General features: G+C 46.2%; 1 protein-coding gene across 1 annotated transcript; it reads left to right on the top strand.

Annotated features, from left to right (window-relative positions):
- Nucleotides 1–11,492: 11,492 nt before the first annotated feature.
- Nucleotides 11,493–49,425, top strand: klhl36 (kelch-like family member 36). Its single transcript, XM_078210598.1, has 5 exons — nt 11,493–11,614; nt 20,273–20,352; nt 37,204–38,277; nt 41,489–41,646; nt 43,498–49,425. The coding sequence occupies exons 2-5, from the start codon at nt 20,293–20,295 to the stop codon at nt 44,045–44,047; spliced, it is 1,842 nt and encodes a 613-aa protein (XP_078066724.1). The 5' UTR covers nt 11,493–11,614; nt 20,273–20,292; the 3' UTR covers nt 44,048–49,425.
- Nucleotides 49,426–66,081: the final 16,656 nt, after the last annotated feature.

Here is a 66,081-nt window from a genome sequence, read left to right as displayed (position 1 = left end):
CTCTGTCCACCGTGTCCCGTGTTTGTCTTCTGAGGAGGTCGGTGCGGTTTTTCGCTGTGGCGCGTTGGAACTGTTGATCAATGAGTCGAGCGCCATATCCTGTTCTTATGAGGGCATCTTTCAGCGTCTGGAGGTGTCTGTTGCGATCCTCCTCATCCGAGCAGATCCTGTGTATACGGAGGGCTTGCCCGTAGGGGATGGCTTCTTTAACGTGTTTTGGGTGGAAGCTGGAGAAGTGGAGCATCGTGAGGTTATCCGTGGGCTTGCGGTACAGTGAGGTGCTGAGGTGACCGTCCTTAATGGAGATGCGTGTGTCCAAGAATGCAACCGATTCCGGAGAGTAGTCTATGGTGAGTCTGATGGTGGGATGGAACTTGTTGATGTCATCATAGAGTTGTTTCAGTGATTGTTCACCATGAGTCCAAAGGAAGAAAATGTCATCGATGTATCTAGTGTATAGCATCGGTTGAAGGTCCCGTGCGGTGAAGAAGTCTTGTTCGAACCTGTGCATGAAGATGTTGGCATATTGAGGTGCGAATTTGGTCCCCATGGCTGTTCCGTGTGTCTGGATGAAGAACTGGTTGTTGAAGGTGAAGATGTTGTGGTCCAGGATGAAGCGGATGAGATGTAAAATTGCATCTGGAAACTGGCAGTTGTTGGCGCTGAGCACTGAGGCCATTGCAGCAATGCCATCGTCATGGGGGATGCTGGTGTAGAGTGCCGAGACATCCATTGTGACGAGGAGCGCTCCTGGTTCAACTGCTCCATGTGTGCCGAGTTTCTGTAGGAAGTCCGTCGTGTCGCGACAAAAGCTGGGGGTTCTTTGTACAATGGGTTTCAGGATGCCCTCGACATAGCCGGAGAGGTTCTCGCACAGGGTCCCATTGCCCGATACGATGGGACGGCCGGGTGTGTTTGCCTTGTGTATCTTCGGGAGGCAGTAGAGATCTCCAACGCGGGGAGTACGTGGGATGAGAGCACGGAGGGTGTTCTGAAGGTCCGGATCAAAGGTCTTGATCAGAGTGTTGAGTTGACGGGTGTGTTCTTTGGTCGGATCTGCAGGTAACTGTCTGTAGTGTTCCTCGTTGTTTAGTTGTCGGTACACTTCTTTGCAGTAATCCGTTCTGTTCAGTATGACGATGGCCCCTCCTTTGTCTGCTGGTTTGATGACAATGTTGCGGTTGGTCTTGAGAGCGTGGATGGCATTACGTTGTGCTTGGGTGATGTTCGGGGCTGTCTTGTGAGTGCGGCTGATGAATTTGGTGTTGACGCACCTCCTGACGGCTTGGGCATACATGTCAAGTCGAGGGCAGCCCAACTAGGCACTGCCTAAGTGCAGCGGAGGTTCACTAGGCTGATACCAGGGTTGGTAGGACTGTCCAATGCGGAGAGATTGGTTTGACAGGGCCTGTATTCATTAGAGTTTAGAAGGATGTGAAGATTTGATTGAAACTTATAAAATTCTAACAGGGCTGGACAGACTAGATGCAGAAGGAATGTTTTTCCCTTGTTGGGGAATCTAGAACAAAGGAACATAGTCTCAGGATATGGATTAGACCATTTAGGACTAAGATGAAGGAAAAATTCTTAACTCAAAGGATAGTGAATGTGTGGAATGCTCTACCACGGAAGGCTGTGAAGATCAAGTCACTGAATGTATTCAAGGGGTACAGGGAGAAACGGGAATGTGACATTGAAATTGAGGATCAGCCATAACATATTGAATGGTGGAGTAGGCTCAAAGATCTAAATGGCCTACTCCTGCTCCTAGTTTCTATGTGTTTATGTAAACTCTTTCATCATCATAAAAGTGCATATTAGATCATCATTTAATCTTCAATAAGCCTAATCTATGCAACCTCATCTTATAATGCAACCATTTTAGCCCAGGTACAATTCTTATAACTCTGAACTGCACACTGCACTCTCAACACCTACCCCCACCACCACCCCACAACCAGTATATCCTTCTTGAGATAAACTGCCTATAACTGAATAACAGTACTCCAGGCATTGTCTAAACTGAGCATTATACAACTATATTATTTATTTTTCATGGAAGCTAAGAGATGCAAGCTATCTTACCATGGAAAAGCATTACAATCTAGCCCAAACATGGCATCACTGATTATCTGCAAATGCATATCTCCAGCAGGGGTCACTATATATCAATCAGCCTGGCATTCTGATGAAAGGTCATTACTCTGAAACGTTAACTGTTTCTCCCTCCACAGATACTGCTAGACCTGTTGATCAGTTGCAACATTTTCGCACATGGTCATTATGAAGGAGTCAGTGAAAATTGACTCCCAAATGATTGGGACCAAGTGCCTATTTCCAAGACACAGACAACCCTTTTAAAAATTCATTTACGGGATGCTGGCTGGCCAGCATTTATTGCCCATCCCTAATTGCCCTTGAGAAGGTGGTGGTGAGCCGCCTTCTTGAATCGCTGCAGTCCTGGAAGTGTAGCTACACCCATTGTGCTGTTAGAGAGGGAGTCCCAGGATTTTGACCCAGCAATAGTGAAGGAAATAGCGATATATTTCCAAGTCAGGATGGTGTGTGACCTGGAGGGGAATTTGCAGGTGGTAGTGTTCCCAGGCATCTGCTGCCCTTGTCCTTCTGGGCGGTAGTTGTCGTGGTTTTGGAGAGTGCTGCTGAAGGAATCAAGCCATAAGGGTTTCAAGGTGAGCGGGCGGGTAAGTGGAACTGAGTCCACAAAAAGATCAGCCATGATCTTATTGAATGGCAGAGTAGGCTCGAGGGGCCAGATGGCCTACTCCTGCTCCTAGTCCTTATGTTCTTATGAACCTTGGGTGAGTTCCTGCAGTGCATCTTGCACTACCAGCGTAGTGGGTCGGATCTCAAACAATGACGAGACAAAGTACAGGAATGAGATTGAGAATCTGCTGAACTGGTGCAACAATAATCTCTCCCTCAATGTCAACAAGACAAAGGAGATTGTCATTGAATTCAGGAAGCATAGTGGAAAACATGTCCCTGTCTACATCAACGGGAACAAAGTAGAGATAGTCGAAAGCTTCAAGTTTTTAGGTGTCCAGATCACCAACAACCTGTTCTGGTCCCCCCATGCTGACACTATAGTTAAGAAAGCCCACCAACGCCTCTACTTTCTCAGAAGACTAAGGAAATTTGGCATGTCAGCTACGACTCTCACCAACTTTTACAAATGCACCATAGAAAGCATTCTTCCTGGTTGTATCACAGCTTGGTATGGCTCCTGCTCTGCCCAAGACCGCAAGGACTACAAAAGCTCGTGAATGTAGCCCAATCCATCACGCAAACCAGCCTCCCATCCATTGACTCTGTCTACACTTCCCGCTGCCCCGGCAAAGCAGCCATCATAAATAAGGACCCCTCGCACCCTGGATATTCTCTCTTCCACCTTCTTCACTCGGGAAAAAGATACAAGTCTGAGGTCACGTACCAACCGACTCAAGAACAGCTTCTTCCCTGCTGCCATCAGACTTTTGAATGGACCTACCTCGCACTAAGTTGATCTTTCTCTACACCCTAGCTATGACTGTAACACTACATTCTGCACTCTCTCGTTTCCTTCTCTATGAATGGTATGCTTTGTTTGTATAGCGCGCAAGAAACAATACTTTTCACTGTATACCAATACATGTGACAATAATAAATCAAATCAAATCAAATCAAAATCAGATGGTAGTCGAGGGATTGAATGTTTGTGAAAGGGGTAGCAACCAAGTGGGCTGCTTTGTCCTGGAAGATGTTGAGCTTCTTGAGTGTTGTTGAAGCTGCACTCATCCAGGCAAATGGAGAGTATTCCATCGCGTTCTTGACTTGTGCCTTGTAGATGGTGACAGGCTTGGGGAGTCAGGTGGTGAGTTACTCGCTGCAGGATTCCTATCCTTTGACCTGCTCTGGTAGCCACAGTATTTATATGTCTGGTCCAGTTCAGTTTCTGGCCAGTGGTAACCCGCAGGATATTGATAACGCGGGATTCAGTGGTGGCAATGCCATTGAATGTCAATACAATGTGAAATAAGACATGGAATTATAGTATGAAAGTAGCCATTCAGCCTATTGCACCTATTCCAGCCCTTTGGTAGAGTTGTCAAATTAATCCTACAGCTTTGCTCTTTCCCCATAGCTATGTCATTTTTTTTCCTGTTCAAATATTTATCCAATGCCGTTTTGAATATTTTTATTGATTTGTTAATGGGATGGAGACATCACTGGCTAGACCAACACTTTTTGCTAATCCCTAATTGCCCCTGAGAAGATGGTGGTGAGCCACCTTCTTGAACCTCTACACTCCAAATGCACTCTGCACTCTTCTTATGGTACCCTGGTCTGTCTCAATCCTGTACGATCTTTCCCAACGCTTGTGCTTTTCTTCTGTTGGTCTCAGACCCATATTCTCTCAAGAAAGGCAAAATACTGTGGATGCTGGAATCTCAGCAGGTCTGAGAGCATCTGTGGAGAAAGAATAGAGCCAACATTTTGAGTTAGGAGAACTCTTCATCAGAGTCCCACACTCTCTCCCTGGGCTTCAGCACCGGTAATTCACATTCTTTATGCCTGTGATTAAGTCCAAGTCTGGTTGCTTCCTGTTCTTCCTCATGCTTTTTTACACTCCTTTGGTCATTCATGGTGATGTTAGGTTTGAGTTTTTGTTCTAGAGATGGACGGTGTGTTCTCAATCTCCTGCCTATTAGTAACTCTGATGGTGAGAAACCATTTTGTAGTTTGACGAACGATAACTTAGAAGAGCCAGATTAAGGTTATTGGTTTTTTTAAATAAATCCTTGATGATTTATACCCCTCTCTCAGCTTTTCTATTCACTTGAGAATTGCGAGGTGAGCTGGTTACATGGACAAAACCATATCTATTTGTGAAATTGTGGAATAACTCACCCATTTTCAGACATTATAAATTTCGGGATGCCATGTATTGCATAAATTCTCTCGAGGGATAGCACAACTACTTCTGCTGTGATACTTAGCAATCAGTTTACCTTTGACAGGTTGTCAATATTTTTGAGTGACAGTTTTGAAATGAACAATTGTGGCACTCTGTCCCTCAACTTGGATATTCTTCTTGCTTGTGCAGTTAGTTCCCACCACTGAAGGCACTTCACAATGGCAATGGGTGCCCTTTTCCCTATTTATAGAGACTCTAGCTTTGGCACGCTTATTCTTTTATGACCGACAAACAGAAGATTGTCACTCAATCTTTTCCATGGGACCTCTCCTTCCCATATTATGGTTCAGGTCAGAAACTCCAAAGTGTTTTATGAGGCCTGCCTGGATTATAAGTTTTGCACCTTGAATTTGGCTAGGATAAGCATGATCTGTTTCGCCTCAGGTCTGATTCAAATGACCCACGAGGGAGTGTTTATCAAACAAAGTTTATTTAAGAGTATAGTTAACATGTATAGTAAGAGAATTAGCAATAACTTTTATCAATTACAAACGAAAACAAAACAACCATGATAATGTATAACCCTTAACAAAGATGTCTAAGATGTTCCAATCAAATCAATCCCACAAACAAAAAAACCTTCCACAGGTTTAACACATCAAAGCCTAATGCTCACGTGGAACTGATCCTTTGGATGAATGCTGCAGTTCTCCTGACACACTCAAAACAGTCTGAAGTCAGAACAACTTCCCAAAACACCAGGGAGAGACTCTGGTCAAACCACAAACAATAGATTTTCTACTCCAGGAAGGCTTTTGGCGAACCAGCAGAATTTCCCAAAACCAGGGGGTGGGGAGAGAGAGAGAGACACTGATGTCCACTTTCTTCTAAAACTAAAACCTGCAGCTCAGAACTGAAAATGGAAGAGCTCCTGTCACCTGATTGCAAACGTTCTTCCTCTTGACAATACAGAGTCATAAAACTAATTCCTAAAATAAAAATAAACAACCCCCATTAAACTATTGAAGGAGCAATAAAAGGACTCCTTGTAGACAGCTCGGCAACAATGGCATCAGCCAGGGCTGTGAGCTACAGAGAACACGATTTTTAAAAAACTCTTACAGGTACACTGACATCACACTGCGAACAAACGTCCTAATCTGTTTCTTAAGTTGTCGTTGCCTCCCAATCTGCACCGCTTTTACTAGGGTTAAATAGAATCAGATTTATAGAATTCCTACAGTACTGAAGGAGGCCATTCGGCCCATCAAGTTTGCACAAACTCTCCAACAGAGCACTTCACTCAGGCCCTATCCCCGTAACCCATGTACTTACCTCGCTAATCTCCCTAACCTACATATCTTGGGATATTAATGGGTAATTCAGATGGCCAATTCACCTAACCTGCACATCTTTGGACTATAGATGGAAACCAGAGCACCCAGAGAAAACTCACGCAGTCACGGGGAGAACATGCAAATTCCACACAGGCAATCACCCAAGGCCATAATTGAAACCGAGTCCCTGGCACTGAGGCAGCAGTGCTAACCATTATGCCACTGTGCCACCCCAGCTGTAAGAGATCTCATAATGCTTTGTCTAGGACCCTGACTACAATCGTATCACGAATCCTTTAAGATCCCATAATCGTAGTTCCCTGCCAGCCTATAGAGACCATCGATGAACAAATTCATGCTTGCGCTTGGTCTTTCCTTCCTTTTATTAAATTTATCCCTCCGTTATTAAATTCTGACAGATGCTGCAGTAAGTCTCAAAAGCTTGCAGGATTTCGTCATCAGAAGTTGAAGTCTCATAAATCCCCTGCCTTGCTATCGCCTGGTCAGTGTTAGGTCCAGCTGCTTAACATAGTTTACTGACCTAGTCTATTTTTGATCTTTTTTGTGTAATCCTGAAGCAATTCTGTAACATGCGAACCTTCTTCTACAGTTGTCCCAGTTCTGGGCCTATTGTGAGACTTCTGCACTCTAAAATGGTTCTGGGAGTGGGTTCTATGTTTCCTTGATTGCCGGATTTGTTCTTGCCTCTGTGCTGCTGCTTTTTGGGTCTGTGGCCACTGCTGCCTGTCTGGGTCTCTGTCTCAGCCTATATCTATTGCTTCTGCGATGTCCTGACCGTCTTAATTTTTTTTATTTTGTCTTTCCATCGTTGATCTCTTACCAGTCCTGTACCTTTTGCTTGAGGTTCCCTGGGTCTTCTACGCACTGCCACCATGTTTAGTTGTGTGGTCGGGGCCTAGATGGGGATTTGGGGGATTGTCTATTCTTCCAAAGTATGTTGCTCAAGTCTGTAGTTTACCAAAGCCATCCCTCTTTATTTACAGCAAGTAATTACACAGTTGGACTTCTTCACAAGCTTGGATTTTCTCATCCCTCTAAAATCTCTCTTCGTTCTCAGTCTTGAGATTTGATATCATTATTATATCAGAATTATATATGCTTCTGAGTTAATGCTTTATGCTACAACTGTTACCATTGAATCTGTTCCCACCAGCCTCTCAGACATTGCATTCCATTTTCGCAACAACTTGATAAATAAATAAAAAGTGCTCATCCCACCTCTTCTGCAAAGTACTTCTGCAAAGATTTAACACTTATATCCATTGTTTACTGACTCATTTGCCGCTGGAAAGATGCCAGTGAAAAAGGAGGGGGTGTTAAAGGTGACAGAGAAGAGGATGAGGGTATCACAGATGTAATGGTCCCTTCAGAATGCTGAAAGGAGTGGGGTGGATTGGGGGGGCGGGGGGCGAAGGGGAAAATATATTTGATGGCAGCATCATCATAAAATTTTTAAAAATGGAGGTTTTGTTTACTTGTTACAAAAATATTGAAGATGGGTTTTTAAAAAAGGCTGTTGACAGTCAAGCATCATCTATTCGTCATGACGTTTCTGCTTTCCAGTTTGCGTAGCATGTCACAAGGCTGGATGTGTTGGCCGTCTAATGGCTGAAATGTGGGGCAAGTCCTGTGATGAAACCTCCTGGAATACATATAAGCACATAAACAAAATAGTGAGAATCATTGAAACACTACAGTGCAGAAGGAGGCCATTGGGCCCATCGAGTCTTCACTAACTTTCTGACAGAGCATCTTACCTAGACCCTATCCCCGTAACCACACGTATTTACCCCGCTAATCCCCTTAACCTGCATATCTTGGAATACTAAGGGGCAATTTAGCATGGTCAATCCACCTAACCTGCATATCTTTGAATTTTAGGAGGTAACCAAAGCAAAGAACAAAGAACAATACAGCACAGGAAAAGGCCCTTCTGCCCAAGCCTGGGTCAATACAAGGTTTCTATCCTTCTGATCGCCTCCCATTCATGATATCAAGATATACTTTGAACATTGCTAACGTGCCTGCTTCCACCACCTCTACTGGCAGTGCATTCCAGGCACTCGCCACCCTCTGTGTGAAAAACTTTCCCGACACATCTCCCCTAAATTTACCACCTCTCACCTTAAACCTGTGCCTCTTGTAGTTGACCCTTCCACCCTGGTAAAAAGATGGAGGTTTTGTTTACTTGTTGTAAAAATATTGAAGATGGGTTTTCTGACTATCCACCCTATCTATGCCTTTCATAATTTTGTAGACTTCTATCAGGTTACCCCCTCAGCCTCCGTCTTTCTAGTGAAAACAATCCGGGTTTATCCAACCTCTACTCATACCTAAAACCCTCCAGATCAGGCAACATCCTGGTGAACCTTCTTTGCACCCTCTCCAAAGCATTCACTTCCTTTTGGTGGCGTGGCGACCAGAACTGCACGTAATATTCCAAATGTGGACAAACTGAAGTTTTATACAGCTGTAACATAACTTGTCGACTTTTATACTCGATGCCCCAGCCGATGAAGGCAAGCATGCCTTCTTGACCACCTTATCCACCTGTGTTGCCACTTTTAGGGATCCGTGGGCCTGCATGCCCAGATCCCTCTGTATGCCAATGCTCCTAAGAAAGCAATGCTATTTACTGTACATCTCACATCTGAATTTGATCTTCCAAAATGCATCACCTCGCATTTGTCTGGATTAAGCTCCATCTGCCATTTCTCTGCCCAAGTCTGCAATCCAACCATATCTTTTGACAATCCTTGTCACTATCTGCAACTCTGCCAATTTTTGTGTCATCTGCAAATTTACTAATCAGACCACCCACATTTTCCTCCAGATCATTTGTTTATATTACAAACAACAAAGGTCCCAGCACTGATCCCTGTGGAACACCACTAGTTACTGAGCTCCATTTTGAAAAGCACCCGTCCACCACTACTCTCTGTCTTCTATGACCAAGCCAGTTCTGCTTCCATCTAACCAGCACACCCCGGAACCCATGACACTTTATCTTTTGTACCAACCTGCCATGAGGGGCCATGTCAAATGCCTTATTAAAGTCCATGTAGACAACATCCACTGCCTTTCCCTCATCAACCATTCTCGTCACCACCTCAAAAAACTCAATCAAGTCGGTGAGACATGACCTCCCGGGCAGCACAGTGGCACAGTGGTTAACACTGCTGCCCAGCGCCAGGGAGTCGGGTTCAATTCCGGCCTCAGGTCATTGTCTGTGTGGACTTTGCACATTCTCCCCGTGTTGGCGTGGGTTTCCTTTGGGTGCTCCGGTTTCCTCCCACACTCCGAAGATGTGCAGGTTAGGTGAATTGGCCATGCTCAATTGCCCCTTAGTGTCAGGGGGACTAGCAGGCTAAATATGTGGGGTTACGGGGATAGGGTCTGGGTGGGATTGTTGTTGGTGCAGGGTCGATGGGCTGAATGTCCTCCTTCTGCACTGTAGGGATTCTATGATTCCCCCCAAAAAACCATGCTGCCTATCACTAACAAATCCATTCACTTCCAAATGCGAATAAACCCTGTCTGTCAGAATCATCTGCAACAGCTTCCTCACCACTAACGTCAGGCTCATCGGCCTGTAATTACCTGTTGAACCTTGTTAAACAAAGGAACAACATTGGCCATTCTCCAATCATCTGGAACCTTGCCTGTGGCCAAAGAGGATACAAACATATCGGTTAAGGCCCCAGCTAATTCCTCCCTTTCCTCACACAGTATTCTGGGATAGATCCCATCCAGCCCTGGGGACTTGTATACTTTGATGCCATAAGACTATAAGAACAAAATTAGGCCACTCGGCCCATCGTGTCTGCTCCGCCATTCAATCATGGCTGATTTTTTTCTCATCCCCATTCTCCTGCCTTTTCCCCATAACTCCTGATCCCCTTATCAATCAAGAACCTATCTATCTCTATCTACCACAGCCTTCTACGCCAAAGAGTTCCACAGAATCACCACTCTCTGGCTGAAGAGATTCCTCCTCATCTCTGTATTTTAAGACACCCAACAACTCCTCCTTCATTATATTGACCCTCCTGATGCCTTGGGATTCTCTTTAACCCTGCTGGCCAAGGACATTTCCCAGCCCCTTTTAGCCCTCCTAATTCCCCATTTGAGCTCCTCCCTACTTTCTCGATATTCTTCAAGGGCTTTATCTGTTTTTAGTTGTCTAGATTTTACGTATTTTTTTTCTTGATTAAGCTGACAATTTCCCCTGCCATCCAAGGTTCCCAAATCTTGCCATTCCTGTCCTTCATTTTCACAGGAACATGTCTGTCCTGTACTCTGATCAACTAGTCTTTAAAAGACTCCCACATGTCAGATGTGGATTTACCCTCAAACAACCGCTCCCAATCCACATTCTCCAATTCTTGCCGAATTTGATTATAGTTGGCCTTCCCCCATTTTAACATCTTCACCTCAGGACCACTCGTGTCTTTATCCGTAAGTATCCGAAAGCCTACAGAATAACGGTCACTATTTCCGAAATGCTCCCACCCTGAAACTTCGATCACCTGGCTGGGCTCATTCTCCAATACCAGATTCAATATGGCCCCTTCTCTCATTGGATTATCCACAGACTGCTTCAAAAGCCCTTCCTGGGCACACCAAACAAATTGCTCCCAAGGAAATCCACACAGACACGGGGAGAACTTGCAAACTCCACAGTCATTCAAGGCTAGAATTGAACCCGGATTCCTGGTGTTGTGAAGCAGCAATGTTAACCATTTTGCCACCGTGCCGTCCAGCTGAGAATTAAGACTTAGATGAGTGATCCCGGAGACAGCTGGCACAAACATAATGCGACAAAGGGTGTCGTTCTTTTACACAGTGACCAGTCTCCAATTCCATGATTCTATCTTGTGTCCTGGAGTGACCTTTGACTCAAATTAAGCCTAAAGTCCTGGTGAGGCCATTCCTGCTTTACTCTCCTAATTTATAGTTTTGTTTAATCATTCTCTTGGCTGATAACTTTCCTGCACTCATCCCAATATCTTTATATTTAAAATATCTTCTTGAAATTCAATAAGCTCTGATCTTCACTGAGCAGTGCATGGTTTCAGAGGGGCGTTGCGATGGTAACCGGGGATGGGTCCCAGTCGTGATCCGGTGGCGGCTGACTGGACGGACTGTCCAACCCTGCAACAGGAACACGGGCTCCTATTGGTCGCCCGTCACGTCAATCATGTGACGTCATCGGCCTTCCGCTGAGATCCGCCGGAGAGGAGCCGGTAAAGAAATGCCGGTCGCCAACAGCGGGCAAGCGGCCCTGAGAGTGTGTGAGAGCCAGCGCTCGCAGACAGGAGCAGCCAGATACTCTAGCCCGGTAAATGGCAGGCCCCTGGTGTTGTGATAGAGACGGACAGTGTCGGGGCCGAGAAGCGGCCCCGGGGGGGTTGACACGAAGAGAAATCCTGACCGCCAAGGTTCGGGAGGCGCATGCGCCAGCTCTATGCTCGTGGTGGAATGGAAGTGCGCAACTTCACCCCGCGCGCCCCTCCCCCCGCGCGCCCCTCCCCCCGCGCGCCCCTCCCCCCGCGCCGTCCTGCCCCCGCGCCGCCCCGCCCCCGCGCCGCCCCGCCCCCGCGCCGCCCCTCCCCCGCCCCCCCCCGCCCCCGCGTCGCCCCTCCCCCCCCCCCGCCCCCGCGTCGCCCCTCCCCCCGCACCCGCGCCGCCCCTCCCCCCGCACCCGCGCCGCCCCTCCCACGCGCCGCCCCGCCCCCGCGCCGCCCCTCCCCCGCGCCGCCCCGCCCCCGCGCCGCCCCTCCCCCCGCGCCGCCCCTCCCCCCGCGCCGCCCCTCCCCCCGCCCCCGCGCTGCCCCTCCCCCCGCCCCCGCGTCGTCCCTCACCCCGCCCCCGCGCTGCCCCTCCCCCCGCCCCGTGCCGCCCCTCCCCCCGCCCGCGCGCCTCCCCCGCCCCCGCGCCGCCCCTCCTCGTGCCGCCGCTCCCCCCGCGCCACCCCCGCCCCCGCGCCGCCCCTCCCCGCGCCGCCCCGCCCCCACGCCGCCCCTACGCCGCCCCCGTGCCGCCCCTCCCCCCGCCCGCGCGCCGCCCCTCCCCCCGCCCGCGCGCCGCCCCTCCCCCCGCCCGCGCGCCCCTCCTCCCGCCGCCGCTCCCCCCCGCCATCCCGCCCCCGCGCCGCCCCTCCCCCCGCCCCCACGCCGCCCCTCCTCCCGCCGCCACTTCCCCGCCCGCCCCCGCACCGCCCCTCCCCCCGCCCCCGCGCCGCCCCTCCCCCCCACCCCGCGCCGCCCCTCCCCCCCACCCCGCGCCGCCCCTCCCCCCCACCCCGCGCTGCCCCTGTCCCCGTGCTGCCCCTCGCCCCCCCGGCCGCCCCTGCTGCCACCCCACCCCCCGAGCGGCCCCTCCCCCCACGCCGCCCCACACCCTGCGCCGCCCCTCCCCCCGTGCCGCCCACCCCCCTCCCCGCGCGCCACCCACCCCCCTTCCCCCACCCCCAAGCCGCCCCTCGCCCCGCCCCCCGCCCCATGCCGCCCCTCCCCACGCTGTCCCTCCCCGCGCCGCCCCTCCCACCGCCCCTGCGACGCACCCACGCCGCCCCTCACCCCGTGCCGCCCCTCCCCCCGTGCCACCCCTCCCCCGCCCCTCCCCCCATGCAGCCCCTCCCCGCGCTTCCCCTCCCTTCACCACCGCACCAGGCTGCCCCCGCGCCGCCCTCCCCCGCCCCCACGGCGCCCCTCCCCCTGCCCCCACGCCGCCCCTCCCCCCGCCCCGCCCCAGCGCCGCCCCGCCCCCGTGCCCCCCGCATCGCCCCGCCCCTGTGCCGCCCCTCCCCCGCCCCCGCGCTACCCCGCCCCACACCCTGCCCCCGTGCCGCCCCTCCTCCGGTGCCGCCCCTCCACCGCGCCGCCCCTCCCCCACGCCGCCCCTCCCCCTGCCCCCGCGCCGCCCCTCCCCCTGCCCCCGCCCCGCCCCCTGCCCCCGCGCCGCCCCTCCCCCTGCCCCCGCGCCGCCCCTCCTCCCGTGCCGCCCCTGCGCCGCCCCTCCCCCTGCCCCCGCGCCGCCCCTCCTCCCGTGCCGCCCCTGCGCCGCCCCTCCCCCTGCCCCCGCGCCGCCCCTCCCCCCGTGCCGCCCCTCCCCGTGCCCCCGCGCTGCCCCTGCCACCGCGCCGCACCTCCCCCTGCCCCCGCGCCGCCCCTCCCCCTGCCCCCGCGCCGCCCCTCCCCCTGCCCCCGCGCCGCCCCTCCCCCTGCCCCCGCGCCGCCCCTCCCCCTGCCCCCGCGACGCCCCTCCCCCTGCCCCCGCGCCGCCCCTCCCCCTGCCCCCGCGCCGCCCCTCCCCCTGCCCCCGCGCCGCCCCTCCCCCTGCCCCCGCGCCGCCCCTCCCCCTGCCCCCGCGCCGCCCCTCCCCCTGCCCCCGCGCCGCCCCTCCCCCTGCCCCCGCGCCGCCCCTCCCCCTGCCCCCGCGCCGCCCCTCCCCCTGCCCCCGCGCCGCCCCTCCCCCTGCCCCCGCGCCGCCCCTCCCCCTGCCCCCGCGCCGCCCCTCCCCCTGCCCCCGCGCCGCCCCTCCCCCTGCCCCCGCGCCGCCCCTCCCCCTGCCCCCGCGCCGCCCCTCCCCCTGCCCCCGCGCCGCCCCTCCCCCTGCCCCCGCGCCGCCCCTCCCCCTGCCCCCGCGCCGCCCCTCCCCCTGCCCCCGCGCCGCCCCTCCCCCTGCCCCCGCGCCGCCCCTCCCCCTGCCCCCGCGCCGCCCCTCCCCCTGCCCCCGCGCCGCCCCTCCCCCTGCCCCCGCGCCGCCCCTCCCCCTGCCCCCGCGCCGCCCCTCCCCCTGCCCCCGCGCCGCCCCTCCCCCTGCCCCCGCGCCGCCCCTCCCCCTGCCCCCGCGCCGCCCCTCCCCCTGCCCCCGCGCCGCCCCTCCCCCTGCCCCCGCGCCGCCCCTCCCCCTGCCCCCGCGCCGCCCCTCCCCCTGCCCCCGCGCCGCCCCTCCCCCTGCCCCCGCGCCGCCCCTCCCCCTGCCCCCGCGCCGCCCCTCCCCCTGCCCCCGCGCCGCCCCTCCCCCTGCCCCCGCGCCGCCCCTCCCCCTGCCCCCGCGCCGCCCCTCCCCCTGCCCCCGCGCCGCCCCTCCCCCTGCCCCCGCGCCGCCCCTCCCCCTGCCCCCGCGCCGCCCCTCCCCCTGCCCCCGCGCCGCCCCTCCCCCTGCCCCCGCGCCGCCCCTCCCCCTGCCCCCGCGCCGCCCCTCCCCCTGCCCCCGCGCCGCCCCTCCCCCTGCCCCCGCGCCGCCCCTCCCCCTGCCCCCGCGCCGCCCCTCCCCCTGCCCCCGCGCCGCCCCTGCCCCTGCCCCCGCGCCGCCCCTGCCCCCGCGCCGCCCCTCCCCCTGCGCCGCCCCTCCCCCTGCCCCCGCGCCGCCCCTCCCCCTGCCCCCGCGCCGCCCCTCCCCCTGCCCCCGCGCCGCCCCTCCCCCTGCCCCCGCGCCGCCCCTCCCCCTGCCCCCGCGCCGCCCCTCCCCCTGCCCCCGCGCCGCCCCTCCCCCTGCCCCCGCGCCGCCCCTCCCCCTGCCCCCGCGCCGCCCCTCCCCCTGCCCCCGCGCCGCCCCTCCCCCTGCCCCCGCCCCGCCCCTCCCCCTGCCCCCGCCCCGCCCCTCCCCCTGCCCCCGCCCCGCCCCTCCCCCTGCCCCCGCCCCGCCCCTGCCCCCGCCCCCGCCCCCGCCCCTGCCCCGCCCCCGCCCCTGCCCCGCCCCGCCCCTGCCCCGCCCCCGCCCCTGCCCCGCCCCTGCCCCTGCCCCGCCCCTGCCCCTGCCCCGCCCCTGCCCCTGCCCCGCCCCTGCCCCCGCGCCGCCCCTGCCCCCGCCCCGCCCCTGCCCCCGCCCCGCCCCTGCCCCCGCCCCGCCCCTGCCCCCGCCCCGCCCCTGCCCCCGCCCCGCCCCTGCCCCCGCCCCTGCCCCCGCCCCGCCCCCGCCCCCGCCCCCGCCCCGCCCCCGCGCCGCCCCCGCGCCGCCCCTGCCCCCGCGCCGCCCCTGCCCCCGCGCCGCCCCTGCCCCCGCGCCGCCCCTGCCCCCGCGCCGCCCCTGCCCCCGCGCCGCCCCTGCCCCCGCGCCGCCCCTGCCCCCGCGCCGCCCCTGCCCCCGCGCCGCCCCTGCCCCCGCGCCGCCCCTGCCCCCGCGCCGCCCCTGCCCCCGCGCCGCCCCTGCCCCCGCGCCGCCCCTGCCCCCGCGCCGCCCCTGCCCCCGCGCCGCCCCTGCCCCCGCGCCGCCCCTGCCCCCGCGCCGCCCCTGCCCCCGCGCCGCCCCTGCCCCCGCGCCGCCCCTGCCCCCGCGCCGCCCCTGCCCCCGCGCCGCCCCTGCCCCCGCCCCCGCCCCCGCCCCGCCCCCGCCCCCGCCCCGCCCCCGCCCCACCCCTGCCCCGCCCCCGCCCCACCCCTGCCCCGCCCCCGCCCCACCCCTGCCCCGCCCCTGCCCCCGCCCCGCCCCTGCCCCCGCCCCGCCCCTGCCCCCGCCCCCGCCCCGCCCCTGCCCCCGCCCCGCCCCTGCCCCCGCCCCCGCGCCGCCCCCGCCCCCGCGCCGCCCCCTCCCCCGCCCCCGCGCCGCCCCCTCCCCCGCCCCCGCGCCGCCCCTCCCCCCGCCCACACGCCGCCCCGCCCACACGCCGCCCCGCCCACGAGCTGCCCCTCCCCCACTCCCCCGCCGCCCCACCCCTCACCCCGCCCCCGCGTCGCCCCTCACCCCGCCCCCATGCCACCCCTCACCCCGCCCCCGCCCCGCACCGCCCCACCCCTCACCCCGCCCCCGCATCGCCCCTCACCCCGCCCCCATGCCGCCCCTCACCCCTCCCCGCACCGCCCCTCCCCACGCCGCCTCCGCCCTGCCCCGGCGCCGCCTCCGCCCTGCCCCGGCGCCGCCTCCGCCCTGCCCCGGCCCCGCCTCCGCCCTGCCCCGGCGCCGCCTCCGCCCTCTTTTCCCCCCCTCGAACCCCAACACTGCCCCCTCTTCCCCCTCGCTCGCAACCCCGGCGCTGCCCCCTCCCTCGTTCCCCCCCCCTCGTTCCCCCCCCCCTCGTTCCCCCCCCCTCGTTCCCCCCCCCTCGTTCCCCCCCCCTCGTTCCCCCCCCCTCTTTCCCCCCCCCTCTTTCCCCCCCCCTCTTTCCCCCCCCCTCTTTCCCCCCCCCACCCAATGACCTCAACCCTGGTGCTGCCCTCTCCCCCAAATCCCACTGCGAGCCAACCAGGAAACAAATCCCATGTACTTTTATTTTACATGCTAATCTCTTATGTGGGACTTTGTCGAAAACCTTCTGAAATCCCAAATAAACCACATCCACTGGCTCACTATTGTCAACTCTCCTTGTTACATTATTGAAGAATTCCAGCAGATTTTTTAAGCATGATTTCCCTTCCATAAATCCATCCTCCCCATCTACACTGCCTTTTCCACACTCCCTCCCCCATTCAGACTGCCCATCCCACATCCCCTCCCCTGTTCACACAGCCCTCTCTACACCCCCTCCCCAATCCACACAGCTCCCACTCCCCCATCCACACTGGAATCAACACCATCATTCCCCACTGGCACCCCCTCCCCCAATCCACAGTGGTCCTTCCCCACTGCCCCCTCATCCACAAAGCCCCCCCTCCCCCCCAACCCTTCCTGTAAGGATGGGGGGAGGGGTTAAGAGTCTATTCAAATGCCAGTAATAATGTGAAATCTGACTTTGAGAAGTACTTGAGGCTGATTGTAACTCCTGATAAGTTTACACAATATTGATTTTGATATTTAACAAGAAGATGCTGTGTCTGCAATCTGTCGAACGTAAAATTCAATGGTTATTTCCTCGTGCAGAGTTGATAATGTAGGCAGATGTGTCAGCCATTTCCTAGACAGCAAAATCCTGCAGATTACAATAAGATTTGTTTTTTTCTCAAAGGTGTTAGTTGAGGAAAGATTATTGGCCAGGAGGACTCTTTACTCCTCTTGGGATAAGTGGGGTTGTGATGTATCAGAAAATAGATGTTTCTGACAGTCCTCCATTTCAGCACTGCTCCAGCCCAGGACCGGGGTTTTCACCCAAATTCTTTTGACACAGCTGAGTGTGCCAGTAGCAGAGTCTGACACCAGTGGAACTGTACCTTCACAAGGAGGGAATGTTTTTAGTTGATGAAATAATGGAAGTACTTCCTCTTGTCCAAGTTGCCTGTGAAGCTATTGTACCAGACAATCTCTTGCTATTGAGATTAAATGGATTCCACCAATGGACCCTGTGAACATCATTTAAATGGAAGTTCTCCTACAATGGTGTCCATCTCACTGGTAAATTTTGTACACTTACACCTCTGCCTTGATAAGAATCTAGCGACTATCCCTGACCATGTTAGTAGCTACCTGCCAGAGTTGGCAGCCTCCAGGGTTTCGTCTCCAGGCCTGATGCTTTAGTGTCCTGGTCACGTCTTTACTGAATACCTCCCGGTAAATCAGTGGAGTAATTTGAATCCATTTATCTTTGTTATTTTGATGAAATGTGCAAATGGGCGCCAAGGACATAAAGAATTAAAGTCAGCTCCTAGGGACATTGAGGTCTGTTGTTGCACCGTATGAGATTGACTAATTCCAGCCCTACCATGTAGCACTTGCCAACAGATCTGGTGAAACAAAAACTATGCTGCAAGTACTGGAAATTGAAAATGGATGGAGAAAATGCTGGAAATGCTCAGCAGGCCAGGCAGCATCTTTACAGAGAGCCAGAGAGTTTATGTTGCAGGTTGATGACCTGTAAATGGTTCTGGCAAAAGCTAATCAATCTGAAACATCAACTCTATCTCCATGTGTGCTGTAAAACCTGCTGAGCATTCGCGGAACTTTTGGTTTGGGGTCAGCATAGAAAGTTAAAACCAAATGATCTTCAAAATAGTTCCAGGTATTTGGTTAGGTTAATTGCACCAATCGGAGTCCACTTCCCAATGAATCATTGCACTCTTCTCATCAATGTCCTGATGAATCAAAGAGGAAAAGCTTCAACATGTCTTTTTTTCAGCAATACATCTGAACAATGCTTTTATGTTGTTCTTTGACCGGCTGCTCCTATAGATGGCTGTGGCAAAGCAGATTTGTTTTTCACAATGTCTTAATCCCACAAGCAAAGAAATCCCACTTGCAGTTCATGTCCAAATGCAGCATGACCTGGACAATGTCCATGTTTGGGCTGACAAGTGTCAAGTAACTTTTGTGCCACACAAGTGCCAGGCAATGACCATCTCCAACAAGAGAGAATATAACTATCGCTTCCTTGACATTCAATGGCATTACCATTGCTGAATCCCCCACTATCAACATCCTGGGGTTTACCATTGACCAAATACTCGTGGTTTAGCCATATAAATGCTGTGGCAACAAGAGCAAGCCAGAGGCGAGGAATCCTGAGGTGAGCAACTCACCTCCTGACACCCCAAAGTCTGTCCGCCATCTACAAGGCACAAGTCAGGAGTGTAATGGAATGTCCTCCACTTGCCTGGATGAGTGCAGGTCCAACAACACCCAAGAAGCTTAACATCATCCAGGACAAAGCAGGCAGTTGATTTTGCACCCCCTCCACAAACATTCATTCCCTCCACCACAGATGAGCAGTGGCAACAGTTTGTACCATCTGCAAGATTCACTGCAGGAACTCACCTAGATTCCTTAGGCAGCACTTTCCAAACCCATGACCGCTACCATCCAGAAGTTTGAGGACAGCAGCACATGGGAAAACCACCTTCACTGGCACTGGGTTAGAATTCTGGAACTCTCTCCCTAACAGCACTGTGGACGTACCTACACTCAGGAACTGCAGCGGTTCAAGAAGGTAGCCCAGCATCACATTCTTGAGGGCAATTAGGAATAGGCAATAAATACTGGCCTGGCCAGTGACACTCTCAATCCTGTAAATTCATTTAGAAATGGAAAATGGTTATTGCACATGTTTTTAAAATTATTATAGAATAGTCGCATGATTATTACTGCCACTGAAATTACCACTTGTTACTTGATCCACTGTTTTGTTAAGTTGCCAACCATTCTTGTGGGATAATTGGTAGAATTGAAGCGTTAGAAGTAGAAAACTAAGGATGCAATGTGATCTACCACTTTCTGCAAAATGAATTACTTTTTTAATTCTAGTTATAAAGTTGACCAATGGGAAACAATATTATTTCTATGTATCATTGTACCTCATTTTGCTCGTCCAAATTAAGCAGATAAGGAATAGCAGCAGGAGTAGACCACATGACCCGTTAAGCCAGCTCTGCAATTCAGTGCGACCATGGCTGATCTTCAGCTTCAACTCCACTTTCCCACCTACTCCCCATGTCGCTTGGTTCGTGCAGAGTCCAAATATCTGTCCATCTCAGCCTTTAAATCCATTGAACGATGGGGCATCCACAACCCTCTGGGGTGGAGAATTCCAAAGACTCAGAATTGGGTGAAGAAATTTCTCCTTGCCTCAGTCCGAAAGCAATTGGCAACTTATTCTGAAACTGTGTCCCTGTGTTGTAGATTTTTGCAGTCGGGGAAAGCAACAAACCTCTGTTCACCCTGCCAACCCTTCAGAATGCTGTTCCTCAGACGTGATGTTAAACCGAAACAGAAGATTCTACGGAAGTATTCCAAGACGAGCATGGAGTTTTCCTAGTGTCCTGATCATCTTCACCCCGCTTCCCCACCCACCCTTCACCACAATACATTTTCTGTTCATTGATCCCTTTACATTTTGCCCCACATTGTTCTGGTCTTATTCGGTTAATACTTGGTTCTTCCATCCTACCTGCTATCAAGATGGAAAGGTTGAGTATCTGTTACTGGAATTACTGATTCCATAAAAGTGAGGCAGTTTTGGTCAGTAAAGATTTGATTGGTGAATTTACAAGGAGTGGCCAGCAGGTGGCTGAAATACAAACCGCTTTGAAATCTCTTGTACGGCATTTTGTTTCAAAGCAGCATGTAATCATCAAGCAGAAACTTGACAATACTAAAATTTGACCATTTTTATTGATTTTCTTTTGCTCAGGTGTCACCAGGAAAGTTACAATGGAGGGGACAAAACAGTCAAGGGTGTCTCGTCCACACAAGATCAGCGAATCGTCAAAGGTTAGTGTAAGCTAAAACTCATTTAACACAACTCATCTTGCTTAATTACCATTTGTTGAGAGAGAAATCCTTCAGTTGCAGACCAGTACAGCTGCTAAAGATATTTCCTCAAATAAATAGCTCCCAGGAAGAGGTACAAACCATTTTATGATTCATTTGGCTACTTACAGAAGCTACCTCAGGAGAAAATGGATGATCTGTCTTTTCTTGTAGCATGTATGAGCAAACTGTTAACATTATCTCGTTAGGTGAAAATCATCTTGACTCTTTCCTTCCCAGCTCTTGCTAAAACTAAGAATCTACCTGCGGCTGTGCTCGTTAACTCAGAATCCCCTTCCACACTATTGCATGTTTACATATTTTTCATTTACTTTCTTCTTCCCTTGTCCAACCAAATTTCACTGGTGATGCACTGTACAGTATGAATGCAGTCTGCCTCAATATCACAGATTGTCATCCCCAGAATGTGTCTATTCTTCGTTAGCCCAGTATAGACTGAGGACACTGAATATTACAGGTTCTTATTTCCTTAGTCAATCTCTTGTGATGCTCATAGACAAATACATTTTTTTTTTAAACTCATAACTATAAATGCACTCCACCCATACTACTCTTTCACCAAATCTTTGCTTCCTTTTGTCTCCCTTCTTTCCTGTATAGCTCCCAGCCTATATGCCTTGAACATCATCAACAAATGAATCCATATTAACAGCTTCTCACAGATACTAAATTATTTAATATTTACAGTCAATTCTCAATTGCTGAATGATTCCATAGATGTACTTGGAGAGAATTGCTCTATATGCATCATTGTGCTACAGGCACAGCATTTTCTTCGCTACAGGCGCAGCAGTGGACGTTTGAGCTCCTTCATGGTTAAAATAAGGTTTTTTGCAAGTATAATTCAAATCAAAGCCAGTGAGTACATGATTCATCATTGAGGGTGGCAGGACAGGTTGAGAGAATAGTTAATAACTATAAATGCATTTCGTCCTTACTGCCTGTCTTGCATACTTTCCATTTACTTTAACAACTTTTTCTCTCTCGCTAAATATTTGATTCCTTGTGTCTCTCTCCTTTCCTGCATATCTCTCAGCCTCTATGCCTTAAACATAGGTTGGAATTTTCTGGCTATTCACGCCCCGCCTCCACTGAAAGCGAGGGTGGAGAATTTTGCGCTCAGCCAAATCTCTGTTCATTGCAGCAGGGCGAGAGAATCCTGCCGGCGTTAACTGCCAGGAAATTCCGGCTATAGTCAACAAAAGAATCCAAAGTAACGGCTCCTCACAGATACTAAATAGCCGTTAATAATGCATAAGGGACCCTGGGCTTTATAACTACTGGTATAGAGGCAGAAGCAAGGAAGTTAAATTGAACCTGTATAAAACATTGGTTCAACCTAAACTGAAATATCCCGTCCAGTTTTGGGCGCCACAATTCAGGAAGGGAAGGATATGAAAGCATTGGAGAGGATGCAGAAAAGGTTCATGATGGTTTCAGGGATGAGGAACTTCAGTTATGAAGATAGAAGTTAAAACTGAAACTTAAAAGGTGAAGGTATTCAAAATCATGAGGGGTTTGGATGGAGTAGATGGGGAGAAACTGTTCCCATTGGTGGAAGGATCAAGGACAAGAGCGCATAGATATAAGGTAATTGGCAGTAAAGAAGCGGTGAAAACATGAGGAAAAACATTTTTGTGCAACAAGTGGTGAGAACCTCAAATGCACTGCCTGAGGGTGTGGTGGAAGCAGATTCAATCATGGCATTCAAAAGTGAATTATCTGAAAGGGAATCAGTATCTGAAAAGAAAAAAATATGTAGGGCAACAAGGAAAAGGCAGGGGACCGGCACTAGATGAATTACTTATTCAGGGGGCAAGCAGACTTCTGTGCTGCAGCGATTCTATAATACTACACCCTGACATCAAACAGAAAGTACGATGGACCCAGGGTCTCCAATAGAGTGGCAAAGGCTGGGAATGCAGATATATTCTACAAAGTGAGAGTATCTATGTGAACAGCACTATGTGTGTGTTGTGTGGTTATGATGCACCAGCTACTAACAATGAAATAAGCATTGGGTAGCATTATCAATGGCAGTATTCAGATGATTTTAAAAATTATATTGTAGAAGTCTTCGACGGTTTACTGGCTAACTAAGCTGTGCAAATCAGGACGATCCCAGGCTTGACTCAGTGTGATGAGTTAGTCACGTTTGCAGGCCATACAAAACTAGGTTGGTGGGTGGTAATGTAAATGGTAAGAAGGAAGAAAGGAGTCTGCAGAGGGACATAGACAGGATGGGGGAGTAGGCAAGAATGTGACAAATGGAACACGTTGGCCCAAATCTTGCTGTCGGAGGTGGAAAGGACGTGTACACTACTGAGGCATCTTGCCTTTATCGTAAACTGCAGTGGAAACTTGTTGCCCAGCTGCAGCATGGATCCATTGGCGTGGTGAGTGGGGGTGATGAGCTACAGTACCAGCAAAGTCTTTTGATATCACAAGCTGATTACGTGCCCCATTTGAGGTCTGCCTTGAGGTTCAATGACGTGTGTGCTTTTAGTCTTGCCTTTAATCTTTTTTTAATTCCATCTTCCACCCCCCCCCCCCCCCCCCCCCCCCAATCACTGTGTTCCGCTACCCTGCAACTTGACAGCAACAGCTGCAGCCTTCCTTCCTCCCTCCCTGGCACCACTGGGTCTGCTCCAACGTCCATGGGACAAAGGAGCCATAGGGAAGGGCACAGTTGGGGGAAAGTAGTAGGAAAGCAGAACTGGTATTACAAGAGGGGAGATTCAGCAGAGTTTGGTGTGTGTTTTGTTTGAAGTGGGGGTTGATGGTGAGCAGAACTGAGTGTGCGGGAGTATTTTGACACTCCAGTTGATTTAAAGGATTGCACTCTTGAGCAGGGAGGTGATGGCGCAGTAGCATTGTCATTGGTAACCCCGAGACCCAGGCTAATGCTCTGGGAACCTGGGTTCAAATCCCATCACAGCAGATGGTGAAATTTGAATTCAATAAAAATTTGCATTTAAAAGTCAAATAATGACCATGCAACCCTTGTTGATTGTGATAAAAACCCAACTGGTTCACTAGTATCCTTTACGGAAGGAAATATGGCCTACACCTGATTCCAGACCCACAGCAATGTGGTTAACTCTTAAATGCACTCTGCAATGGCCAAGCAAGCCACTCAGTTCAAGGGCTCTTAGGGGTGGGCAATAAATGATGGTGGTGCTCTTGTGGTTCTCATTAGCAGGGACTGCAAAATCCCACCTAATGTGGGATTTCTACTTGGTAGGAAAGATTTAAAAAGCAGAACATTTTTTTGCCATGGTAAAAGACTGAAAAATATGTGCATTCAGACAGACCTTGGTGTCCTTATACATGAATCACAAAGTTAAGAAGGCAAATGTTGCATTAGCTTTCATTGCAAAAAGATTGGAATAGAAGAGTAAAGAAGTCTTACTCCGCTTGTTCACGTCATGGGTAAGGCCACGCTTGGGAGTACTGTGAGCAGTTTTGGTCTCTTGCCCTAAGGAAGGGCATACCTGCCCTTGGACGTAATGCAATGAAGGTGCATTAGACTGGTTCCTGGGCTAAAGGGTGGAGGAACAACTGTAGACTAGGCCTATATTTTCTGGAGTTCAGGAGTTTGAGAGGTGATCTGATTGAAACATGTAAAATTGAGAAGCTGAGGAACTTAGAACGTCACAGTCTCAGAATCAGGGGTTATTTAGGAATGTGATGAAGAGAAATTTCTTGACTCAGTTATTAATCTTTGGAATTCTCTATCGCAGACAGCTGTGGATGCTCAGTCATTGAGTATATTCAGGGCAGAGGTGATAGATATTTGGATATTAAGGGATGTGGGGATAGTACGAGAAGGTGGAAGCTGAGGTAGAGGATCAGTTACAAATTGAATGAGGGACCGAATGACCTAGTCTAGTATTTATATCTTATCACAATCATTTCAATGGTATAATCAGGGGTCAGTTAGCTCAGTTGGCTGGACAGCTAGTTCATCATGCAGAGCAATGCCAACAGCATGGGTGCAATTCCCGTACCAACTGAGGTTATTCATGAAGGTCCCGCTTTCTCAGCTTTGCCCTTTGCCTGAGGTGTGATGATCTTCAGGTTAAAATCACCACCAGTCAGCTCTCCCCCCTCAAAAGGGAGAGCAGCCAAAGGCCGTCTGGGACTATGGTGACTTTACTTTTTGCTTTACTTTATAATTGGGTGTTGGGTCCTGGACTCAGCAGGGGTGAGGGTGTTGGTGGAGGTGGTGGCACTGGAATTATCCATTGTCCCTATCACCTAATGGCTTTGCTGAAAATGTGGTTGTTGATGGAGAGCAGAATGTTGTGATAATTGAATAACTGATTACAAAAGGAGGAGGAAAGCAAATTGTATTGTATGTCACTAATACTATTTTCTCCTTTGTTTCCTGGGTCAAGTGCAACCAGGAATTTGATCGCCCTTCTGTCACTATCGCTCAGTGGTGTTGATGCTCTTGGGCATTAACAGCTTTAGTGTGTGTCCATAGCACCATTGTGCATTGCAAATCATTTGATGTGTGATGTTTATTAGCACGGATGTTGTGTAAAAGTAGATTAAGTGTGTTTACATATGCAGGTTCATGCCCATAATTTCTCCTGCAAGGAGTTCAAGTTAACCTTGATTGCAAACAACTTGTAAACTTTCTCTGTTAAAGGCACAATGTAAATGTTGAGTTGTTGCTGTGTAGACACTGAACAAAAGCCAAAAGGGTCGGAATGGAAAATGATTGCAAGTCATTGCATGCAGCATGTTATGTAACTCTAATGGCCAGTTTCGGTGGTGGTGGCGGCGGCAAAGACCTAGTGATACGTTGAAATATTCTGAAACTCTTCCCTTCACTTACCTGTCTCAACCCCTCCACTGTTGGTGATTTTTCTTGTTGCTTGTCTGACATCTAGTATTTGATGAGCAACAATTTCCTTCAGTTAAATATTGGAAAGACCAATATTTGGTCCCCTGCCACAAACTTCATTCTGTAGCCACCCTCTACGTCATCACCATTTCAAACTAAACCAGACTGTTTGCAAACAGTAGCATCCTGTTTCACCTTGAGAGCTTCCGAACCTATATTCTCTCCATCACCAAGACTCCTACTTCTACCTCCAAAACATCACTCAGCTCCAATCTATTTTAAGCTCATCTGCTACTGAAACACTGATCCATACCGATGTTACTTCTATACTCAACGATGCCAAAGTTCTTGCCAGCTTCTCGCATTGTATACTTGAGTTCATCCAAATCTTTTCTGCTCTTCTGCTAGCAGACACCAAATAATGGTCTACATTGCCACCTAGTCCAGCAATACCTCTCCTTATTTCAAACTCCTTCATGGCCTCACTGCACCCTGAGTATCTAGCCTCCTACAACTGTTGGCGATCTCTGTACCCCTCCAGTTCTAGCCTCCTGCACATCTTCTATTTAAAGTTCTTCCACCATTGGCAACCATGCCTTCAGCTGCCCAGGCCCTAAACTCTGGAATTCCTTCCCTAACTCTCTTCTTCTTCTCTCTCTCTTTCTTTCTTGAAGATATTCCTTAAACCCTTCGACCTGCCCTAATACTTTATGTAATTTGATAACATGCCTGTGCAACATCTTGAAATGTATTACTACATTGGTAAAAATAAATGTAAGTTTTGTTGTTGAAAGTGGTTAGCACATTTGGGTGAACCAGCGATGTTTGAAGCAGAAATGTGCGATACTTCCTCAAACATCAATTTAATTTGTGTTTATAATTCAAGTAGTACTTGCTGAAATTATAGCAGCTCTTTACATACCCTAATCTGTAGCAGACAGTTTTGAGGATAAAACTTTCCATGTGCCATAACAAAGTAATTTTCTTTTCCCCCGGTAGCCTTGCTGAGCCTTATCCTCCAGGGCCATACCCAAGAAGCCTGTGAATCTAGGTGATGGATGTCAAAGGCTATTTGACCTGTGCAAAGATAGGAGATCAAAGACCAGTCTAACCTGTCCTCACTGGAGGTCCAAATATACCTGTCCAAAAGGGGATACTGTACGTCTGTAGAGAAAATAATTCTATTGAAAAAGATTCATGAAGGTTTCGCTACCTGACTTAATCCTGCCACTCATGTGAATTTTTTCTTCTTTATGTAACTTCAGCATCACAAAACACAAAAGAACTACATAAAAATGAGAGTTTAGGAACTCCCGTCAGATGCAATCTCTAATCGTAATATGCACAACTGAGGCAATTGAAAAAATATTTTGTTGAATTTTTCAAACTCTGAATAAAAGGGAATTTAAAATTGTGACCATAGTGTAATGGTGATTGGTTGGGTTTTTTTCTTCTACACCCCTCTTCCCTGACCAGACAAACTGGATTCAGAATGGCGGCAGCAGTGAAGGCACAATCTTTCACATCGTATTGCTGGCACCACTGCTACTGGCAACAGTGTTGTGTGGAATCCAAAAGATTCCCCCCTTGCCTGAAAAATATAATGTTGCTTCCCGGCACTGAATTGAGAAATTCTGCCAGATCTGATTCCATTTTTACAGCACTTGTTAATGCTGCAAGCTAACGTGCGCCAATCCAACTTCCTGTGAAAGTTCACAAAGTTTATGGTAGTACAGTCAAAAGATCTTGACAAGCATCAGTGTCATTACAGAAGTTTTTAAGTTAATATATTAGCTTCACAAGTAGGCTTACATTAACACCACAATGAAGTTATTGTGAAAATCCCCTAGTCGCCACACTCCGGTGCCTATTCGGGTACACTGAGGGAGAATTTAGCATGGCCAATGCACCCTAACCAGCACATCTTTTGGACTGTGGGAGGAAACTGGAGCAGCGGAGTCAACCCATGCAGACACAGGGAGAACGTGCAGACACCGCACAGACAGTGACCCAAACCAGGAATCGAACCTGGGTCCCTGGCACTGTGAGGCAGCAATGCTAACCACTGTGCCACCAGTAGGCATCCACGTTAATTAAAAAGCCATAGCGTAGAACAGTTTTGGTCTCCTTATTTGAGGAAGAATATGGTGGCATTGGAGGCAGTTCAGAGGAGTTTCACCAGATTGATCCTGGGGATGAAGGTGTTGACGTTTGAGGAGAGATTAAACAGTTTGGGCTTGTACTTGCTGCAGTTTAGAAAGATGAGAGGGGATCTGATAGAGGTATATGAAATTTTAAAAGGGATTGATAAAGTAAATGGAGACCAAATTTTTCCTCTTATGGAGCAATCTAGAACAAGAGGTCACAGGTATAGGCTGAGAGGCAGTAGATTTAAAACTGAGATGAGGGGGAACTACTTCTCGCAGAGGGTGGTGAATTTATGGAACTTGCTGTCCCATAGTGCGGTGGAGTCTGAATCATTGAATAGTTTCAAGAGGGAGATAGATATATTTCTAATAATAAAAAAAGGCGAAACAGGGATGTGGGGAGGTGGATTTGAGACCAGGGAGAGATCAGCTATGATCTGATTGAATGGCGGAGCAGGCTCGAAGGGCTGAATTTGCCGACTTCTACTCCTAATTCCTATGCTCTAGCCGGCCCGTGCATCTTCCTTCTGTAAATGTCAATCTTACTCTCTATTTATCCTTCATCTATTTCATGTCACTCATATCTACAGTAAATGCAACTAATTAATCAAATTGGGCAAATTTCATCCCAAAGCTTGTTTAGTCAAGAAACATCTCTATGGTTAGAACATAGAACATAGAACATTACAGCGCAGAACAGGCCCTTCGGCCCACGATGTTGCACCGACCAGTTAAAAAAAAAACTGTGACCCTCCAACCTAAACCAATTTCTTTTCGTCCATGAACCTATCTACGGATCTCTTAAACGCCCCCAAACTAGGCGCATTTACTACTGATGCTGGCAGGGCATTCCAATCCCTCACCACCCTCTGGGTAAAGAACCTACCCCTGACATCGGTTCTATAACTACCCCCCCTCAATTTAAAGCCATGCCCCCTCGTGCTGGATTTCTCCATCAGAGGAAAAAGGCTATCACTATCCACCCTATCTAAACCTCTAATCATCTTATATGTTTCAATAAGATCCCCTCTTAGCCGCCGCCTTTCCAGCGAAAACAATCCCAAATCCCTCAGCCTCTCCTCATAGGATCTCCCCTCCATACCAGGCAACATCCTGGTAAACCTCCTCTGCACCCTCTCCAAAGCCTCCACATCCTTCCTGTAATGTGGGGACCAGAACTGCACACAGTACTCCAAGTGCGGCCGCACCAGAGTTGTGTACAGTTGCAACATAACGCTACGACTCCTAAATTCAATCCCCCTACCAATAAACGCCAAGACACCATATGCCTTCTTAACAACCTTATCTACTTGATTCCCAACTTTCAGGGATCTATGCACACATACACCTAGATCCCTCTGCTCCTCCACACTATTCAAAGTCCTCCCGTTAGCCCTATACTCAACACATCTGTTATTCCTACCAAAGTGAATTACCTCACACTTCTCCGCATTAAACTCCATCCGCCACCTCTCGGCCCAACTTTGCAACCTGTCTAAGTCTTCCTGCAAACTACGACACCCTTCCTCACTGTCTACCACACCACCGACTTTGGTGTCATCAGCAAATTTGCTAATCCACCCAACTATACCCTCATCCAGATCATTAATAAATATTACAAACAGCAGTGGCCCCAAAACAGATCCCTGAGGTACACCACTTGTAACCGCACTCCATGATGAATATTTACTATCAACCACCACCCTCTGTTTCCTATCCGCTAGCCAATTCCTGATCCAATTTCCTAGATCACCCCCAATCCCATACATCTGCATTTTCTGCAGAAGCCTACCATGGTGAACCTTATCAAACGCCTTACTAAAATCCATATATACCACGTCCACTGCCTTGCCCCCATCCACCTCCTTGGTCACTTTCTCAAAAAACTCAATAAGGTTAGTAAGGCACGACCTACCTGCCACAAAACCATGCTGACTATCACCTATCAATTCATTACTCTCCAAATAACTATAAATCCTATCCCTTATAATTTTTTCCAACATCTTGCCGACAACAGAAGTGAGACTCACCGGTCTATAATTCCCGGGGAAGTCTCTGTTCCCCTTCTTAAACAATGGGACAACATTCGCTAACCTCCAATCTTCTGGTACTATACCAGAGGCCAACGACGACCTGAAGATCAGAGCCAGAGGCTCTGCAATCACTTCTCTTGCCTCCCAGAGAATCCTTGGATAAATCCCATCCGGACCAGGGGATTTATCTATTTTCAGACCCTCCAGAATATCCTGCACATCCTCCTTATCAACTGTAATACTGTCTATTCTACTCCCTTGCAACCCAGTGTCCTCCTCAGCTATATTCATGTCCCCTTGCGTGAACACCGAAGAGAAATATTGGTTCAATGCTTCACCAATCTCCTCCGGTTCCACACATAACTTCCCTCTGCCATCTATAACTGGCCCTAAACTTGCCCTAACCAACCTTCTGTTCTTGACATACCTATAGAACGCCTTAGGATTCTCTTTAACCCTATCCGCCAAAGTCTTCTCATGTCCCCTTTTAGCCCTTCTAAGCTCGCTCTTCAACTCCCTCTTAGCCAATCTAAAGCTTTCTAGTGCACTACCCGAGTGCTCACGTCTCATCCGAACATAAGCCTCCTTTTTCTTTTTAACCAACAAAGAAACTTTTTTGGTGCACCACGGTTCCCTAGCCCTACCAATTCCTCCTTGCCTGACAGGGACATACCTATCACAGACTCGCAGTAGCTGCTCCTTGAAAAAACTCCACATGTCGGACGTTCCCAGTCCCTGTAATCTCCTAGTCCAACCTATGTTTCCTAATTCTCTCCTAATAGCCTCATAATTACCCTTCCCCCAGCTAAAACCACTGGCCCGAGGTTCATGCCTATCCCTTTCCATCACTAAGGTGAACGTAACCGAATTGTGGTCACTATCACCAAAATGCACACCAACTTCCAAGTCTAGCACCTGGTCTGGCTCATTTCCCAGCACCAGATCCAATATAGCCTCACCTCTAGTTGGCCTGTCTACATACTGAGTCAAAAAACCTTCCTGCACGCTTTGAACAAAAACTGACCCCTCTAACGAGCTAGAGCTATAACAATTCCAGTCAATATTAGTCAAGTTAAAATCCCCCATAACAATTGCCCTATTACTTTCACTCCTAAGCAGGATTGACTCCGCAATCCTTTCCTCAACCTCTCTAGAACTTTTAGGAGGTCTATAAAAGACTCCCAACAGGGTGACCTCTCCTCTCCTATTTCTAATCTCCGCCCATACTACCTCAACAGATAAGTCCTCATCAAACCTCCTCTCTGACACTGTGATACAATCTCTGACCAATAATGCTACCCCTCCCCCTCTTCTACCTCCTTCCCTACTTCGACTAAAACATTTGAACCCCGGGACCTGCAGCATCCATTCCTGCCCCTGTTCTATCCATGTCTCTGAAATAGCCACAACATCAAAGTCCCAGGTACTGATCCACGCTGCAAGTTCACCCACTTTATTGCGAATACTCCTGGCATTGAAGTATACACATTTCAAACCCTGCTCCACCCCACCTCTGCAATGCCGTGCATTGCAGTCCCCATCCATGCATCCCTCACTTTCAGCACCACTACTCAGGATCCCTCCCCCCCCCCGAATCAGTTTAAACCTCCCTGCATGGCCTTAGCAAATTTACCCCCCAGGATATTGGTCCCCTTCTGATTAAGGTGTAGACCATCCTTCTCATAGAGGTCACACCTTCCCCAGTACGAGCCCCAATTGCTTAAGTACCTGAACCCCTCCCTCCTGCACCATCCCCTCAGCCATGAATTCAAACCTTCCCTCTCCCTATTCCTCTCTAAACTATCCCGTGGTACAGGCAAGAGTCCAGAGATAACCACTCTGTCAGTCTTGGCCTTTAGTTTCCACCCCAACTCCATAAATCCCTGCCTAATATCCCCTTCCCCTATCCTCCCTATGTCGTGTGTCCCCACATGTACAATAACTTGTGGTTTATCTCCCTCCCCCCTAAGAGTCCTGAATACCCTGTCAGACACATCCCGGACCCCAGCCCCTGGTAGGCAACACACCAACCCTGAGTCCCTACCTTTAGTTCCGACCCTCCTATCTGTCCCCTTAATTGTGGAGTCCCCAATCACAAGGCCCAGTCTTTTACAGCCCCTAACCACCTGAGCTTTCTCACTCGGCTCACCCCCAGAGATCTGCTCTCTATGCTCAGTTGATTCCTCCTCAACTGTAGCCTCCAGCACCGAAAGCCTATTATGGAGGGGAACCGCCCCAGGGGATTGTCTTCCCGATTGCTTCTTACCCCTCCTCCTGGCATTGACCCAAGCCTCATTTCTAGGAGTTACTATTTCTCTATAACTCCTATCAACTTCCACCTCCGCCTCCCGAATTATGCGGAGTTCCTCTACCTCCCCCTCCAGCTCCTTTACACGCTCCTCCAGAAGCTGCAATCTAATGCACTTCTTACAACTAAAATCTCCTGAAACACTACTGGATTTCCTCACCACATACATCCCACAGGAGATGCAGCATACTGCCTGAACTGCCATCCCTGAAGCCATTACCAGCAAGAAAAAAAGAAAACAAAAAACTTCCCCACACTTATAATTAGGTTAGAGGAGGATGGAAGGGTGGGATCCTCTACCAGTGTAGAGGATCGGGTATCTCCTCTGCACCAATTTATAGGGCTAGGGGCCCGAGAGAAAAAAAAAACTACTACTGAGGGGGAACCACCCAGGTAACTGACTTTTAAAGTTAAAATAAAAACCCTTCCCAGACTCCTTTGCTGCCCACTTCTAGTTTTCACTTTAAACTTGAAAAACTGCTGTTAAAGTAAAGGCCAAAAAAATACACACACTAGCTGACTAATTAAATAAATAAACAATTCAATTAATCCAATTAATCTCTTACCAGCACTGCTGCTTTTCAATCACCCCTCTCAGCTTGCTCCAGTGGATCAAACTATGGTTGTCAACTTATCACTGAGTGCAATTCATTTTTACAAAATTGTACCAAACTGGAGGAAGTAACACGAGCGAGCTGCCAATTTTCATGATGAAGGGTCATTGATCTGAAATGTTAACTGTTTCTATCCACAGATGCTGCCTTACCAGTGAGCATTTCCAGCATTTTCTGTTTTTATTTCAGATTTCCAACATCTGCAATATGTTGCTTTAATTCCATCAATATTCTATTTTTGTGACATTTATCAAAATTGTTCTCTTTGAACAAAATTTACAGAGTAATGAAGACATTTCAAACTTCCCAGATGAAGGAAGTGGGTTATTATTAAAATGCAGCCAGTAATTATTGGTATATTTTATTGCAGGGCCTGTAATTATCATTGCCTTAGATGTCCATATTACAATGAGGGGTTGAATCAGACTATCGAGTTCCTAAACTCGCGTTTTTAAGAGTTTCTTTTGTTTTGTAATTCTGAAGCTTATGTAAAGTGGGAGGATTAAGAAGGTAGCAAAATCTTCATGGATCTTTTTCCATAGACTTCTCTTCCCACCAGAGATTGTAATGTGGTTTATATAGATTCACGGGTGCAGTCACACTCTGCAACCACACAGAAGTAGCCATCTTCGTGTCTTGACAGTATCAACTGGCCATTGAACCAGTGGTCTGGGAGAGATGGTAAGTGGTAGAAAAGAACAAAGAAAATTACAGCACAGGAACAGGCCCTTCGGCCCTCCAAGCCTGCTCTGACCATGCTGCCCGATTGAACTAAAACCCCATACCCTTCCGGGGACCATATCCCTTTATTCCCATCCTATTCATGTATTTGTCCAGACGCCCCTATCGTATCTGCTTCCACGATCTCCTCCGGCAGTGAGTTCCAGGCACCCACCACCCTCTGTGTAAAAAAAAAACTTGCCTCGTACATCTCCTTTAAACCTTGCCCCCCGCACCTTAAACCAAACCCCTAGTAATTGACTCTTCCATCCTGGGAAAAAGCTTCTGACTATCCAATGACAATACTCCACATTACACTGCTGTAACATTCACTGTACACATTTATTTATTCCAAAGGCATCATTTGAAAACCATCAGGAGCGAGAACATTGGCTTCCTTCTTTTCTCCTCCTCTGCAGTGCTATTAGGAAGCTGCTCATTGATTTTACACTGCTAATTGATGATTAAGGAATATAAAAATCCACAAATTCTTTACTAAAGTGAGGTATTGGCAAAAAGTTGGGTAAGCGAGTTTTCAAGTTTGAATAAAGAAGGGAAAATGGTATAAAGTAACACATTATTGCACTCCGTCGCAAACTGGGGGTTGGTCTTTGATGTTTCCATGAACGTTTTATTCTCTTATTTCCGTGTGGCTGAGCACTGTCATTATTCAGAAAATATTAAAAGTGATACTTCCAATAAACAGGGTGGCACAAAATCCCAAATTGTTTAAATATATGGGGCTGTGCTTCTTGTTAAGAGTAATGTATAAGAAAATTGAACCTCATTTTGAAACCAAAATAAATGATTGTTGTTTTGAGTTGGTAGGCTGATCTGCTGAGTTGAGATTAAATATTGTTTGTAAATTGTGCGCATTTGAGATATGTTTTCTTGTGTTCCAAGTGAATATTGACTTATACAGGCAAACCCCTGTTCCCTTTGAACTAACACGTGACCTCTGTGTACAAAGTAACTGCTATTAGTGTGCCTGGGTCAGTCAGTAACTGTTTAATGTCACTTTTATATGTAGTAACTCCTGAACCCTCTGACTAACAGGCAAGTCACATTCTGTTAGTCCTCATACCTTGGGTTGCATCGACTAAAATCAACAGAAGCAAATGTAAAAACATCCAGTTGATGCCACCATCAAACACATCTTCCCCTCACCTTGCTTGCCAACATTCCGAAGGGACTGTTCCCTCTGTGATACCCTGGTCTACTCTATTGCCCCCCCCCCCCCGCCTCCCCCCCCAGTACCTCTCCCCTTCCCCCAACACCTTTTCATGCAATCACAGGTAGTGTAACACCTGCACATTTATCTCCTCCTTCCTCACCATCCAAGGCCCCAAACATTCCTTCCAAGTGTAGCAGGGATTTACTTGCACTTTTTTCAATTTACTCTACTGTATTCACTGCTCACAATGCAATCTCCTCTACATTGTGGGGACAGAAGTAGGCCATTCAGCCCCTTGGGCCTGTTCTGTCATTCAATTAGATAATGCCTGAATTGTACACAGGCCATTTACCCACTTTTATTCCATATCCCATGACACTCTTGCCTAACAAAAATCTATCAATCTTAGTCTTGAAATTTTTAGTTGACCCAGCATTTCACCACCTTTTGAGGGGAGCGAGTTACAAACTGTCACTACATTTTGTGTGAAAATGTGCATCTGAATTTCGCTCCTTAATGGCCTAGCTCTAATTTTAAGATCACATTGTCTTGGTATGGATTCTCCTACCACAGGTATTGATGTTTCAGCTCAATCAAATCCCTTCATCGTTTTAAATGCTTCAGTTAGATCACCATCATTGAACAAACTGGAGTTAATGCAAATTTATGCAGCCTGTGTCCTCTCAATATAACTAATCCTTTCATCTTCAGCATTATTCTGATGAATCTGCTCTGCATTTCTACTATAGCCAAAAGACCTTGTTTAAGGTCATGTTCAACTGAAGCAAAACTTCCACATTTTTGAATTCCAAGCCCCTTGAAATAAAGACCAACATTCCATTACCCTTTTTGATTAATTTTGTGGTTTCTGTTCTGCTGTGCAGTGGCTTCTGCTGAAACACGGGGATGTACGTACGTCAAGAGAGGACAGGATCAGGCTCTGTTGTGATATCAATGAGCTTGCTGACACTTGCTGATCAGGACCACCTATCAAAAGTAGCCTTTGCATTTGGGAGATGGATGCTTGCCTACAGCTGTACAACTGCAGCCAGCCTGAATCAGTGTTTCCATGAGAATAAAGTAAAAGTTTAGGGACAGAATAGAAATTGAGTAGTTAAGTGGAGTGAAAACTTCAAGGTAATGGAATGTTGAAAATACTCAGTGCACACAAATATATAAAATCATTTGATATTCTAGGCTGGAAAGTGACCATTCATAGCAAATTAATGAACAATCTTAGGTGAGATTTTCCTGTCTTTACACCTAGGTATCCTGAATTCACCAAAAACCTGAATATTAGGCAGAGAGGAGCACATGACCATAATGGAGTATGGTTGATATTTGCTCCAGTATATTAATTGAAGTTGACAGAAAATTGAAAAGCTTCCATTGCAGCCACTCATTCCTTCCTGCCCAATTTTCCAGTATTTGCTGTGGAAAAAATGGAAAATCTATATATTGATGTCCTTGACTATCACTGTCCAGTGTCCTGCAGCACTACTTTTTTAACCTTCACAATTGGCATCAATCAATTCCCGTGGTAAAAGAACAAAGGCAGCTTATGGTACTTGACAGCACATAAAACCTTGAATTTTTATGCTCCCAAGTGGCAAAATGTGAGATGAATAGAGTCGTCTTCCCCAACCTCCGCCCCCATTTAGTGAAGGTGAGGGAAAACTTCCATAGACCAACAACTAAAGAAGGTAGAAAAAACTGAAATTAGACAATGCTTTCTAATCAATTTAGATAATCTGTGTGGAGAAATATATTGTACATATATGGAAGCGAATTTGCAAGGCACCGTAAGCCAGCTTGAGTGCTCAAACCCCATGAACATTGTCATCATTTAACAACAACCACCCCACTTTATTGGATTAATCTCTGCTAACTCCCATTTAATGTATTTACTTTGTATGAACTACGTCACCAGGAGTTAGGTAAATACCTGTATCCCCTGTATTTATATTTTTTATATTTTTTCAGGTTCTGAAACAGCTTTTGGATTCTTGAAAAATCCAAGCTGATGAACTATTTAACTACTGTATTAGCAGAGTATAATATTTTTACTACATTTGAAAACAGCTATTTCATCGCAAAATCAATAGTTATATTGCAATGATTTCTGGTTTCAATTACTCAGTTGCATTGTAAAAGAAAGGAATATAGTATTTACATTTGACTACATATTTATGCCATCACAAAAATGCTATAATATATTGTTTTGGTTGCTGGGTTGCAGTGATAAATCCTTAAAATTGTGCTGCATTTAATTAAAATTATACTGGCACAAACAAATTAATTTTCAGCGTTTGAGAACACAGCTGGTTTAAATCGACTGGTTGCGTAACTACTTTTTGCCAGGAGCAAAATGCCTTTTTAGAATTGTTTGTGTCACCATTGCATACAAGTTAAAGTTTGGAAAATAATAAAAAGTAAAGTTGGAAAGGATTTGGGTGTCATTGCTGGTCACAATAATGAAGCTGAATTCCAGTGCAGCTCTTGTCAAGCTCATTGCTAGGATGTCTCATTTCAAGAAGGAATAAGATTTGGTTCTAAGGGCTAAAGGGATCAAGGGATATGGGGGGAAAGGGGGATCAGGATATTGAATTTGATGATCAGCCATGATCAAAATGAATTGGCGGAGCAGGCTTGAAGGGCCACATGGCTTACTCCTGCTTCTAGTTTCTATGTCTTGTGAGTATTAGCCCGTGTCCAAACAACTTATCCAACCTTATGTAAGTTATTGAGACTATGCTGGATTTGTTATACTTTCCTACACTATAGTCTCTGTGCTGGTAAGTGAATACTTCAAAATATACAATGATATGCCATTAACAAATGCACAAACCTTTTGTACCTCAAACGCAGTATGCACTCATTTTGATTAAAAATGCTAAATGAACGAAAGTACAGTAACCTTAAAAGTGAATTGTCTTTCAGGTATACAGGTGGGCAGATCATTCTAGTGACATCCTTCAGGGGCTAAATGAACAGAGACAGAGGGGACTGTTCTGTGATATCGTGCTTGTGGCAGATGAACAGAAAGTGTCAGCCCACAGGAACCTATTGGCTGTTTACAGTGACTATTTTAACTCCATGTTTACAATTGGAATGAGGGAAGCTTATCAGGAAGAAGTTGAGTTGGTTGGAGCCTCCTACATAGGTCTGAAAGCTGTGATTGACTTTCTCTACAGCAGCGAGCTCCCTTTAGATGGTGGAAATATTGACTATGTACTGGAAACTGCGCATCTTCTACAAATTTGGAAGGTGGTAGATTTTTGTTGCGAGTACCTGGAGAATGAAGTTAGTGAAGAAAACTACCTTTATCTTCAAGAACTGGCCTCAATTTATGACCTGGAACGATTGGACTGTTATATTGATAGCTTTATTCTGCATGACTTTGGTACCCTTTCCTTTACTCCAGAATTTTTGCAGAACATCTCTGTGCAAAAACTTTGTCTTTATTTGGAGAGCAACAATGTACAACATGAATGTGAACATGATTTGTTGCAGGCCGCATTGCAGTGGCTGACACAGAGTCCTGAGAGAGTGCAGGATGCGCGCCTTGTCCTCAGAAGCATTCATTTCCCACTTATACCTAAAAGTGATCTGTTACATCGAGTTAAACCAGCAGTATACTCCCTACTTCCCAAAGAAGCAAATTGTGAAATCTTCTTGGAAGAAGCAATATATTATCACAATAACATCGCAAAGCAGCCTGTACTTCAGAACAAGCGTTCCTCCCTTCGCTCAGATATTGAGAGGCTATTATTTATTGGCGGGGAAGTGTCAGAACGTGGAGAAGAGCTAAGTGATGATATGTGCTTCTTTGATGCGGCGAAAGAGCAGTGGTTTTCCGAAACAATGCTGCCGGCGAGACGCAGCCATCACTGTGTAACTGTGTTTGGAGGATTTATCTTTATGGCAGGCGGAAGCTCATCTCGTGACAATGGAGGTGACGCAGCTTCAAACATCCTTTATAGATATGATCCTAGATGTAATCAATGGTTCAAGGTAAATTTCTTCTCTTCTATAACTTGACATCGCTTCTATTTGAGCATCAAAAATGAACCTGTGTATCAACATTTCACAGTAATATTTCCAGGCCTCTTCTGTTGTCATTATCTATCTGCTGTAAAGGAAACAGTAGCTTCCATGAACTGATTGCATTCATGCGTTAAGTTGCCAGGAAAACTTTTAAAGAAAGCTATGTAAATGGGTTCAAGAAACTAATTGCCCTTTTTAGAGAAATAGAAGAAATGTTACTCTGGAGCTATGAGAAATATTAGAGAATTTCATATAGGGTACACATTTAAATTGTAAACTCCAAACTGAATTTATAACTCCATCATGCACCTAAATCCTAATCAAATTGAATTTATTTCATGTAACATTTACACTTTTCTCTCTGCTCATTTGACAAATTGGGACAAAGAGAGACTCACTTGTTGCATGCATTGACACTAGTCCTTTTACTATAGCAGAAACAACTTTAGGAAGGTGCAACACTAAAGAAGTCAACTAGTAAGTTCCAATAATTCAAATAATCTTGTACATTCCAATAATCCTATTAAACGCAAACTGTTAACAATGAATAACCTTTAGCCCACAAATAATTAATATAAATTCTTTATCTTCACATTGGGGACTTAGAAGGCAATTAGTTCCACTGATATTTAAGAAATAAGGCAGAACATTTACAAGTGGGACAGCGGGTGTGAGAAGCAGGTTGTGTACCATATGGATTGTTCTTAATGGTACATTGGCGATTTTCACCAGCTTTTCTTTATTGGCCACATTGGTGTACCCCATGAATCCTCCAGGACCATGCGGGAATTTGAAATCAACATCCTTAAGTTGTTGATGCTAATAGATTTTGGTTTCCTGACGCAGGATTTCTTCAGCAAAAACCAACCGCTTAAAGTAGCAGGGTAAACCTTATAGTGGCAAGTTATGAAACTGAGCATAGTCAATCAGAATCTACGTGTGAGCACCAGACAAGGACCAAGAAAGCTGCCAGTTTTCCGTAAAAGTCCAAATGGTTTACGAATAAAATTCAGAGAAGGCAACCTGATCCTCCTATCTGGTTTGGCCAACATGCTGCTCTGCTCCTCATTGTGATAAATTCTGAAACCAGTTGCACTGAGAAGGTTGTTCAATGGTCCAGAATTTGCTGGAGTTGAGCAACATGCATACCTCATTAGTTGCATTAGTTGTACTTTGTCCCTCACTCTTAAGTTTGAAAACTATTTTGCCCTGTTAAGGCGTTGCCATCAACATTCACGTCCCATTAAATAAAAAAAAAACACTGGTGGAAAAGTGAGCTACAAATGGTACGCTGAGGTCAGCAGGACATCTAGGACCTTGGGGAGAATAGTTCATCTCCTTCACCAGTGAGATTTAATGGTTTTGCAAAGGAAAAATGAAGTGTGAATTTGAGTCATGTTAGAGCCAGAAATGAGGAGAGGGAGAAGATGAATTGACCTGGTCTCGGCCTATTTTTTGTCTCCATGCTGCCTCTTGGAAACAATCAAAGGAATAGCATTAGTTTTCATATGCACGCTGACCACACCCAACTCTAACTCACCACCACCTCTCTCGATTCTTCTACTGTTGATAAATTATCAGATTGCTTAGCCGACATTCAGTGCTGAATGAGTAGCAATTCTCTCCAATTAAATATTGGGAAGATTGAAGCCATCGTTGTCAGTCTCCATTCACTAGCTAATGACTCCATTCCTCACCCTCACAACAGGCTGAAATTAAGAAACTCGTCCAGTAGTCATGGCAATTTGCAATTCCGGAGGGTATTTCATGTTAGTAACTGCATACGTATTAAATGTGCCATGTATTTGGCAGCAATTTCTGGGCAATAAATGTTATCAGTATTATCAACATCACAAGAGCAAATGTTCAAAAATCAAAACCCACTTTTGTTTTCCATAAGGAAATCATTTAAAAGGAATGATAGATTAGGATGTTTTTACAAAGGGGCAAAGCCAAACTATCAATGTTCATATAATGATGGAGGAAATAAATGTTTCTACATTTAATTGAACATGAACATTGCACTGAATTGTGTCACTGGTTGGAGTATAATAGGGGGCTGTTGCATAATGACAATAGATGGTATGAAGATATTGAGCGAGGTGGTTTATCAATTATGGATTGCCCTTTTAAGGAATAATGTAATTGTGGAACTCCTTGAAAGGCACATAGATGTACTGTTGATGCAGGCTTCATTGCTGCATTATTAATAGTGTTATTATTTCCTCAATTAAATATCTATTCTCTGGCATCTCATCCTTCTCACCTGCATACTGGAACTTTCCAAGGCAAAGGTTATGGAGCATGTTGCAGAGAAGAGCTGTTCTGGAACTGTGGGGGAGCAGAGGGATAGTGGTTTGCACTGTCAGGCTGTTGAGAGGCAATGCTAATTTTGCATGTGAATCTTACATTTTATGCTAAAGTCATTGTGAAGGTGACACTCAATGTTATCAATCCTGTTGCAAAACCTTGCTACGTCTCTATGGGAGAGGTAGAATGTAAAGACAAAGTACAGTACTCTGGGGGATTATTTGGCCTTGGTGAGGGAAGGGGTTGATGGGGGAGAGAAGAGGTTAAGTTTAAATTTATTTATTAGTGTCACAATTAGGCTTACACTTACACTGCAATGAGGTTACTGTGGAAAATTCCCCAGTCGCCACACCTGTTGGCACCTGTGACACCTGTTCGGGTACACTGAGGGAGCATGGCCAATGCACGTAGCCAGCATGTTTTTTGGACTGTTAGAGCACCCGGAGGAAACCCACGCAGACACGGAGAACACACAGACTCCGCACAGTGATCCAAGCTGGGAATCGAACCTGAGTCCCTGGTGTTATGAGGCACCAGTGGGTTGGTGGGTAGAGTGAGGAGGCAAAGGATGGAAAAAGTGCATTGGGAAGGGGAGAAACAGACATGGAGAAGTAAGAGCTGGAGAGAAGAGCAAGACTAAAGACAAGCAGGAAGAAATAGAGAATAGAGGAGGAGCAGATGCAGTGAAAATGGAGTGGCAAGTTCTGTGAACACTCATCTAGAGAAGTAGGAAGATAGGGAAAGAGCCTTCTTCAAATTGGGCGTTTAAATAGATAGTGAATAACATTTAAAAATTCAATGGAATAGAAGTAAATACAGTAATTTTACACATACGTGGTTTCTTAGATGTTCTAGGTTTATTTTTCAGGTTGCTCCCATGAATCAGAGACGAGTGGATTTTTACTTGGATGCCTTTGCAAACTTTCTGATAGCTGTTGGAGGAAGGAATGAAAATGGTGCTTTATCCTCTGTTGAAATGTATGACCCCAATAACGATTCCTGGTCCTATGTTGCTGGTTTACCAAGGTATTGCAGTAATTTTTTATATCATTAATATTGCTTGAATCTGTGGATCTCTTTCATGTACTTACTGCAGAGTCTGAAATGAATTATAGAACAGTACAGCACAGAACAGGCCCTTCGGCCCACGTTGTTGTGCCGAGCTTTGTCTGAATTATCCGTATCTTAAATCTGTGAAAAGCTGCTGTTGTGGAAAAGTTTATTTAATGCTGGAAGTGGTGCAAGCACACATTAGATGTGACTAGAATAACAGAGTTTGGAATATATTCAACAGTTTAAATAAGATAGTTTTTAATGTTATCCAAATGAGAGACAAGTTTTGAGTCATGGGTTAGAAAGAGATAAAGTAGGAATCTGTGTGACAAACAGCAATTTTAACAAAGGATAGATAGAAAATAGCATTTTCAGCACTATCCCGTTGCCATGAGCTTGATGCTATGGAATCAAAGTGAGCATTTGATGATTATGTGTATATACACGTATGTATGTACAATACATTGCTTATTTTGCACACAAACGCTTGACCTTATGCATTCTCCTATTCCTTTGGTAAAATCTAATGCCATGTACCTCCAAACAAATTATCATAACCTTCTATTATCTAGATTTCTTTCAAATCATTCCTTTGTGCTGCACTTGACAACTCATCAATGATCATAAACTCTTGCCTCCTCAGAACAATGGCTGAATTGCTCCATTCTGAATTCCTCCATGCCCTGCACTGGGTATTGAAATACCTACTCCTCAGTTGTTCAACTATGCAATTTAGCGAAGTCTAACCAACTACCATCAGTACCCCAGTCCAACGCTGGCATCTCCACATTATTAAATGCAGTCATTTAAAAGCAGAACAGACTGGTTAATCTAGGCTGCACTAGGAATAAAGTTCAAACAACTTCATTGAATCATCTTGATTATGCTTTTATTTACTATTGCGCTGGCAGCTATGATATAAAAAAATCTTTATGTAAATTGCTCATTGAATGAAAAATGGCTTTTCATGAAAAAAAATAGAATCTGCAAATCATAAATTCTTGTGTTCATTATCACCTCTCAAGTCCGTGCCACTTTCCAGCAATCGCTCTAATCAGATTTCTGGCCACTGCCCCAGCATTGAAACAACCCTCATCAAAGTCACAAATCACATTCTCTGATACAATGACCAGGGTGCACAGTTATACCACCTTTGCCGTTTGAACATACTGTCTTCCTCCAGTGCTTCTCTTCCATTGTCCATTTGAGTGGGGGGATTACCTCACCTCATTCTACTCTGAACCATAATAGCCAGAGAATTTCCTACAAAGGCTTCTTTTCCTACTTCCAACTGTTACCTCTGGTGTTCCCTAAGGATCTGTCCTTGATCCCTTCCTAATTCTCATCTACATGTTATCCTTCAGCAATGTCATCTGAAACGACATCAGGTTCTGTATTTACGTTAATGACGCTTAGCTCTACATAACCACCACCTCTCTTGACCCCCTCCATTGCCTCTCTATTGCCAGACTGCTTGTCTGTCATCCAGAATCTCCTCCTTTTAACAAACTTCTTAAATCTTTGTCCAAGCCTTTTGTTACTTTCTCTGGCTGTGTCACTGTTCACCCCAGTCCAACGCCGGCATCTCCACATTGTGTCACTGCAAACATTCCTATGTCTTACCTTGGGGTGTTTACTGTGTTAGAACCGCTGCATGAATGCAAATTACTGTATATCTCACAACAAATGTAGCATTTGAATAAAATGCTGCAAAGTGACACAGTGATTTTTCACATCATTAGAAACACTTTTCTCCTTATATATTCCATGCAATGTGGTTGTTATGACTGTTCTATTCATAAAATCTTTGTCTTTCTTTCATAGGTTTACGTATGGCCATGCTGGTTCAATATATGAAGAATTAGTGTACATCTCAGGAGGTCACGATTACCAAATCGGACCCTACAGAAAGAACCTTCTTTGCTATGACTATCGATCTGATGTTTGGGAAGAAAAAAGACCAATGATAACTGCGCGAGGATGGCACTGTATGTGCACATTACAGGACCATATCTATGCTATAGGTGGCAGTGATGATCACATTGAATCTATGGAGAGATTTGATATTTTAAGCGTGGAATGTTACAGCCCACAGTATAACCAATGGACCCGAGTTTCCCCTCTATTGCAGGCCAACAGTGAGTCAGGAGTGGCAGTTCTGAGTGGAAAAATTTACATTCTCGGTGGCTACAGCTGGGAGAATACAGTGTTTTCAAAATCCGTACAGATATATAGCAGAGTTGAGAATAAGTGGCACCGCGGCCCAGACCTCCCAAAACTAATTGCAGGAGTGTCAGCTTGTTGTTGTGTGCTAAAGCCTCGATCTCCAGAGATGAAGCTGAAGACTAAACACCAGGACTGCGGTAGTTATTAACCAGTTCCAAAAGGCATAACCTCAGGATGTCTATTAGTTTAATTTTAGTTCATAGTGATATAGAAAAAGCATGTAGCAATCCTTACTCGTGTTCGGTTTCTGCCATTTAACAATATTGTTTGAAAACAGCCACCTTTATTCACGGTAATATCTGTGTAATGCTGTGTTCATGCATAATACTCTGCCATTCATTGCACGTAGAAACCAAAATCATTGTGAGTGACCCTGAAATGTGAAACTTGTTTTTTGTATATTACAAAAAACTATCCTCGAGGGAGTTGGAGATAGATAAACACGTGTTTATTTCGTTCAACCAAAGTCAGCTTTATGACATTAATTATAAGTTTACTTGGGGGGGAAATAGAGTTCATTTAAAAAGATGTATTCAATCTTAAGTTATTTGTGCATGCGTTTGAGTGAGTGGCACACCCACAGGGGGTTCTGAGCAATCTAGCCCTATTTTACATGTTTAATAACTACCAGACCAAATGTGACTAAATTTGTCGGTTTTTGCTAAAATACAGGGTAAGTTGAAATGGCCAAACTATACGAGGTAAGCAGTGTTAAAATCAATATATGACCTGAAAGGCTGAAGTTACAAGTTTAATACAGTATGATAGCCTAATAAAGGCAAGTCAAACTAACAAATTTGGTTACTAATGTTGGCTATTTTACAGATCAATAAGTTCAATGATAAAATGGAACAAGCTCGCAATTTTAAAGTAATTAATTTGGCTCTATCAGCTGCCTTATTGCAGTGTTTTGTGGTTACATAATCGCCAATATGAAAAGTTCTAAGCTATATTGAAGTAGGTTTGCATATTCCTTTCCCCCAGTTTTTGTTAAATGCTGTGTTTCTTTTTGTTCTGCCCCACATCTCTGCCAGTTTTCTATTCCAATAGGCTGGGTGGCACAGTGGTTAGCACTGCTGCCTCACAGCGCCAGGGACCCGAGTTCGATCCCCGGCTTAGGTCACTGTCTGTGCGGAGTCTGCACGTTCTTCCCGTGTCTGCATGGGTTTCCTCCGGGTGCTCCAGTTTCCTCCCACAGTCCAAAGACATGCATTGGCCATGCTAAATTCTCCCTCAGTGTACCCAAACAGGCGCCAGAGTGTGGCGACTAGGGGATTTTCACAGTAACTTAATTGCAGTGTTAATGTAAGCTGACTTGTGACTAATGAATAATAAATAAATAGAGCTGCAGAATCTCCAGTGCTGCATTATCACAACTTAAAGTCAAAACCTCCCCATGTTCATGGGGATGAAGTTACATCACTGAAGAGTTAATGGTCTGCAGATTATGTTTAAGTACATTTTAAAATGCTGTTTGCCACAAGGGTCAAATTTGTTTTAAAAAATGCATATTTAAGGATAGTTAATTTCTTGATCCTTGCACATTCTTTTGAAGCAGAAGGATTACTATTATTTCTCATGAGACCTTGTAAAATATTTGAAAAATGATGACCATTTTCAGAACATAATGGACACATTCTGACAGTGTTCAAGCACAAAAGTCTAGAGTCTAAATGTAAGGCCAGGAGTTTTATTTTGTGTTTTTAAAATATAAAGCACATTTGTTTTAAGATATTTGTAACCAAGCTGAAAAATTCTGAAATATAGCAATAATATACATGTAAGGCTTTTAGATTTCTAAGAATTTTTAGATTTTTAACAATTTGCATTTATAACTCAGCATGCATTTGAGAATGCAAGTGCTGCAATGTCCCTTTCAATGTACCTTTTTAATAGACTTGTACTTAAAATCTGTAAGCCCTTGGCAACTCTTTCTATTCTTGCCCCACCCCCGCCCCTCCCACCATCAAAGCAATTCAAAGGAATGATTGCAACATGTTTGGATTATTAATAATGGAAGCAGAATTTTATATGTTGCCATAGTTACTGATTTTACCATTTTAAAAAGTGTCCTAGGTTTGACTTTATATTAAAATGGCTTTTTGAAAAAAGAATGAAGCACACTCACTGTATTTCGAGCTAAGTGGATGTATAGGATCCAGGGCTACATTTTCAAAAGATCCCCATTACATGCATGGTGATTTCATGTGCAGTACTTGACTTGTTTTATCTGACTTATAGCTACCTTTTAGAGGAACACATGCATTGATGAGAACTATCTGCCCTGAGGTGGGAGTTTTCACATTACTGTGCTAATTTGTGTATTTTAAAATGGTACCAAATGGAAAGCCTTTCACTTCTTAATTTTGTTTTAAATAAATTCTTTCCTAGGCAAAAATTTTAACTGTTGGCAAAAACAAAGAACACGTAGCGCTAAACACCAGTAGAAGTCCTCAATGGAATAGGTGATATGGTGAATTTTATGTCTCAAAGTAGCTATTGCTACTTTAGAAAACAGTAGTTTTCTACTTGTTGTTTAGAAAACAGAAAGTGCTTGAAATGCTCAGCAGGTCTGGCAGCATCTGTGGAGAGAGAGAAACTGAACTAATGTTCCAGGTTGATGACCTATCGTCGGAACTGAGGCAAAGAGTTAACTTCAGGAAGGGCTTATAAGACATGCTAAAAGTGCACTTTGCAAAGAACAGAGGAACAAATAGGTTCAGGATAAATGTATTTAGAAATGTGTCAAAATAAATCTTTGTGGGAAGTTGGCTGGGAAGGTTACAAGGACCAATATTTTACTCCTGCCAGAAATTAATAAGTTTCCAGGAGTTTATAGCTGAATTCTGTTCCATCTTCTTCATCTTTGTCTGCAAATATAATCGATACTGCCACACTCCCAATGCTGTTTGCAAGTCTCAACTGCTTGACTAGAACCAGATTAGTTGTCATTAGCTACAAATAAGTAGAGAATTCAGAGTCATTGTCATTCTTTTCTTACTGTGTGGTAATATATTTCCATCTGAATGATAATTGAAAATGGGGAAAAGGTTCCTGCAGGGGTACAGTGGTCAGCACTGTTGCCTCAGCGCCAGGGACCTGGGTTCAATTCCGGCCTCGGGTAATTGTCTGTGTGGAGCTTGCACATTCTCCTCGTGTCTGCATGGGTTTCCTCCAAGTACACCAGTTTCCTCCGACAGTCCAAAGATGTGCGGGTTAGGTTGATTGGCCATGCTCAATTGCCTCTTGGTGTCAGGGAGATTAGCAGGGTAAATATGTGGGGTTACGGGGATGGGATTGTTGTGGGTGCAGTGTCGATGGGCTGAATGGCCTCTTTCTGCACCGTAGGGATTCCATGATTCTGTTATAGATATAGAAAGACATAGAAACCCTACAGTGCAGAAAGAGGCCATTTGGCCCATCGAGTCTGCACCGACCACAATCCCACCCAGGCCCTACCCCTTTATCCCTACATATTTACCCGCTAATCCCTCTAACCTACGCATCTCAGGACACTAAGGGGCGATTTTAGCATGGCCAATCAACCTAACCCGCGCATCCTTGGACTGTGGGAGGAAACCGGAGCACCCGGAGGAAGCCCACGCAGACAAGGGGAGAATGTGCAAACTCCACACGGACAGTGAGCCAAGCTGGGAATCGAACCCAGGTTCCTGGAGCTGTGAAGCAGCAGTGCTAACCACTGTGCTACCATGCCGCCCCTATGAGCTTTCAATTTAATTGTTAGAGTAGCCATTACATCTTGGGACATTTACACCAGAAAGCTTTAGATGCCTATACTATTCTAGATTTCAAAAACAGTAGTAAAAATCCAATAATAGGATAGTGTAGATTTACCAGTTATTTTGTTTATCTTGTGTAAAGCAATTGTTCTGCAGCGCAGGTACCATAAATTGTAAATACCATGTGTATATGTGAGTGAAGCAACTGTATATAATGAAAACAATATGCATATTCAACTGTGTATTCGTATGTTTGGTCCTACCAACCAAAATGTACAGTGTTTCCTTGTACAAAATAGCACCTATTTATTTTGATAGTAAACTGCCTCTTGGAGGTTTTATTTACCTAATATGAGAATGCTTGCATGTGCTGCATTTTAAATAAGTTTTTTTTGTTTTCTGAGAAATGTTTTTAACGTGTATGTATATGTGTGTATATATACACATTGGGGAAATTAGTGGTGTTTAAAAACAGTTTGCTTTTTAAACAAAGATGGGAGGCAGCCAACAGTTGAAATGAAATTTTGTGGTGAATGTCAGTGTTTTCTGTAATTGCGGATTTATCCTGTTTTTGCTGCAATGTTAACAGAGCTGAACCATATGTACAGCTTCTGAAATGAAATGCTCTTCGCAGACTGCATGAGTATCGGTACTGTAAAATTATGATTATACCATTTTACATTGTCTATTCTAGAATTCCAAAATGCCAATCTGTACCCTATTCATTTCTCAACTGAATATTATACATTAGAACCCACCTCGTCACCATGAACCTACATTTACCTGAATTTATGACCTCACAAATTTGTATAGATACAGATTCCTACTAACATTGCAGTATTTTTTGATGGGCACAAAATTGTGGAAATATTTACCAAAGTAACAAAATATCCATCATAAAGGACCCCTTATTTACCTGATGACCCCTAATTTTACAATGCTGATGACAAAATCTGTTAACTAATTTACTGGGTTACGCCATAGAAAGCAATGGTTTATTCGGTTCCCTGTTTAGCCATTAAGGCCCTTAAAACTGGCAAATTTTGGAAGCTAGTCATGCAACATTATTTTGTAAGCTGGCTGCTTTTTGAAGGGCTAGTTTTCAAAGAAGAACAAAGAAAATTACAGCACAGGAACAGGCCCTTCGGCCCTCCAAGCCTGCACCGACCATGCTGTCCGACTGAACTAAAACCCCCTACCGTTCCAGAAACCATATCCCCTCCCATGGAGTTGACACACGCTGATAAAATTGTCAAATTCTGTTCGGGGCAGGCATTCTGGGGTTTTCTGGCCTTGTGCAAGTCAGATATTGAGAAATTCTAGCATTTAGTACCACAAGAGGTATTGACAAGTTTAATTTTGATGCTGTGTGGCATGATACCAATGGAGAAAGAAAATGTTATTGGAGTACATTTTTCAACTCACGGCCTGGATGTTAAACCTCTGCTGCGGAACAGCTGATTGTTGGAGGAATTACCTGATTTTCATTGATTTCAATGGAATTGAAAATCAGGCTGTTTCCATAATGAGTGGCTGATTCACAACACTGGTTTAACACTGAGGCAGCAAGTTTCATTATTGGTCATGTAAGGGCAGTTAATGTTAAACTGCAGCCGCTCATTGTGATTGTTTAAAATCCTTCATTCTCACATTAATCAAATAGGTTTCTATTTTTTTTCTAGTTCTGCACTGTTTCCCTATTTCACTCCTTTATATTTTTCAGTTGTTAAAAATGTTGCTTTGTAGAACTGGATTTGACTTGACTAAAACCATTAATAAACTCAGTTCAACAAAAAAAAACTGCTTTTACTTTGTTGTCAATGTTTGCTCACCATGCTGACTTGTATATCGCCGTTCCTTCGCAGTCGCTGAGTTAAAATCCTGGAATTCCCTCCCTAATGGCGTTGTGGCTCAACCCACAGCACATGGACTGCAGCCAATGAAGAAGGCAGCTCACCACCACCTTCTCAAGTGCAACTAGGGATGGGCAATAAATGTTGGCCAGCCAGCGACGCCCATACCCCACGAATGAATAGTAAAAAAAACATCCGTCGCAGACTTTTACGTGCAAATTCATAAAATATCTATGCACTTATACTATCTTTGAATGAAAAGGGGCTTGGTTATTGGCAATTTAGAAAGTAACTTGTACTGGCTTTAAAATACTGGGCAGAATTCTCCCAAAAAAATTCTAAACGTTGAATTCGTGGGAAAACGGAGTAATTCACATTGGTTTTTTCAGTGGGAGTTCACACCAGAATCAACCACACTCTGTGCAATGCAGAGGCCATCCCGGGGCAGGACCCATTCCCGTCCGGGATGCTGAAAGCAGCAGGCCTCTGCGCATACACAGTGGCTCCGAAATGTCTTCCTTCTGTTTGCTGGCTAGCTCAATCGCTGGCCAGCCCAGGACACCTGCGATGCTGCCCCTCAACCCACCCCCCCACGGCCCGATCGCGCCCCCCCCCTGACTCCCACCCCCCACTGATCACCCCCTTGGCACTGTCTGATGCTGGATGAGCAGTGCCAAGGTGCCCCTTGGGCATAGGCACTTTGCCCCTGGGGCAGTGCTGGGGACAGGTGGCCAGGGGGCAACCTCCTGACCTCATGGGGGGGCCCTAGTTGCCCCCCTTCACTCCAGCGGGCTCAGGCTCCTAGCTCCCTGAAAGTGGGGAGCTAGTGTAATCCCCACTGGAGTGAAACAGTCTGGTGGGGTGGGAGAGGCTAGCAGGCCCAGAGAATTCAATCCTGGGCCCACTAATATTTAAATGATATTATTTTGCATATCATAGACGGCACAGGAAATTTGGCACTAGGAGATGCTAGCGGGGTGTGAACGCTCGTGGGAATCCCGCGAATCGCCCCCTGCACGATTCTGTCGACCTGCTGTGCTAAAAAATTAGCCCAACGGCATGGGAAAATCGCCCCCGCTGAGTTTGGAATTTGCCAGAAGCAATTAATGTGGCAGATTGATGGCACAGTACACTTGGTAACTGGGAAAAAAAGGATTAGGTGGTTACTTTGTATTAATCTCCTTAACAACTGGTCTGTTTCTCACTAATCTTTCACACTGCATTAAAACAGGAAAGAGTCGTCAAACCTGCTAGTCTGCCTTAATGCACAATAAATAATTTGCATTTTAGAGAGGTAGATTCTTTGCCATCAATACTTTCTGAAGATTCAGATGTATTTTACTTTTTATGATACACCTTATAAACTTACAGAATTTTAATTTTTAATAAAAGGGTAGCAATTTGCTGTCATTCCGAGGCATTTGAAAGAACTTAACACTTCTGTGGCATCCTCCACAACCTCAGGATGTCCCAAAGTGCTTTACAGCCAGTGAATGCTACTGAAGTGTAACCAGCAGCAGCACTCAATCTACCCACAGTAAGATCCCACAAACTGCACCCAGTACGTGACCAGTTAACTAAAGTTCAAAAAGTGTTTCATTGGCTGAGAAGCACTTTGTGATTTGGCAATCTGGTGAAAGGCACAATATTTATGCAAGTTCCTTCTGAACGTAGGACATGTTTTAAAACTGAAACTGCACACAGAGCCTTGCATTTTGTAGGAGGAGGGCAGAGCCAGTTTTGGAATGAAGTTGCCAGGAATGAAGACAGATTCAACACTTTCCCCCTCCCTCAAGTCAACAAAACAAAGGAGATTGTCATCGACTTCAGGAAGCGTAAAGGAGAACATGCCCCTGTCTACATCAACGGGGACGAAGTAGAAAGGGTCGGGAGCTTCAAGCTTTTAGGTGTCCAGATCACCAACAACCTGTCCTGGTTCCCCCCACTATAGTTAAGAAAACCCACCAATGCCTCTACTTTCTCAGGACGCTAAGGAAATTTGGCCTGTCCGCTACGGCTCTCACCAACTTTTACAGATGTACCATAGAAAGCATTCTTTCTGGTTGTACCGCAGCTTGGTATGGCTCCTGCTCTGCTCAAGACCGCAAGGAACTACAAAAGGTCGTGAATGTAGCCCAATCCATCACATAAACCAGCCTCCCATCCATTGACTGTCTACATTTCCCGCTGCCTCGGCAAAGCAGCCAGCATAATTAAGGACCCCACGCATCCCGGACATTCTCTCTTCCACCTTCTTCCTTTGGGAAAAAAATACAAAAGTCTGAGGTCAAGTACCAACCGACTCAAAAACAGCTTCTTCCCTACTGCTGTCGGACTTTTGAATGGACTTACCTTACATTAAGTTGATCTTTCTCTACACCCTAGCTATGACTGTAACACTACATTTTGCACTCTCTCCTTTCCTTATCTATGAACGGTACGTTTTGTCTGTACAGCGCACAAGAAACAATACTTTTCACTGTATGTTAATACATGTGACAATAAATCAAATCAAAAAAACAAAGTTCAAAAAGTGTTTCATTGGCTGAGAAGCACTTTGTGATTTGGCAATCTGGTGAAAGGCACAATATTTATGCAAGTTCCTTCTGAACGTAGCACACGTTTTAAAACTGAAACTGCACACAGGGCGTTGCATTGTAGGGCCTTGTAGGAGGTGGGCAGAGCCAGTTTTGGAATGAAGTTGCCAGGGATGCAGGCGGACTCAACACTTTCCCCCTCCTCCCACAGTTTGGCTGTATTTCTTTTCGTAGTGTTATGCAGTGTGGTAGCTTGGCCCTTTTAAGGGGCGTTCCCTGAGGACCACGCGATTGGGCTGGACCCTATGGATTGTTGAGGCGGGAATCTGAACCAATTGGGAGCAAGGGCACATATCCCAGGTCGAGAAGGTCTTGCTGATGGGGACTGGGAGGGTAGTTGTTTAGTGGCAGAGTTGATTCAATCTGACCTTTTGTAAATATTTATCGGTGGCAATAAATCCCATGTTACTTGGAGCCACATTGAATTGCCCTCGATTTATTACATTGGCAATAAAGAAAAACTTTCAAAATTATCAGGGATCGCAGTGCGCAGCCATACAGGGAGGAGGCTTGAGCATCAAGAATACAAAGAAGTAAGCTCCATGCGCACATTACAATGCCATCGATTAGAAAAATTGAACTTTTTGACCCCAAAGTGGAAAACTGGGGACAATGGATGGGATTTTATGGCCTCACTCGTCCCAAAACCGTAAAATCAATGGACAATCAAAGGTCAACGGACCTTCCCATGCTCCGCCACTCGCCCGCTCCGATTCCCATGGCGGGAGGGACAGGAAACCCCCGGCCAGTATATTGAAAGGATGCCCCCTATTTCTTTGTAAAAGACAAAATAAGAGCTGAAGAAAAGCAAAAGGTTATCTTGCTTTGCTTACACTTTAGTGAGAAGCTTAACGTTGCCAAATGCTCCAAACACAAAAGTCTTTTTAACAGATTCTGGAGATGGTAAAACATTATTTCAACCCCAGTCCCTCAATCATTATGTTGAGATACAAATTTAATTTGGCAATCTGAGAGCCGGGTAGAGAGTCTCGGGCTTCATGGCCAGACTTAGAGGGCTTTATGAGTTGGTTGACATTTTTTTAAAATTAATTCCTGGGACATGGGTGTCGCTGACTGGCCAGCATTTATTGCCCATCCCTCATTGCCCTTGATAAAGCGGTGGTGAGCTGCCTGCTTGAAATGCTGCAGTCTATGTGCTGTGGGTTGACCCACAAGAATTTGCAAAGGCTGGTTATAATCAACATCAACGAGGGTTTGTACCAGTATACAAGGTTGCCCTTTGGAGTCTCACCAGCCTGTACCATTTTCCAGTGTACGATAGAGAGTCTCTTACAAAAAAGCATCCCAATGTAGCAGTTTATCTGGATGACGTACTAATCACTGGAAGCTCACCTAAAGAACACATCAAATTTGGAAGAAGTATTAAGACGGTTTAAAGAAGCAGGCGTTAGGTTGAAATTGGAGAAGTGTACATTCCAAGCAGAGAAAATTAGGTAGTTAGGTTTTCGGGTCAACACAAAAGGGTTACATTCTTTGAAAAAGAAAATAAAAGCTATCAAGGAGGTTCCACAGCCAAAAGACATATCAGAGTTGAAGTCATTTCTGGGCATGGTGAACTATTATGGTAGATTTTTAAAATATCAGCCCCACTCCACCAGCTATTAAAAAAATCAACTTTGGAAATGGCGAGAACAGGCTCTGCAACCAAACCTTTAGTAGTAACCTGCGAAACCTCACCATACGGAGTGGGTGCGGTTTCGTCCCATCAAATGCCTGATGGAGCGGAAAGGCCAATTGCTTTCGCTTCCTGAACACTTTTAAATGTGGAAACAAAATGTTCCCAGATACATAAAGAAAGCTTGGCGGTTATCTATGCAGTCAAAAAGTTTCATCAATACATTGATGGATGGCACTTTGCAATAGTTTCAGACCACAAGCTAGGTTTATTTAAAGAACATAAGCCTGTGCCGTCAATTGCCTCTGCAAGTGTATAGAGATAGGCTCTCTTGTTAGCAGTGTACAATTATACATTTCAATATCACCCAGGGACACAAATATCAAATGCAGATGCACTCAGCTGATTGCCCTTGCCACAAACAGTGGCATCGTCACCGGTTCCACAAGAGATTGTACTGGCGCTGCACCTGGTAGACTTTGCCAGTCTCTGCTAACACATAAAGATGTGGATAGAAAGAGACCCCCTATTGTCAAAAGTTAAGAAGAAGGTGGTGATATGAGAAGGCAGAGTTGCTTAAACTCTACCAACACAGAAGGACAGAGATAACGTGTAAAGATGGGGTGTTGTTGTGGGGAGCTAGAGTTATAGTCCCACCCCAGAGGAGATGACTTCTGTTACAAGAACTGCATGACACCCATCCGAGACAAAGCAGGATGAAGGCCCCAGCCACCTTGGGCATTGATGAGGAAATAGAAGGGATGGTTAGTCAATGCCCCAATTGCGAAGCTCAGAAGACCATGCTGCCATCAGCAAATCTGCATCCCTGGGAGTGGCCTGGTAGATCATGGGCAAGAATACATATTGACTTTGCTGGACCATTTATGGGTCATATGTTTGTTATATTAGTAGACACACATTCTTAAGTGGTCAGGTGTGCAGTTGATGAAGTCCACAACAGCCACTGCTACCATTAACACAGTAAGGAAATATTTTGCCATTCATGGCATTCCGGAAGTTGTGGTGTCAGACAATGGCACATCATTCACAGCGGAGGAAATCCAAACATTTCTAACATCAAACGGGATTCACCATGTTAGGTCAGCACCTTACCACCAGCCTCAAGTGGGCTAACGGAAGATATGGTACAAACATTCAAATTGTTCATGCAGAAACAAGTAAACAGGCTCCATCCTCTACATATAGTCAGTTTATTGTTGTCTTATAACACCACTCCCTACACGGCCACAGGGGTCACGCCAGCCGAACTACTGATGGGATGCCATTTAAGAACATGGTTGGATATGATATTCTCAAATTTGGCAGGGAGGGTGGAGACACGTCAAGTCGCTCTTGATTTATTACTGCAGATTCTTGGAAATTTTGCAGTCGTAACCAGGCTAAATTTTAGTTCAAGTGAATAGCTCCCTTTTCATTTATTGTATTCCATGGAATTTTGCACCTTTCTATTTCAGTGAGGCTTTTCCTGACATTTATATATATATATTTTAAATTGTTTTTGTCTTTACAGCACTGTGGCAAGGATCCCATAGTAATGCCGCTAACAAATTTGAGAGCAGGTAGTTTACTCGACCCATTCTGTTACAATTTACTCTGAGGAAAAATTACCCTCAGTATTTAGTAGGGGAGAGATGTACTGGTGCAAAGGAAAGATTACCAGTTTTAGATACAAGTCATAACGGAGTTTTCAAAGCAACTGAAGCTAAATATCTGACTGTGCAACTTTATATTGCCATTTCTGCACTTCTTTAAAAAGAAATTTCCTCCATTCTTAAAGTTAAAAAGCCAATGCACTGAGTGGACCAGGCGGGCCTGAAGCCACTCTTTGCTTGCTCCAAAAACCAGATTCAAAATCCAATTTAAGGTCCCCACAAGAGCGACAAACAAGATCTCCATCTTGGATAAAAGCAAAATACTGTGGATGGTGGAATCTGAAATAAAAATAGAAAATGCTGGAAAATCTCAGCAGGTCTGACAGCATCTGTGGGGAGAGAATAGGGCCAACGTTTCAAGTCTAGATGACCCTTCGTCAGAGCTAAGAGCAAAGAGAATCAGCAGATTTATACTATTGGGGTGGGGAGTGGGAGGGGGTGTGGAATTGAACAAAGAGAATGTAAATGAGGTTACAGAGGGTTGAGAAGGTGCTAAGAGTGTCCATTCTTCCGTCGGGAAAAAGGTACAAAAGTCTGAGGTCGCGTACTAAGCGACTCAAGAACAGCTCCTTCCCTTCTGCCATCAGACTTTTGAATGGACCTACCTTGCACTAAATTGATCTTTCTCTACACCCTAGCTATGGCTGTAACATTACATTCTGCACACTCTCCTTTCCTTCTCTATGAACGGTATGCATTGTCTGTATAGCGCTCAAGAAACAATACTTTTCATTGTATACCAATACATGTGACAATAATACATCAAATCAGAATGCGAGAATGGCAGAACAGAGGTACAGATTGTTAAAGGGCTGCGTGAGGCAGATCTCAAGATCCATCTAGGGTTTAATCTGACGCTAGATCTTAGCCAAAAGGCACTCTGTACTCCGTCCTGTGCATGCTGAGTAATTTGGCACACCCTCTTCAACTCATGACCTCAGACTCTTTACATTTCTTGCACTTTTAAGTGGTGTTTAAAAAATAAATTGTTTTATAATGTAGTGTGATAATTGTATTCCACTAAGTAGAGATAATCAGATTCTCCAAACTTTCTCCCGTTTAAACTGGTTGTGTGTCATGAAATTAGAATTTGCACAGAAACTGAAATGAAGTATCGTCCAAACAGCAATGTTTATTTAATTGATGCTGTTTAACTTGAGTTGAAAGTGCATTTTTGCGTGTAAATATTTTATTTAGAAATGTTTAATTAATATTTTAGACTGAAAATGTTATGCTGCACGGGCTATTGTCACCTGTTAACTTACATGTTGTAACTTAGAATGAACAGTGCCCATCTGGCCCAACCGGTCCATGACAGTGTTTATGCTCCATGTGGGCCTCCTCCCACCCAATCAGCAGCACTAATCATAGAATCTCTGCAATACAGAAGGAGGCCATTCGGCTCATCGAGTCTGTACCGATCACAATCCCACCCAGGCCCTGTTCCCGTAACCCCACACATTTACCCTGCTAATCCCCCTGACACTAAAGTCAATTTAGTATGGCCAATCAACCTAACCCACACATAGAGTCATAGAGTCGTCTTTGGACTGTGAGAGGAAACCGGAGCACCTGGAGGAAACCCGCGCAGACACAGGGAGAAAGTACCAAAGCCACACAGACCCGAGGCCGGAATTGAACCTGGGTCCCTGGCGCTGTGAGGTAGTAGTGCTAAACACTGTGCCACCATGCCATTTCTTCCCTCCCTCATATTTATCTAGCTTCCCCTTAAATACATTTACTGCTCCCTGTGGCAGTGAGATCCGTATTCTAACCAGTGTCTAGTTAAAGTTTCTCCTGAACACCATACTGGAATTGTAAGTGACAGTCTCATATTTATGGTCCCTTAGTTTTAAACTTCCTACAAGTGGAAATATCTTCTGCCCATCAAATGGTTTCGTAATATTAAAGACTTCTATCAGTTAACTCTTCAATTTTCTCTTTCCAAGGAAAAGAATCCTAGATATCTTTCCGTTTCATATCATTTTTATAACCATTTTTTGTTCATTTTCCAGTACCACTGTGTCCTAAGATGAGAGATCACACGACACCAGGTTGTAGTCCAATGGGTTTATTTGAAATCATGATGTGGAGATGCCGCCGTTGGACTGGGGTAAACACAGTAAGAGTTTTAACAACACCAGGTTAAAGTCCAACAGGTTTGGACTTTAGGTTACGCTGAGGCTTCATATGTTTCATATGTAGGGATATGGGGGTAGGGCCTGGGTGGGATTGTGGTCGGTGCAGACTCGATGGGCCGAATGGCCTCTTTCTGTACTGTAGGGTTTCTATGATTTCTATGAGGTTTATTTGGTAGAAAATACCATTTGCTACCAAATAAACCTGTTGGACTTTAACCTGGTGTTGTTAAAACTCTTACTTTATTTGAAATCACCAGCTTTTGGCTGCTGCTCCTTCGTCAGACTTCACCTAACGAAGGAGCAGCTTTCCGAAAGCTTGCGATTTCAAATAAACCTGTTGGACTATAACCTGGTGTCATGTGACCTCTCATCTTGTCCACCTCAGTCCAATACCGGCATCTCCACATCGTGGCCGCCATCCACCGTATCCTAAAGGAGACCAGGTTTGTTCACAGCACTGGTGTTCACAGCATTAGCATGGTGTAACTCTGCATGAGTTTAGTGTAACTTTCATATTTTGAGTCTGCACATCTCTGCAGAGCGGAAGAGGGTTAGAAACGTGATGGATTATATAGTTGGAGAAGTGGGTGCAGAAGGTCGACAGAATAGAAGGTCGAGGATAGCTAGGAGCTCAGCAGAGATTGACAAAGGTGCCATAGACACAAGACAAAGGAAGTGTTAATGGCAGTGATAAAAATGCTAATAGTGATTTGATTTGATTTATTATTGTCACATTTATTAGTATACAGTGAAAAATAGTGTTTCTTGCATGCTATACAAAGCATATCGTTCATAGAGAAGGAAAGGAGTGGAGAATGTAGTGTTACAGTCATAGCGAGAGTATAGAGAAAGATCAACTTAATGCGAGGTAGGTCCAATTTAAAGTCTGATGGCAGCAGGGAAGAAGCTGTTTTTGAGTCGGTTGTTATGTGTCCTCAGACTTTTGTATCTTTTTCCCGATGGAAGAAGGTGGACGAGAGTATGACAGGGTGCGTGGGTCCTTGATTATGCTGGCTGCTTTTCCCAGGCAGCGGGAAGTGTAGAGAGTCAATGGATGGGAGTAATGGTGTGTTAATAGTAGAACAACAGACAGCACTCTGAAAGCAAAGCAAGTTATAGGTGGCACTGTGGGGGAGGGGGGAGAAATACCCCAAACTGCATCTCTGCCTGCGAGACCTCCCCATGTATTTCCAACATAAAATCATTGAATCTCTACAGTGCACAAGGAGGCCCATCGAGTCTGCACCAACAACAATCCCACCCAGGCCCTATCCCCTTAATCTCGCTAATTCCCTTGACACTAAGGGGCAATTTAGCATGGCCAATTCACGTAACCTGCACATCTTTGGATCGTGGGAAGAAACTGGAGCACCCAGGGGAATCCCACACAGACATGGGGAGAATGTGCAAACTCCACACAATCACCCAAGGCCGGAATTGAACCCCGGTTCCTGGCGCTGTGAGGCAGCAGTGCTAACCACTGTACCACCGTGCTGCCCCACTGTGTCACCCTCAAACATCTGCAATATTTTGCTTTTATTCAACATAACAAGGGCGGCACGGTAGCACAGTGGTTAGCACTGCTGCTTCACAGTCCCAGGGATCTGGGTTCGATTCCCGGCTTGGGTCATTGTCTGTGTGGAGTTTGCACATTCTCCTCGTGTCTGCGTGGGTTTGCTCCGGTTTCCTCCCACAGTCCAAAGATGTGTGGGTTAGGTTGATTGGCCATGCTAAAAATTGCCCCTTAGAGTCCTGAGATGTGTAGGTTAGAGGGATTGGTGGGTAAATATGTAGGGATATGGGGGTAGGGCCTGGGTGGGATTGTGGTCGGTGCAGACTCGATGGGCCAAATGGCCTCTTTCTGCACTGTAGGGATTCTATGATGAACTTCTCTGTTTTCAATTTTATCCCTTTAGAAATGAAACTCAGTTTCTTTATATTTTTTAATGGTCTGATTAACTACTTTTAATGATTTGTGTATCTACCAGTAGATTACTTTGTTTCTCCACTCCATTTGGACTCTTGGGGAAAAGTTTTCCTGACACCATGGGGGGGGGGCGGGGTTGAGTAAATAGAGGCAGAGCCGTATTGAGATTGCTCACCAAAGCATTCCCGCCATTGGGAATGCTATTTCAATAGTTTTAAGGCCCCAATTAGAGGCATTTTATTTCAGGCTCCTTGGTATCTTGCTGATAGCAGAGCAGCCACAAGCCACATGGAAATGCCTCCATGTGGCATGCTGCAAGAATCATTGGAGCCGGAGACTCCGTGCCCCATTGAAGGGGACTTCAGGAAAGAAAATTAAGCTAAAAGAGAAAATGCTGGAAAATCTCAGCAGGTCTGGCAGCATCTGCAAGGAGAGAAAAGAGCTGACGTTTCGAGTCTCGATGACCCTTTGTCAAAGCTAAAAGGCATAGAAAGTGGGAGATATTTACACTTCAGGGTGAGGGAATGAAAGATGAGTCATAGCCACAGAAACCAGGGAAACCAGTTAATAGCTGTCCACAGAGAGAATAAAGGGTGTGAATGGCCAAAAGGAAAAGAAGCTGAAATGAAGATGTTGGGGGAGGGGTCGGGGAGGAAAATGGATGGGAAAAAAGTAAGATTTAGAAAAGGAGAAACAAAAGTGGAGGAAAGGTAAGGAAAGGGGGATAAAGTAGGGGGAAAGAATGATGGGGGGGGAGGAGAGATAAAAAATTAAGAAAGATAATAAAGAAATAAAAGGCAGAGAACAGTAAAAAATTAAGTAAAATAGAATGAAAACAAAGGGGTCGAGGTGAGGTAGAGCAAATCATGTGAAGTTGTTGAATTCAATGTTGAGACCGGTAGGCTGTAAAGTGCCTAGCCGGAAGATGAGATGCTGTTCCTCCAGTTTGTGTTGAGCTTCACTGGAACACTGCAGCAAACCAAGGACAGACAGGTGGGCATGGGAGCAGGATCGTATGTTAAAATGGCAAGAAACCGGCAGGTCAGGGTCCTGACTGCGCACAGACCAAAGGTGCTCAGCAAAGCGATCACCCAGTCTACGCTTGGTTTCTCCGATATAGAGGAGACCGCATCGGGAGCAGCGAATGCAATAGACCAAATTGAAAGAGGAAAGTTAAGCTGCCTGCACAGCTCCTGTAACCCCAGAAACAAAAACAGAAAATGCTGGAAAATCTCAGCAGGTCTGACTGCATCTGTGAAGAGAGAATAGAACTAACATTCTGAGTCTGCATGACACTTTGTCAGAGCTCAAACACAAGGTCATCCAGACTCAAAACGTTGGCTCTATTCTCTCTCTCCACAGATGCTGTCAGCCCTGCTGAAATTTTCCAGCATTTTCTGTTTTTGTTTCAGATTCCAGCATCCCCGTATTTTGCTTTGATCCTGTAATCCCAGTTTAGATTTCCCCTCTCTTCCTCTTTCCCTTCCCTGCTCTCTGTTAATTTCATGCATCCGAGGACCCGTACCTGCCTCAGCGGTACTCACCTACTCCCTGGGGAAGCTCCAGAGTTGCCAACCTCTGGGCAAACCTGCTGTGGAGGCAGTCATTTAGGAGGCTGCTTCCAAGGAGATTGCAATGCTGTTAGCAAAGTGTGGGCAGTGGTTCCTCATTTGGCTGCGCCGTTTGCATCCTGACGCCCTCAAGAAATTTCTGTCCTTATTTTCCAAGAGCTTTATAGGCTCCTTATACTTTCTGCCACAAAGGTAGCAATAGAAGTGGAAGCGATAGAACAACCTATCAATTTCTTGCAGATCTTCCTTTAGTTTTGAATTTATGCATTATTTTTCCTGTCAGTGACATTATTCATGTATTTGCTCCTGGTGTCAATGATCAGGGAAGCAAGACTGGCATGTAACCGCAAGGGTTCCTAAATTTGGCAAGGCTGGCGAAAGAGGTTACATACTTGAAAATATTTTATTCAAACATATTTTAGTAGAATACAAATATTAAGATCCAATTGGTATAAACTTAAAACCATAACCAGCCATATACTTATTTATTTTGAAATGTGAAAATGAAAAGCATGTTACTTTCTTTTGCTGGGGAGAAGTTATTTTATTAATTGTGATGATAAGGGAAGTTAGAATTTATTTAAAGCACAGTTTAAGTTTATTTGTAAGTAGGCTTACATTAACACTGCAATGAAGTTATTGTGAAAATCCCCTAGTCGCCACACTCCGGCACCTGTTCGGGTACACGGAGGGAGAATTTAGCACGGACAATGCACCTAACCAGCACATCTTTCGGACTAGATAGAACATGCCCTCAAATAGAAAATGTTCATAACCAGCCGTACACTTATTTATTTTGAAATGTGAAAATGAAAAGCATGTTACTTTCTTTTGCTGGGGAGAATTTATTTTATTAATTATGATGATAAGGGAAGTTAGAATTTTTAAAAAATGAATAGTTTAAGTTTATTTGTAAGTAGGCTTACATTAACACTGCGCTGAAGTTACTGTGAAAATCCCCTAGTCGCCGCACTCCGGCGCCTGTTCGGGTGCACGGAGGGAGAATTTAGCACGGCCAATGCACCTAACCAGCACGTCTTTTGGACTAGATAGAACTTGCTCTCGAATAGAAAATGTTCCCACAATTCAAATGTATAACAATCACACACCAAGACTTTCAATTTAAATACATAACGTGGACTTTTGAATGCTTCAGAATTTACAAAGAAATTTAACTTCACTGCTGAGTGATAGGAAATTTTATCTCCAGCTGTCTACTGCCTCGGGCCCATAGGGTGTGGCCAGTGCTTCAATCCATTTCTGACAATTTGGCAAGTAGTATATGAAGAATACAAAACCAAAAACAACTGCAGATGCCAGAAATCGGAAGCAAAAATAAAAGCTGCTGGAAACGCTCAGTTGTCCTGCAATAGTGGAGAAAACAGATCACTTAATATCACATCAGACGAGGAAGAGATTACAGCTGAGCAACGTTCAAAGAGGAACATTTTTAAAACATTCTTTCATGGCATGTAGGTGCCGCTGGCTAGGTCTTCTTGAGCTGCTGCAATCCATGTGGTGTAGATACACCCACACTGCTGTCAAGGAGGAAGTTCTTTGGTGTGTGGCTTGGAGAGGAACTTGCAAGTGGTGGTGTTCCCTTGTTTCCCTTGTCCTTCTGGATGGTAGAAGTCAAGGGTTTGGAAGGTGCTGTTGAAGAAGCCTTGGTACACATTGCTGTCACTGTGCATCAGCGGTGATGGGAAAGAATGTTTACTATGGAGGATGGGCTGCCATTCAAGCAGACTGCTTTAGAGTCATAGAGGTTTACAGCATGGAAACAGGCCCTTCGGCCCAACTTGTCCATGCCGCCATTTTTTTTAAACCCCTAAGCTAATCCCAGTTGCCCGCATTTGGCCCATATCCCTTTATACCCATCGTACCCATGTAACTGTCTAAATGCTTTTTAAAAGACAAAATTGTACCCGCCTCTACTACTACCTCTGGCAGCTTGTTCCAGACACCTACCACCGTCTGTGTGAAACAATTGCCCCTCTGAACACTTTTCTATCTCTCCCCTTTCACCTTAAACCTATGCCCTCTAGTTTTAAACTCCCCTTCCTCTGGGAAAAGATATTGACTATCTAGCTGACCTGTGCCCCTCATTATTTTATAGACCTCTATAAGATCACCCCTCACTTCCTACGCTCCAGAGAAAAAAGTCCCAGTCTATTCAGCCTCTCCTTATAACTCAATCCATCAAGTCCCGGTAGCATCCTAGTAAATCTTTTCTGCATTTTTTCTAGTTTAATAATATCCTTTCTATAATAGGGTGACCATAATTGCACACAGTATTCCAAGTGTGGCCTTACCGATGTCTTGTACAACTTCAACAAGACTTTCCAACTCCTGTATTCAATGTTCTGACCGATGAAACCAAGCATGCCGAATGCCTTCTTCACCACTCTGTCCACCTGTGACTCCACTTTCAAGGAGCTATGAACATTTACCCTGAGATCTCTTTGTTCTGTAACTCTCCCCAATGCCCTACCATTAACTGAGTAAGTCCTGCCTTGGTTCAATCTACCAAAATGCATCACCTCACATTTGCCATTCATCAGCCCACTGGCCCAATTGATCAAGATCCTGTTGCAATTGGAGATAACTTTCTTCACTGTCCACTATGCCACCAATCTTAGTGTCGTCTGCAAACTTACTAACCAGGACCCCTATATTCTCATCCAAATCATTAATATAAATGACAAATAACAGTGGACCCAGCACTGAGCCCTGAGGCACACCACTGGTCACAGGCCTCCAGTTTGAAAAACAACTCTCTATAACCACCCTCTGGCTTCTGTCAAGAAGCCAATGCTGTATCCATTTACATACCTCACCCTGGATCCCGTGAGATTTAATCTTATGCAACTATCTGCCCTGTGGTACCCTGTCAAAGGCCTTGCTAAAGTCCAAATAGACAACATCAACTGCACTGCCCTCATCTACCTTCTTGGTTACCCCTTCAAAAAACTCAATCAAATTTGTGAGACATGATTTTCCACTCACAAAGCCATGCTGACTGTCCCTAATCAGTACTTGCGTCTCTAAATGCCTGTAGATCCTGTCTTTCAAAATACCTTCCAACAATTTACCTACCACAGATGTGAGGCTCACTGGCCTGTAGTTCCCAGGCTTTTCCCTGCAGCCCTTTTTAAACAAAGGTACAACATTTGCCACTCTCCAATCTTCAGGCACCTCACTCGTGACTATCAATGATTCAAATATCTTGGCTAGGGGACCCGCAATTTCCTCCAAGCCTGCCACAATGTCCTGGGATACACTTCATCAGGTCCCAGGGATTTATCTACCTGGATGCGCTTTAAGACTTCCAGCACCTCCTTCTCTGTAATATGTACACTCCCTTCTCTGTAATATGTACACTCCTCAAGACATCACTATTTATTTCTCCAAGTTCCCTAACATCCATGCTTTTCTCAACAGTAAATACTGATGAGAAATATTCATTTAGGATCTCACCATCTCTTGTGGATCCGCACATAGATGACCTTGTTGATCCTTACGAGGCCCTACTTTCTCCCTTGTTACTCTTTTGCCCTTTATGTATTTGTAGAAGCTCTTTGTCCTGGATATTTTCATAGAAGTCCTATAGTGCAGAAGGAACCCATTCAGCCCATCGAGTCTGCACTGACTCTCTAACAGAGCATCCTACCCAGGCCCTATCCTGGTGACCACATGTATTTATCTCACTAATCCCCCTAAATTATACATCCTGGGACAATAATGGGCAATTTAGCTTGGCCAGTCAACCTAACCAGCACAGCTTTGGACTGTGGGAGGAAACCAGAGTACCTGGTGGAAACCCATGCAGACACGGGGAGAATATGCAAACTCCACACAGTCACCCAAGGCCAGAATTGAACCTGGGTCCCTGATGCTGTGAGGCAGCAGTGCTAACCGCTGTATGTTGAGCTTCGAGTATTGTTGGAGTTGCACTCATGCAGGCAAGTACAAAGTATTCCATCACACTCTTCACTTGTGTCTTGTAGATGGTGGACAGGAGGTGAGTTATCCTCTGCAGAATTCTCAGCCTCTCACCAATTATTGTGTTCAGTATTCATACAGCTGGGTCCAGTTCTATTCCTGGTATATGGTGATCCCCAGATGTTGATAGTGGGAATTTAACAAAGGAATGCCATTGAATGTCAAGGGAAGATGCTTGGATTCTTTCTTGCTGGAGATGGTCATTTCCAGAGGTGGATTTGCAAGTCATGGGGCTGGGTGCTCAGCTTCATTTTCAGAGCCTCCCCCTCCAGCCCCGCCGGGACCTGAAGGCCAAATCCCATCCCTTGCATACGCACTCTCTTCCCCTCACATACAGTCTCTCTTCCCGCATCCCTCACACAATGGACAGAATTTTCCGGCTGCGCTCGCCCCAAGACTGGTAAATCCTGCCCGAGGTCAACAGACCTTTGGTGAGTGAAAAAGGGGTTCCATTTCATGGGGCATTGGCATCAGTATTGGAACAGGAGGGATCTGTAACATTGCGACAATATTCACCTGAATTGATCTGGGATCTGCGTTCTAGCAAAAAGGATAAATAGGGTGGTCACAAGGACTTTAAACTAGTAAGATGGGGAGAAGGCAAGAGTAAAACTATGGGAAGTATAACGGTAAATGGAAAGCAAAAAGCAGCAGGTTCGCATGTGGAGAGAAGGTTTCAACTACATCGAAAATCAGGAAAAAAGTTAAATGAAAGGAAAACTCAGGAGATGTTATTAATGGAAATGTTAGGATTCAAAAAGAAAGTACAAAAACTAGCATAAGGGCACTTTATCTGAATGTGTGTAGCATTCAAAACAAGGTAAATGAGTTGACGGCACAAATCATCGCAAACAAGTATGGTATGGGGGCCATTACAGAGACATGGTTGCAGGATGGTCACGACTGGGAGTTAAATATCCAGAGGTATCAGGCTGTTCGGAAGGACAGACAGGAAGGTAAGGGAGGTGGTGTAGCTCCGATACTTGAGGATGACATCAGGGTGGGAGTGGGAGATGATATCGGTTCTATGGAAAATTAGGTT

Source organism: Mustelus asterias, chromosome 4 (genome assembly GCF_964213995.1).
Source record: "Mustelus asterias chromosome 4, sMusAst1.hap1.1, whole genome shotgun sequence".
NCBI lineage: Eukaryota > Metazoa > Chordata > Chondrichthyes > Carcharhiniformes > Triakidae > Mustelus > Mustelus asterias.
The sequence above is the reverse complement of the archived record's forward strand: the minus strand, read 5'-3'. Positions and strand labels throughout refer to the sequence as shown.

Excerpts from the sequence above, each read along its gene's own strand:
- klhl36 (XM_078210598.1), top strand. The coding sequence starts at position 20,293 with ATGGAGGGGACAAAACAGTCAAGGGTGTCTCGTCCACACAAGATCAGC. Across the intron at positions 20,353-37,203 it reads AGATCAGCGAATCGTCAAAG|GTATACAGGTGGGCAGATCA; the intron begins GTTAGTGTAAGC and ends ATTGTCTTTCAG. Across the intron at positions 41,647-43,497 it reads TATGTTGCTGGTTTACCAAG|GTTTACGTATGGCCATGCTG; the intron begins GTATTGCAGTAA and ends TTTCTTTCATAG.